Source organism: Habropoda laboriosa, unplaced genomic scaffold, assembly GCF_001263275.1.
Source record: "Habropoda laboriosa isolate 0110345459 unplaced genomic scaffold, ASM126327v1 scaffold123, whole genome shotgun sequence".
In the NCBI taxonomy this organism is placed as follows: domain Eukaryota; kingdom Metazoa; phylum Arthropoda; class Insecta; order Hymenoptera; family Apidae; genus Habropoda; species Habropoda laboriosa.
Genome location: NW_017100236.1, coordinates 553,202 through 625,290, shown reverse-complemented (window position 1 = coordinate 625,290; position 72,089 = coordinate 553,202). Strand labels below are relative to the sequence as shown.

Here is a 72,089-nt window from a genome sequence, read left to right as displayed (position 1 = left end):
CGAGGATTTGTAATCTTCTAATGATACGGCGCTGGTTTGGAGATTACTAGACCGTGGCGGTGTCCCTTTGGAGGAGCAGGTTCAATTTTTGGAACTGATTTCCTTCCTTCCTGCTCTGGGGTTACGTGAGCGATCATTTTCTGAGCTCTTCTTGGTCCCTGGCATTGAGCAGAGCTTCTTCTCTTGGATTCTTTAGAATCTTTGACACTTTTTAGAATTATTTTGATAATTTTGGACATTCTTTAGAGAATTAAATTGGAAGAATAGAATCTTCCTCAAACATTTCACATTTTTTGAAATTATTTTAGCAATCCTAGATTTTCTTTAGACAATTAAATTGGAATAATGAGATCTCTTAAAATTTTGCATATTTTTTAGAATTATTTTGGTAATTTTGGACATTCTTTAGAGAATTAAATTGGAAGAATAGGATCTTCCTCAAACATTTCACATTTTTTGAAATTATTTTAGCAATCTTGGATTTTCTTTAGGGAATTAAGTTAGCACAATAAGTAAAGATAAGAAATCTTGATCTCTGATACATATCACGGTTTACTCCTCATGATCCTCTAACTGAAAAATACTCAGGACCGTTGTGAAAATTTTTTGATCTACTATTCTAACGAACTTGAACTAATTTCTCGAATTTTTCCTTTGTAATCGTCTTTTATGAGATGATCGAACGTGTAGTATCTCACAGGGTAATGGCGTCAATATTGTCACGAGTGCTTAACGTGACGTGGACTGCTCATTTGACTGCGTCTATCGCGTTACAATGAGCACATATGCCCGCATGCCTGCCGATGTTCGACTCGAACGAGTTTCAAACACGCCTGCTCTCTCGTTCTATGCGGTGGGTCCTCGTAAAAGACGGAACGTGCACGCGTTACACTCGCTCAGAAGTCACAAACAGTCGTTCAGACGGAATTACTCCTGCATTTATCGTGATTTTCACTCAAAGCAAATTATACTTGCAGGCAAACAAATTGTACGTTTACAAAAATCAAAAATGTATCACAAACAATAGAATCTTCAGTTGACAGCTTCGTAAAGCATTTTCCAACATTTCTACAACTCTCTAAAAGTCTCAAATATCTAAGAAATCAGAAATAAACTAAACTAATAGTCTTCCAAAATTCTTCTCTTTTTCTTACTTTTTTTACAAAAAACTCACCACCTTTATTATAAAATCTCAAAAATACGTCACGAACAGTAGAATCTTCAGTTGACAACTATGTGTAACAATTTTCAAAATATCTACAACTCTCGAAAAGCGTCAAATATTTAAAAAATTGTGAAGTGTACCAAACTAATGAAATTTTCCAAAATTCTCCATTTCTCGTTTTTTTTTTTTTAAGGAACTCGGCACTTTTATATTAAAAAAAAAAAACCAAAAATATATCATAAACAATAGAATGTTCAAATCAGAAGATTTTCCAAGGGGACTGTTCATCCGTATGTCGACGATAATTCTCATAGTGGACACTTTGATCCGTCTCAGCGTCAAATGAAACGCGTTCGTTGTGCACGTGGGCGCGTTCGCATGCTCGTAGATCGAAGCCTCGAAGGGCTCGCTGTCCCGTCGAGTTTTGTGTGCCAACAAGCTAAATGCGTTTCACGGATGGCCGCCTTCGATCAATGCAACTCGATTCAGTGAGTGAGTGCACTCGTAGGAACTTGCTCGTTCTAGCGAACCAGGGGACCAGTCGTCGAGGATGTTTCGTTTTCACGTTGCTGGTAGGCGTCGATTACTATGGTACTCCCTTCCAGGCTGCGAAAACGGCAACGCCTTGATCTCGCAAACGCATCAAATGGCGAACTGTCACAAGAACGTTTAAGTTATTTGGAAAAATCTTGAAAATTCTATTAGAACATTGAAACGGAATTTTTTACGCTTTAACTTCGTTTCATATGTATCTTTAATTAAGCAGGTATTGAAAAATAATACTCTGCTGATCTAATAAAAATTTCGTGTTTAATAAGTATCGCGAATTATCAGTGATTAATATACTAAGAGGAGGTTCTGTTCTACAAAATCTACAGACTTAAAAAACACGTCTTTTTTATAAACAAAAATACTACGTAATACTAGAAACATTAATAAATACGACAAAAAAAGCTCAACGTTAATACTCCTTTCTATTTTCTCAAAAAAAAAAATTCTCAATGGATACCCACATTTTGACACTCCAAACTAGAACCTACACTTTAATACAAAAAGAAATCAATTTTTCTTCTCCTTTTTACATTCTTCCATAATAATTTCCACAGTGTACTTAATTATTCTTATTGCTTCTAAAACCCTCCCTTGCGAAAGTGGAAAAATTCTTTTCCACCTTTTTACACATCTTCACAATAATTTCCATTATATTTAACTACTATTATTGTTTAATTTTTATGTAAACATTTTATTGTTGAACTGTATCTCCGCGTAAAATAACACATTGCCCGGCAGAAAGCAAACGAGCTTCTGGCTCATTAGTAACGTGTAGAAGCACCTGCCAGCGCGATGTCATAATTTATGAGGGCGACAGGGTAACGATTAGGTAATAAATAGTAGGAGAGGGCTGTCCAGCTTTTCTGTCTCCTTCTCTCTCACTCTCCTCTCATCGTACACGACTCGTTTCTATTCGACTTGGGGGAGTGAATTAATAAAAACGACCCCCGGCTGCTCCTCGCACAGATGTGGCCCCTCCGCGAAGGGGGTGTTTCTTTTATTTTTATTGCCAAGGGTTAATAGAATAGTTTGCATTCTCCGAATGTCCGACTACAAAGGTATATTACATTCTATTCCCTTTCTCTTCCTTGCACTCTGCGAATAAAACGGATGTACATAAGTATAGCGAAGCTTGGAAGGAGAAAAAATTGTTAGTGTGTTTTAAACAATCCTGGAAAATCTTGTTAAACAGCATTGATCAATTGTGCAATTCTCCTGTAACGTCCCTAAGAACGATTGTTTGATCGTTGAGATATAGGTACAGAGGGTGAAGAAATCTCTCCGCGTGAGATCGTCAATTCGAAGATCCCTCCGTCTATCAATCTTTCTTTTCGTTGGTATCGTTCTTTAAAAAAGTTTTACACGCGTCATCTGATAAGACGGATATTGAATAATTTGAAAATCGGCTAAGATTAATATCGCAGAGAAAATACGTTCAGTTGAAGATTTCAAAAATTCGCTGATCGTTAACCCTTTGGAGCCTGAATGAGCACTTACAATTTCGACTTTTAAATTTGAAATTAACCTGTATATAAACATTGTGAGCAACTCAACTCGGTGAAATAAGGAAAGGATGGAAAAATTGTGGAAAAGAAAGAACAGAAGGAAATCAGAGAAGTGAAAGGAAACCTACTCGGGGTTCGAAGGGTTAAAAGTGATATACACGGTGTTGAAATGTGACATTGAGTTTCCAAAATTGTCTCAAATTCAATTTTCAGAGATTCGTGAAATTTGCAAAAATTAAAATATTCTAATATTATCGAAAAATTGCAAATTAAAGAGTCATACGCAAATCTCTGGAAGATGAACCAAAGTTAAGTTTCCAGAATAGCAAAGTGAAATTAAAATATTTAAACATTATCGAAAAATTGCAAATTAAAGAGTCGTATGCAAATCTCGAGAATGGACTATCTATCAGACCCTATAAATGAAAGCTTTCATAGGGACTCGTGTAACAGGGTTAATAGTTTTCCTTCGGTTTCGCGTGTCGAGTGGTCGCACGTGCGCTTTATCGTGATTTATGGTTTTTTCGCGGCGCTTCCGACGCCCTCCTCCTTGTTTTGCATTTAACGGGGGCGGGATTTAAATACGTTGTGCGACGCGAATGCGCGAGCCTGCTCTACGTGACGCTTCGCAGGCTCGTGTAATTGCTTAGAGTTGCAGGTGAACGGAACGAAATGCCTGGAGGATGGTAATTTATTCCTCATGTCGGAGAAACATGTGTTAATTCCATCAACTGTCCCGTGAAATTCCCTGCTATTTAACGAATCCTCAAAAAATGCAATACTGTTAAGTTTATAATTTATTAGAATTTAATTCGAAAGGATTAGAAATTCTCTCTAATTAAATCATTAAATTAAATTATTCCAATTCCTAAACATTTTGTTATATCCTTTATAAAATTATGGAAGAACAGTTCAGTGTACAAGAAAATATTCTGTCTATAAGAATTATTTGGTAATTATTCTAATCAATTTTCTTATATCGTTTATAAAATTATAGAAAAATCGTTATTTCATTATATTAAATATTTAATTTATACGAATTACTTGGCAAGGAGATACCTATTAGAATTTCATTTTCTGATTCAATTGTGGATTTTTCAATTAAGAAAATGATTTATTATGGTGGAATAGATGTTATATAAGTAATTAGAATTACCTAATAAGTCTTAGAATTTTATTTTATAATTCAGTTCTTTGGTTTTTTAACCAGAAAAAATATTGTTTATGAGAGAGTACACATTTTTTCTCAACGAAAACGATTGGTCACAGAAAATTTGGAAACCGACTGATTTTCTTCCTCGATGAACTCACCAGAGAAGGAACGAATCGTAGAATGGAGAACGATCGAGGGATTCCTCGCCCTTCTCGTAGTTCTAGACCTTCGATCGAGGAGAGAAAAGGGTTCCAAGGTAAATTCTTTTCCACCCTTCGACGTTCGATTCTTCCAATCGACTGCACAACCCTTTACGCCTCGGAATCGAGTTAACCAGGTGATACGGTGACGTGTCGTTGCGGAAAATTGAGCAACCAGAGAACTTATGGATGGTTTCACGAGGACTCCGTGAAATTGTCACAAAAGTTTCCCCCGATCATTGATCATCGAAAGTACGTGCAAGAAAATTCGTCTGAAAATCCGAAAACCCCTCAAATTCGATTGTACGATTTTTCGATCTTCGTAAAATTCTTCTAAAAGTCCCAAAATATTTTTCCAATTCTGTAGAATATCCTTCCAATCCCATAAAATTCTTCTAATTTCATGAAAGCCCTTCAATGAAATTTGCTCAATTCTAGAAATAACACAAAATATCAGAAGAACAAACAATTAACAAGAGCGAAAAATTAATAATATAATATTTGAAGAAATTACACCTGGATAGGTATATCAGGCAGAAAGTTTCAGACAGTGAGTTTGACATAGTTAAATAAAAAAAATTGAAAGAAAGAGCGGAGACAGGTTTGCACAGGGTCGCATATTAACAAGCTTGCACCGAGCCATGATTAGCATGTCACCTAATTCAGCGTATCCGGCGCAGCCCGCTCCTGGACATTTATTTAAATTTTACGCTGTTCCCCGGGTGCAGATGCAGAGAAAAGGGGTCCATGTCGGCCAAGATCCGTGAAATCGTCTACCCTTCGAGGACAAAGAACCATAATCCTCCTCGTACATTCGGTTACTAATTGCTTCATCCTCGATCCTTCGAGATATTAATTATTTCCTTAAAAAAAAAAGAAAAGAAAATATCTCGAGAATTATTAAATATTTTTCAACACACTGAAATTTTAAGTAACCAGATAGAAATTCTATAAATAATTCTAAATTTTATTCAACCCTTTTCAATTTTCAATTTCTCCAACACAGAGGCTACCATTTATTGATTAAAAAAAATGACAGAGAAGTTAAATATTATTTGAGGAAAAAATGAATCTGTCCCGTTGACGTAACTGATCCTCTTCAATGGCATGTACGTGAAAATATGCACGTAACATTGTTGGTTCGTTTAATTAAATTCGTTCATAGGCCAGCACAACCCTCGATACGATAGTGCTCGAATCTCAAGGATTCCAAGCGATCCTCGATTCCGCAGGGCTTACAGCAAGTTCTCTCTCGCATACTCAGGTGTCCGCTCCCACAGGCCTGATCCAGCGACGCCCAGGGATATTTAAGTGTTTGACGTTCGCATTACGCCGAAATCCACTCGTTCTACGGCTGGAATCGCGTTGGAAAGAAGGTTCGTGTACGTGATCAAGATGAAACGTGCATCATTCAAAGCGACCAGCCATTCAATTATAGAGAAAGAATTTATCCTTTGAATAATAGATCCTTGGAGGAAGAAAAATGAAAAGATGTTCTTTAAGTCGCTAAAAAATGTTTTTAATCTGACGTGGAATCAAATAAAGATTCTTGTTTGAGGACCATTATTCTGTGAATAAAATAAAAAATAATGAAACCCTAAAAGTGATAAAGAGAAAAATGAAGAAGGTAAAACTGAGTAAAGAAATGTTTGTGGTCCCAATAGAAAATCCTTAGGAGAAGAAATTTAAATAAACAAAATTTTTCAAGTCGCTAACTAATATTTATACTTTGACGTGGAATTAAATAAAAATTTTTCTCTAAAGACCATTATTCTATGAATAGAATGGACTACAGCGGAATCTTAAAAATGATAAAAACAGAACAGCGTTGAAGAAATGTTTGAGTGAGATAAAAATTTTTCATTGAAAATAGGGGATCGATCGATGTAAATGTAAGAGATCGAAAGCAGCCTCCCCTTCGCGATAAAAATGAGAGAAAGGCGACATCGAAATTCACGGAACCCTCGTATGAAATCCACGCAAGGCTTATCCCGGCTTATTCCAGCTTATCCCAATCATTTCTGCCCCGCTCTTCTCCTTCCTGGTGCCAATTACGTCAAATCAACGTCACGGGACAATGCATACGTGCGACGCGTGCACAGTGCAGGTACCAAGACGTCTAGGTGAGCGAGCAATATCGAACCGACATAACTGGGGACGTTTTCACTGATCCTTTTTTTAATTTCGGACTAGCCCTTCGATTTTTGAATTTGTTGAAAACGATGTTGACGAAAATTAAATTTCATCGTGTCCTTTTTTAATTAATTTTCTAAGTTTTTAATACTTTTTTAACACGCCGAATGTCGCGCCAATTTCGCGTGACTTTACATTCGGGCTTCGTGGGTCACCGATGACCCACGGTATATTACGTTCATTAGATATATTATTTTTCAATAGTCAGCTAGCGAATTGAAAACGTATAACTGAACCACGTGGGTCACCGATGACCCAAGAACAAAAAACATATTCATAATTTCTGATCCTACAATCAGGTGAATTTCAAATCAAAAATTTTCTCTTCATCTCATATTAATAAATCGCATACCATTTTAATATATTTCTCTCAAAAAGTGATTCTTTTCACTAAAATTTTGTTCACCCTTTGGTTCCGCTTGATATTCAAACAAATGTTCTGTTTATCTGATTTTAACCATTTGAGTGCCACAGCTTGTTGCCGAAATCTGACCGAAAAATACCAAAAATTTTGTTTTGAACATTTTCACTGAATACAACTGTTTGGAAGTAACACGAAACGAATGCAAAATTGATTACGTGCAGGGCTTTGTTCAATTTTTTATAAAAAATTTGCATTTCGTGACCCGATTTGGTCGCACTTTTGGATGTAGAATGCGAACAGTGCGATCGCGCTGCGTGGCACGCAAACGGTTAATAAATTTCATGTCATTTTAAAGACACATTACAGAAAATAACGTAGAATGTATTTTTCTCGAAAAATGATTCCTTTCACCCAAAATATTATACCTTTTACTTAATTTCTTAATATTGCAGCTTCTGTCATAATTGCTATTCTCCAGTAAAACAAGCGTTCACCTCGCATTGTCCATCCTGCAGACATGATTTTAAAGGATCCTGTTAAAGCCTATACGCGTATATAGGTACATCAAGTATACGGCCACCTCTATGTATCGCCGGTGCTTCTAATGACTGGCTGTCAATACTCATGTGGCTCCCTAACGGAATGAATGGAACGCTTTGGCAGTTCGTTTGTCGTCGGCGGGGGTGGAAGTATTATGTTCCATTCGTTCCTCTCTGTTCGCCTGTACACCGGTAGGGTCAATATTGTGCGACCGATTGAGCGTATCCCCGTATATTCCTTGTTTGCGTTTCTCCCGGAACAGGTCCTGGAAATTAGTGCCAATTAGATTCGTATGGCGGCGGGCGCAACTTCGAATGTTTGACTGACCCTCCTACACACTTTCTGACGATTCTACGCCTAACGAATGCTTTTCAAACCTGTGTCGAGCACCTCCTGTGTTTGCCCACGTGTTTAATCTGTGCTATAAGAACAGAGGATTTTTTTCCAAACAGCGTCACTTTTCATATCTTCAAGTTTATTTTCTATATGTGATAAGTTGATATAGAAAATTTGATGATGCGAGTAATCAGTATAATATTCTAATTAATTTTGATTAGGGAGGAATTCTCATAAATATTTGACGAATGTGGATTACTCTTTTTGTGAATCATAGACTATTTTCTGTTTCTTTTTCTAATTTTTTGATTTCCTAAATTTGTCGATTCCCTAAATTTTCTTATTTTCTAAATTTTCTAATTTTCTGAATTTTCAACGATTCATCGAATGATCATGGACAATGTTATTTATTAATTTTAATTAATTAGACATGATAGTCGGTAATTATTCTATTATGGTATAATAGAAGATTTTATATAACAATTCTTTGTAGCAATCGATTGTGAAAAATTCGAAATTATTTCATTTAAGTATGCAAATTTCAACGCAAAGTTTACATACGTAATCTGATTTTACATTGGCGAAATGAATACTTCAGGAACGTATGTCGTTTCACACTGGCTGGCCAGATCGACGATTAGATTATCGCGAGGCCGATCGTCGAGCAGTCTAATAGGATCGATCGCGAGCTATCCATTACCGTAATCCACTTTGCACCGTGTTCTTTATGATGCAGATTTTCCTTCAATGGCGTAGAACAAGGGTAGCGCGTGACTCTGCGATATGCAAATCGCTCTAAACCTTTTGAATACGATTTCGATACGCCGGGGACATTTATGTAAAGTCACTACCATCCGATGCTGAAACTTAGCCACGGAATCTCGTTCGTTATCATTGAAAGAATCACTACAGTTGATCCATCGTCTCGTAAACAACAATATTTGATTCCTAGTATGTAATAAAAATCGTGAAATCTTTAATATATTAAAATGAGTTTGAATGAACATAAAATGAACCTCTGATAACAAAAGTTACAAAATACTCGATATGATCCATTAAAACAATATTTCATTTCTAGCGTATTAGATTAGTGTAGAAAGTTCCATCTTTAGCGATGTGAATGAAAAACAAAATTTTCTCTCTAAGTGTAATAGTTTCCGAGATAAAAATTCGTTTATCACGTTTCGCTAAAAACCCGCTTTTTCGCGATTTTCAGCATGTTATAATTTGTTAATACGGCAAAATGATGACATAAACTCATCATTATTTCCCACAGTCTGCAACATATTAAAGTTTCATCAAAATCGGAAGACATGCTGCCAGGAAGTGATCGATTTGGCGAGGAATGACGTAATAAGATCTTGAATTTTTTATATTAAAATTTCTGATAGCAAAATTAATTAATCTCCGATAGCCAAAGTGACAAAATGTCTCAGAATTTCCTTCAGCTTCGGAATAATTCAAATATATATATACAGGTGTGTTGAAATTCTATTAAAATCATTTTTACTGTAAAATTGACTTTACAAGCTTCGAGGCGTTTTCTGTATAGCTACACCCACGTCTGGTAGCCGATTGCTAACTTGTCGATCGGTCCATAACCCCCGTAACGTGATACGTCGTGCAGCTACCTGAGCCTGAATTCGTACGTTCGCCGACCGTGGTCTGTCTGTCTGTCTGCACGTCAGACCAGCTTTTCAACTCTTGACTTTTGACTGACGTTCGTATTGGCTCTATCGAAAGGTTCGACGGGACAGAGTCGCGAGATTGGATGTTCCAGGAGGATTTATCGTGCCCTGGTCCATCTGCTTGCCTCTGGAACAGGGGGTGGAAATCAGATTGTTGATTATAATGCACGGGAATTATATGTCTCTTTCATCACCATCGGGGATATACTAATACTCTTCACAGAAGGAATTTGGATACTTTGATAATCTTTCCAGGGACCACTTTTTCGACACTCCATAGGCAAACTGGGTCTCTTACGTCCAAGTCTAACTTTTTTACCGTTCTAAGCTTTCAAGAACTCTGAAAAAAGTTCTAGGAGATTTATCAAAGTCTCTACCACGTTATAAAATTGTTCAGTCAAATGTTTATAACGTTTCTCGATAAAAATAAAAATTCCCTTCGAAGAAATACAAGAGTAAAATTTAGAAAATTCTAACTTGGATTAAAGTTAGAAAGAAATGATCTAATTTTTTACGTGGTTCAATTTTATCCGTTTTAAATCCATATCGATTAAATTGTTTATATTGTTAGCAGATTATTATATTTTCATATTTTTTCTATCACAAATATTGCAATTTTCAAAAATGTAAACTTACACATATAGGGGGAGTTCCCTTAACGCCGGACGGCACCTAATATCGGACACTAGTTATATCTGCAATAATTGAAACGCTACCGAGCCGTTATTCTGCGTATCTCCTAGAGCTTTTCCACGCGTTTCAGTCGCGTGTGCACAGGTAGAGAGATTTATTTAAGAAAAACCTTAAGTGTCCGGTGCTAGGGGAACTCCCCCTAGATACACTGCCGGCCAGAAGTTTGGAATCACCTGCCAATTTACATCGATATTGAATCTGCTACTAATTCTTTATGGATCTGAAATTGATGTTGTGGAGATCAATAGCACTTTACCTCATTTCGATTGATTTGAATGATAAAAATTCGTGTAACTTACAATCCACAGTGATTCCAAACATTCGGCCGGTGGTGTATATGTTCACGAAGAAGATAAAGAAAAAAAAGACTGGAACATTGTTTCCATGGAATGTATTTTGAAAATTATACTTCTTTTATGAGATTCGATTACCATATAGGTAATTAGCGATGAAGTTCTGCCTGAATTCAATATATCACTATTATTAGATTTTCAAACACAGATTTCTGTATTTTGGTAATTTAACTGTGTTTTCTAAGTGGTCCAATAGTTATATTATTTCGACCTATTAACGGTATTTTGCAAGTTAATGTACCATGTACGACATAGCAAATAGACAGTCATAGCCCAGTGACTGTGGGTTGATACTAAGCATGACGGTGCACCAATGGAAACCTTACAGCCAATGAGCCATCCTAGAGAAACTAAGCGTCGCGAACGAGCACTGCGAACATGCATCATGAGAATGGAAAATCTACTCTTTCGTCGGTTCATTTTTTATTTACACATCGTTCCATATATCAAGATGCATTAGTGTTAATTGAGCTGCTCAAAAGCCACAATGATTAACTCCACTTTCTGATATTCTTCCAATTTTAGAGCACACGCTTGGTGCTTAATTTTTCACAAATAAAACAAATTTAACAAATTCTATTTCATTGTAGTTAATCCCTTTGACTTCTGGGTGGCTCGATGATTAATCTTTCTGACATTTTTCAAAATTTTACAAAATCCTTTGTTAAACGTTTCTCATAAATTCCATCGTGTACCAAGTGATGTTCCCCGAGCATTCAGCATTATACAGGCTCACGTCTATGCTCCGGAGGCACAGGATATGAATATTTCGGAGCAGTGGGACACGTGGCCTGGGAGCATTTAGTTGCACCAGGGGGTGGACAGGGGACGACGCGTTTTTCTCTGTGAACAGGCGAACCGTTGAACGTTGTCGCCGTAGCCTTAGCCCTCCATAGCTAAGCCCCCGGTAATTGCCGGCATCACGGGGGATCTAGCGACGATCCACGCGACTCTACGAATCGGTGCGACTGCGTTTAATTACACGTCACGTACGTTCAAACCGGCGACATCTCTATTATCCCGCCTCTGTGCTACTTGCACCGTTTCGTGCTCGTGAAACTGCTATATGGAACAAAACAACGTTTTCAGATCCTCTTTCACTACCCTAGTTCTTCTGTCTTTCGAACTTCTTTAGGGACGATTCTTTTAGAGCTAGGATTTGATTTTCTGTGCGGTTACTCGTTTTCTTTATTTTCAATTGACATAGCAGTTAAACTGGTTTTCTTGTTAAGAGATTCACTATATTTTCATACTTTTTCTATCGGAAACATTGGATTTAAAAGACGAGGAAATGTATGCACGGCAGTGTGCCTAAAAGGGTTAAATGAAACTTTAGAAGTTGGACAATTATACAAATGATGGAATTTCAAAAATTTCACAGACATACAAACTGTGAAATTTTAAAAATTCTACAGATATAAATATGTACAAACTATGGAATTTCGGAAATTGTACAATTATACAAACAATGGCATTTTAGAAATTGTACAGATATACAAATTATGGAATTTCAGAAATTGCACAATTTAGTGCAAGTGGATTGTAAAAGTAAGATTAAATTTATAAATTGTATTCCTTCGTTGTTTAACGCTTTTAAATTTCTCTTGTGAAATAGAAGAATAAGAAAGTATCTTCAGATTCTGTTTCATTTATTCACCATCCAACTTGACGAACCCTGTACAAATTTGCATCTCGCAATTTTGTATATTTTTACTTGGCGGGCTAAAGTGCAGTGTTTAAATTCAATGTGTCCTTTTTTCACCTGAGGAAAATGACGCAATTCGCAAAGTTAACGGTGCACGTCCTGCCGCGGTAAAAGTCCAGATGAACGTCCGAGACTCATCTCGATTGTCTTTGCGGTCTCTCCGCGCCACGAATATCGTAAGAGCGACCACAGAATTCCAACCACACGATCGTGATGTTTCGCCTTTTTTATTCCTTGCAAGCCGCCGCGAGATGCAAAACATTATACAACCGCGTGTCTGTGTGTTGCGGAATATCGCCTTCAATTTTCCATCTCCATTAAACTGTTCGGGTAATTTCAGGAAGAGACGCGTTGTACCTACAATTTTCTATTTTCCTCAGTTCCTTCTGAAAAAAAAGAAACGAAGATTGAAATTTCCAAGTGAAAGGATAGCAGCAATTACTTTTCAGGTACGAAGCACTTTGTCTAAAGTGTACTCTTCAAGTGTAAACAATGAAAATTGAATATTCCAAGCGGAAGAAGGGAAAACGTTACTCCGAAGGGTGAAAAGTTTAGTGCGGGGATATTTGAAAGGTGAAAAATGAAGATTGAAGTGTAAGAGTGAAAGAAAAGAAGGCGATAGGGTGGGCAAGAGTAGCATGAGTTTTTATTATTTATAAGCATCGATAAAAGAGCAACGCGTATACACGCTTTTTCCCTTTTTTCCGTTTTATAATCTGCTCTTGCGAGAATACCGAAAGGGGTGTCCTTATTGTACGACATAATTTACTGTCTGCAAACAGACGGGGCGTCGATGTAAAACATGTGCAAACACGGTGCCGGATTATACCGATGCAACGTCTCCTCTCTTCTCTCCTCTCTTCGTCGACCCTCTGTCTCTCTGTTCTCTCGGTTTCTCGGTGTCGTTTTCGATTGAACGCCCGTGGAATAGGGATTTATTTCGAGCCGTGTAAAATGACTCGAGTTGAATTGAGTCGTAGGTATACCTACTACTCTGTACGTTGCCTCTGCGCGGGAATGGCTTTTTCACCAGATTGAAAGACTCCTCCTGACAACTTGCGTATTGAGAACTTGAGATCTTTCTCGATGCTTAATAGAATTTTCAGTAGTTCTCAGAATTGTTCTATCAATTACTGTGCTCCATTTTTAAATGAAATATTATTGAAACACACTACCGGCCAAAAGTTTGGAATCACCTGCCACTTTTCATCAATATTAAATCTGCTGCTAATTTTTTATAGATTTCAAGTTTATCTGAATTCTACATTTATCAATTTATCTCGTATCAACTGATTCGAACGATAAAAAATTCTCAAAGTCGCTGACTTTTTTCAGGAAATTTTTGTGTAAATTGCAATGCTCGGTGATTCCAAACATTTGGCCGGTAGTGTATGAGTGAAATATGAAATGAGAAATATTTTTATAAGACTATTTGAATAATTCTAGAGACAAAGAATCTCTAAAATTTAGAATGTGGAATAACTGACTTTGAGGCAACAGTATTTCAATCTTGAAATCTGAAATATTAGTAAAATAATATTGCCCTCGAAATTTTGGAGAATTCACTGTTGAAATATGAAATATCTGTGAAATATTACTGCCCCCAAATTCAGTATTTCTACACTCCAAATTTTAGAGATCCCTTGCATCTCCAAAATTACTCAATTGGTCCGATAAAAATATTTGTACTCTAGTCTTTTCACGAATGTTACACTTAAAACTCGGTGAATCTTCTTCTGAGGTAAAAGTTGCGGAACTTGCAGATCGATTGAATATACGCCATAGAGAGGGAGTGAGGGCTGCAATTTAAAGGATTTCTGAACCCTCGTTAGGACACCGTTCACTGTAGCAAGAGTAGGCGTCCCTGTTTTTGCCTGGTGGGTCGAGCCTGAAATTCGTCGAGTACGCTTTATCGGGGAAAATTCAATTATAATGAACGTGGACGCAGGCGCCGCGACGTCCACGTCGGCCATTGCTACATCACCATGGATACCACGGAGGAGACGAAGAGGAGACACGGTGAACCGGTGTATCGATCGTCACAGACCCTCGTTCTGCTCTTCTCGCGAAATTATTTTCACGACTCTCTGGCGAATCTTCCTCTGTTTGCTTGTTGCCGATTAATTCTGCACTCTTCTCGTCGAATCACGTTTGTTCAGCCCAGATTCCTCGTCCTCTTCTTCCCGTTACTTTTCACTCTCTACCTTTGTCCAATGGATATTTTATCCAGTGTAATATATACTGAGTGCTTCAGAAAGATGTTAATATTTATATAGAAAATTTGTATATTTATATAGGTATTTTCTTTCCTGTGTGAAAGAAAAATTTTGCAAAAAAAGAAGAAAATTCAAAGAATGAGTTGATAACGATGATGAACAACTGGAGACTTTCTAAAGACATTTGTTGAAATGATACATTTTGTTATCAGTTCTGCTTCTTCAAAAAAATTTACTTTTATATTTGTAAGTGTTGACACCTTTTTGAAGCACCCTATAGAATCGTAGATCGGAACAACTAGTGTGGGTCGTCCTTAGAAGGACTCAGGGTGCCTCAGCTTTACAGCTTATACCCCTATCAGACCAGGTTTCTACTCTCCATCGAAACCACCAACCGAAGAACAAGCCGGAGAATGAGCGAGGACGCCCGACCATGCTTGAACCCCAACTTGGCGGTAAGGATTTTTGCTCTAGGACTTTTTCAATTTCTAGACGTTAGTAAGGATGGAACTAACGTCTGTGTGAAATTTCAGCCCGATAAAACCAGCAGCACGGCTTCCACAGACGGATGTAGGTAGATCGGAACAGTGTTCAATTCCAAGAGTCTTCTTAAACTCTTTGATACCTGAGTTCAATCTAGGTTAGAACAAAAATTAGGAAACCAGGAAATCGCAGAATTGTTGTTTTTCAGGATAAAAATTTAAAGGAAGTGAAACTTAGAAAATTGAAAATAGAATTTTTCGAATTCAATTTAAGACACAAAAAAGTGTTACTGACCTTGGAATGACCTTCAAGATGACTTTGAAGGATTTCTTTTATCATCACCAAATACACATCTTGAAACCATATAAACTCCTCTTAATCATTCTTTCTCACTTTCGATACTAACAGGAATAATTTAGACGTTCATTCTAAGACACCATGTTGGTATACCCGTTTAATAAGATTCTGTATTTAATCATTTCTCCTTAAAATTTACTCCAAATCTCCTTACTGTTTCAAGTTGAAACCTGAAATGAAAACCCTCTACATATATTTTTCAAGATATTTCGAGGACAATGATTATGGACGTCCGTTCTAACGATATTTGACGTGAAGGGATAAAGAGGCCTGCAGGGTTGAAGAAAGAGGCGCGAGAGCGTTCACGAACATTAATAAAAATTTCACTGGTCGATGCCCACGGACCATGGATCCTCGTGAGCTGCACGTGGTGGAGGGAACAGAGTACCAAACGTTGCGCAGGTAACTCTTTCGATCTGGAAAGGGCACCCCTGATCTTTCTGGGCCGTCGCCCAGCAGGACGCTGCATTTGGCCCCCTTTATTTTGATTTATTCGACGTTAACTCGCTTTGACGCCCGGTGGCCCGTGCCTCTGAATAACTCAGTACTGAAACAATGATAAAGAACAATTCTCTTCTTCCGTGCACACTTCGACGTTGTATTGAACTGTTTGAGAACGTTTCTAGCGAAATTCAAGTAAAATTCGAACCGGCACACAGTGACGTCAAAACGCCTGTCTGACCACGTAAAATCTGAAATTTTGATCGTTTCCTGTTACTTAATTTTCGGTCCCTTTGTCATCCTAAATACCTAAGGATCCTTAATCCGAATGTCATTTTCCTGTACGAATTGTTTGTATCGCTGCTTGGCATTGGTAGTGACATAACTCAAAAGATATTAATTTTACAGGAAAAGCTGTTTAAAATTTGCATTTGATTAATAGTCGAATACTAGGGTTAAATATACAGCAAAAGAAGCTTTGGTTTTATTTGTAGATGGACATTTTACGAAACACGCACAATCTAGAGCCAAAGCACGCTATTGTAATATTTATCCACCATATATACGCATAATGTAATGAAAAATGCAAAAGGAGCTTGCTACCCTAACAAGGAGAGTATTAGTTTCTTAGGAATAGCAGCTAAAGTAAAATTGCAAGCATTTATAGATCATGCGGCTGCAAGACTTGCAATGGTTCAAGAAAAATAGAGGGTATCCAGAAAGGTCGGGGCCAACCTTATACGACATGCTAATGAGGTCGAGTAGATAAAAAAAGTTCATATAAACTTATGTTCGAAAATGCCTTATTGAAAAGTTATAAGCGTTCAAAGATTTTTATCAATTGTTATGACAATTATAATACATCCCTAAGTTCAATTTTCCCGAAGATGCTTTTTCTTTCAAAAATCACATACAATTCAAATGTCTGCAAAAAGCTTAAAAAACTGTTTTCGCGATCCAAATTACCATGAATTTGTAGATTGAAGATTCCCCTTTGTACTGACACCATAAAAGTTGGCATAAGAAGCTGTCCCTGATTAGTATGATTTGTTGTTAGCCAGGATAGCTATTTGACCCACTGTGCGACGTACAGTTATTCGGAAAATTATTCTGACACCATTCAGGGTGTCTCAACTGAAAGAAATCACCTAAATATCTCCTTACTTTTTGATGATATGAGAAATGTTTAAAGCATAGGTTGGAATGGTTTCGAAGAAAGAATGCCTTGGAAAACAAAAATTCTTTTCAACGTCATTTTTTTCCGAGTTTTTTCAAGGTCACCGGTATATTTTAGCAGAAAAGTATGTACTTTTCTTCTGTTGCATCTTGTAATAGACTTCGAACACCAAAAAAATTATCAAATGCTCAGATAGTGTTAAAATGAAATGTAAACGGTTTCTGTTTGTAATTAATAAAACGTTTGATTAGATAGAGACAGGGATTAGGTACAATGAGGGGCAGAGTTACGTTTAACTTTTTCCAGAATTTCGCTCGACATTCAGGAAAATAAAGAGTAATTTTCCAGAAATGTTATCTCGCAGATAATAACACAATAAACGTGGAATACAATGTAAAAGAATCGATAATTCGTATTGGAAGCATGACGTAGTCACACGAAAAATAGAACGTGTCACATTTTCTGTGATAAAGATGGAAATTCGTGAGCCACCCCAGTATATGGGAGCAGAAAGGGTAACACATGTCGATCCGACAGTTAAGATAGAAGGAACGATGGGGTTGGATTCAGCCGATTTTTACCCCAAAATTGAGGTTTTGTGTCGCACGGCTCATAAATCAAGGGGCGTAAAATCAATTACCACTTATCGGCGTCCGTGACACAGAGAGAACCTGTTTCAGTTCTCCCGAATTTTGTCCTCCGTAGTTCGGTGAAAAAAGAAAGGGAGGAAAATTAAGTTACATACTGCCTGCGTAACGTGTCCATTCCTAATATCGTTCTATCGAATAGAATATCATTATTATTATCATAAACAAGAAGACGGATGATTCAGAACAATTTTGTCACTGTCAAAGGGAACCGTTTTTTTATCGTCGATTTTATCTTCCGTCAGGCGCAACGGATACTTTCTTCTTTTTTCTTCCGGAGACTCGAACTTGAAACGGATCCTCCCGACCCAGCAAAAAGAAAGGAGAAGAGGAAGGAAGCGAAGCGTGGCGTCTTGGAATAATGGACGATCGATTTCTACTGATTTCTTGCACCGTAAAACACGAATCTTCTCGCTGTTCCTTGTTCGAAGAGCGCAGCAAGCAAGAATTGTACCTCTGAGGTCCTTACCTTTGTGAAAAATTTTACAAAAATATTTTTTAAACTTTAATTGTGTCCATGCAGTAGTGAAAGGATTAACAAATGATTTAATTTTCTAAGCGTTTTGTTTAATTCATAAAGTCGGCTAAAGAAATACCCGAGGAAATTAATAGAACGTTAAATGGCCAAAGGGGCTCGATAAATATATTTACAGCAAATAAATTACACGGTGCAACACAGTCCATTATTACACGCTCGGCTGGCCAAAAGGCTGTTTGCCTTTCCCATGTACGGAATAATCTGCGATTTCGACCGACTTGTCGCACGTATCGCGCCTTCGCATTATCCCGAAACGGGTAAATAAGCGGTGGTCCCGTCAGCTTGCTCTGGAATCAGCTTAAACGCCGCCTCGCTGACGTATTGACGTTCGACGTGTGAAAGGGGTGAAACTGAGGTCCCTAATATTTTCCAAAACCGTTCTGAAACTTCTCTACAGCCATTGTTGTTGTCTAAAATTCACGTGAAATTATGATATAATAAATATAGAATAGTATCGTCGATAAGACTGTCACATTACACGCATGTTCTTTGCAAAATTTTCATGCGCCACAATTGCACAAACATCCGTGTAGTCTATGTATAAATAATGAAAAGAAAAATTTGAGGAAACGTACATAGAAGCTCTTCCTGACAAAGAGCGAGTAATGGCGAGTAATGGTCTCGATTTCACGACTTATAGAGTTTCCTGAATCAGTGTTGCGTTACCTAGGTGTAAACAGGGTCCTCCCACGCGATCTAGATCTCATAATACCGTCACGATTTCCACATTGGATCAAGCTATACGTATATACACACGTGAAATGCTTGCGCGCATGTACAGTTCGGATTAGCTTCCTTTTTTTTTTGGGCCGTTCACCTTTGATCCGGTGAATTTTCGAAGAAGGAGAGACATATACAGCAAGAAGGACGAGAAAAGGAAACCATCGAGAAGGCATTCAGCCTGGCTAATCCTCTGATTCCGTACCCAGCTCCGATTCAGGCCATTCTGTTTTTACCTCTCCCCCTCTTTTGCCAGGCATTCAGACTCCGACCCGGTAAGATCTCTTTTAAGAAATCTGTAACGTTATCCTGTTTACCGACAAGATCCTCTTGATCTACGTCCTCCGACGTATTTCTATATTTATGGCCTGGAATTGATTTGTAATATCCTTTGGGCCTTGAAAGTTTAGATTCCTCTATATAGAGATAACTATTTCGTTGGCAAAAATGTTTTCTCATATTTTCAACGCTACATTTCAATTCCAGAGCGTGACGCGTCTTGGACAGCAAAATTTTCTGCACAAAATTTAGAAAACAAAAATTAGAAGACTCTATTATTCTTATTTAAGAGGAATTAATGTGATTTTAGAGATGAAATAAAGAATTAATGAAAAACCTGGTATTGTATAGCCTTTGCTTCAAATATTTTAACAACTTCTCTCAAGAAGTCCAAGAGAGGGTAAGAAAATGTCCAGAAAATTTTCAGCTTTAATTTTCTTCATAAAATAACTTGTATAGGCCGCGAATAGTCTGTCGGTCGCTTCGATTCCTTGCAGTATCGATGATCGTTGCCCTGAGTGAAAAAAAAAGACGATCGTGAAGAATGACCGAGGCCTGAATGAACAGGAAAGAGAGACAGCGTGAAAGGAAGAGAAGAGAAGTTCTTGGAAAGGCGCTAACGTAGCTCCTCGTGTCCTCCTTGAATGGGCCACGATGCGTTAACGTTACGTTTCAATCTTATAGAGACGAGAGAGAAGAGGAAGAAAAGAGGAACAGCAATAGAACGGTTGAAAAGTGTCCAGCAGGTAGAGGAGGTCCCTTTAATACCATTTCGTGCCATTTACACCTTCGAGAACGTTTCGTACAGATCGAAGGGGGTTCTCTTTTGGTTCCTCTGGCTGTCGCTTATTGTCGAAGCTGCCTATACACGGTGGCCATTGACGAAACGACTTCCCGTCACGCCATTGCTCACAGCTCGTCTCCTTTCATTGATCTCCTTTCTCGAGACGTTTGCTCCTCTTCGGTTCTCTCGCTGGTGAATTGTAAATATAACGACGGTTTCTCGCTCGAAACGTGATTTCTCTGCTCCTCTCTGGTGAACAGGTACCATAGTCCTCGATGTATTGGAATTTCAGAGGACTACTGAAATCGATTCTGGTACTGATCGGTTGAAATTTGTAAAAGTTATTTCTTGTAAAAATTCTTGGTGTTAAGTTACTCAGAAATCTCCAAATGGAATCTAGGTGAAAATACTCGAATTTCGATTTGAATATTTGTTTGCACGAGTAGAATTTTAATTCGTTCAGAAATTCTTGGAATACAAAAAAAATCCAGGTGAATATACTGAAACTTGTGTGCAGTGACCAATTTTTCAGAGACACGTCAACGTGTTCGGCATGAATATGATCGATGGACATTCACGGTCTTTGATCCGTGTAATTTGCATGCGTAAGAGGATACGAAAGGACTCATTGTCCGGCTGTCGGTTCCTTTAACGACGCCACTGACGGATCTGCCAATGGTTTGCGCATTTTTGGAAAAGAAAATAAAGCGGTCCCTTACCTGTTCCTTCTCCCAACGTTTCACCAATTGGCGATGTTTGATGGAAAGGTCTAGTGGCACGATTCCACGCCGATGCAAATGTCAGTTCCGCTTCCGTTACGCGCTTCAAAGAAGAGAACGCGACTTTTGTATCGCACGGACACGGATCGGTCTTGATTTTACGGGAACGCTTTATGGGGGGACGTTCGATTCGCCGCGAATAACTGGATCATCGTTTCCACTGCTCGATTTCCCTTATTTTATCCTTCAGATGCTCTCTTTCTATACCACTTCGATAATACACAGAAGGAATTTTTTAATGAACTTTTGTTCATTACTAAAAAATGATCACAATGTGCGTCGAATAAATTACGAGCAATTTGAAGTCGTAAAGACTCGAGAAATAGGCATTTTTATAGTCTATTTTTACGGAACTGGTAAGAGATAATTGATTGGTTGTTTCTAAGATCACTTAGACAATGTTTTGAGATAAAAGTTGTCCCCTTAAATCACCTTATATGTACAATAGTAAAATATTATTACGTTTTAGAACACTTGAATGCGCATGCGCAGTGAGTCATTGGTAGAGGTTATGTGTGATTACGCAAAAAGTGTACCGGATACGAGGTGCAGACTTCACTCGCGGACGCCTGGTAGCTCGTAAAATCGCGAACTACGTCGGCCAGTTTTTCGGGCCTAATGGAATATGATGTCAAGACGGTCGAGACGCTCGCGTTGTAAATCTCGATGAATTATCGCCGTTTAAACGACTGTGAAATTAGCGGTTTAACGAACCGCGGTTCGGGATCTTCTATGTGCCTCGTAACTGTCTTCTAGGTGCTAAATTTTACACGAGCCTGTCCTGAAGCTTAAATCTGAGGGCGAGGCGCAGTTCTGCGCAAATTCGAACGGACTAGTGCACCTTCTATTGTTTTTGAACAAGTAGCCGAACAAAATTCACACTTCATTTACTTCCTAGTCTTTATTTACTTGCAATAACAGCATTCGATACAAATATAACATTTTACAATTCTATATGTAATTTCCGTCGTATGTAGCAACCGTTTGAAGTAAAATATAGGTTAATTTTCATTATTGTTGAAAATTTGGCGCCATTTTCAATAAAAAAATTTGCCGCCATTTTTAACTAACAAATTGCACGCCATTTTCAACTAACAAATTGTGCGCCGAAAGTGTTTCACGCATATTACATCAAGATCCTGAATCAACTAATGTCATTATTATCGACATTCGTTACGTATCATCATGAAGTAATGAAGAATCTAACCTAGCATAAATCGTTTTCTTTCATTCTTGAACATTGTTTCAATCTGGAGTCCGTTAATTCCTCGGTATTCTGGCACGACTAACCCCGTTGGGCCGAGTAGCAAGATCTACGGGTGGTCCAGAGGAGGAGGGCCTTCTTTCATTCTTGAACATTGTTTCAATCTGGAGTCCGTTAATTCCTCGGTATTCTGGCACGACGAACCCCGTTGGGCCGAGTAGCAAGATCTACGGGTGGTCCAGAGGAGGAGGGCCCATGAGTGGAAGGGTTACGAGTGCCGGTGCTCCGTGAACTTTACTCAAATCGATGGATCTCAGCGTGACGTCAAAATAACCAAATGTCAACAGTGTCGCGAGTCAACGGGGTTCTTGATCGAATTACACGGGTGGGGGAAAATTTACAAGGTGCTTCCTGTGGCGCGCCCTTTCTGTCAATTAAGTAACGCAGCTGCACTATGCACGCGTGTTTCACAGAACGAAGTCCGCGAATCGAAACGTTTTCAACCCGGTGAAATAACGAAAAAGAGAGAGAATGCCATTCACGAAGGAAATTCAGGCGAAACGCCCATTACACTGGACGCACCGTTAATTTTCTGTATCTCCCTAATTTTACGAATTGGTCACTGCCGGTCACTGCCTACAATTGACCCTTTTTACCGGCCGATGCTCAAAGAGCGAAATTGCACGTTCCGCTCACATGTTACTACTGAATGTTTTCAACGGTGCGAATTAGTGTATACATATTTACGAGGTGACTTTATTAAATCATTAAGAAACACGTTGATTTACTTTACATATGTTTACATGTGATCATAAATACTTAACCTCTCAACAATCAATCATTTAACCCCACTCGATCTCTGTCCACTATATTAAATCGATCTAATGAGAATTGACTTGTCATTTGCTTTTGATTACTATAATGAGTATATACATCAGTAGTATAAGTGCAACAGTAACTCGATTCAGTATTTACCGACAGTAGAAGCAAGTTACGTATCGTAACTTAACTATCGAACCTTAATATTTTATGTCTCTACATAGAAAACATCGCACGCGAAACGAACAGTTTCGAAAAGGAATATGAAGACACGCCTACGTAAATCTCCATTGAAACTCATAGTGACGCCAAAAGACGACGAAAGTCGCTGAGAGAACGCATCACGCGTCGGCATTCGTCAAAGCGTCGTTTTACGCGCGAACCGTTTCAGCTTCTCTGTGGAAGGTTAAGTCTGCCAGCGCGGCGGTCCAAACAGTTTTTCGTCGTAATAAAACCGCGCTTACGCCGATAATAAAAGACACCGTACGCTCTGCTCTGTTTGTTTCTTCATGCCAGACGTCTCTGATGTCTGCTGATGCTCGTTGCCCGATTAACGACGCTTCTTCCGCTTGTGGGAAACACCGGCCGTTTTCCGCGACATCGGCTCTTTCTACCGAGAAACCCTTTCCCCGCGATTCACCGGCGGAATCGTGCTGTCTATTTCTAAAATTACGCTCGTCTAAAATTGAGTTACGAGTTGAAAGTTCTAGGGCGAAGTCCATTCACGTGGAACTCGGGATAGACAGAGCCTTTTTTGGGGTTATGTGACAAACTAGCGCATGACAATGAAAAGAATAAAAAATATAAATACATAACGTTTGTTTTGAGATTTTAGTTTAACTCTGAATGAACTCATTACTCATTTTTCCTAGAATTGTTTTCTTCTACTCCTGAAAGAAGATTTAACCTCCTTATCACAAAATTGATGATGTGAAAGCCTCGAAGACCGAAGGAAGCAAATATACCCACGGCAGTTCAGCTGTGGAAAATCTCGGGTTGCCTTTGGAAGGGAAATAAAAGAGTACACGTTGTCCGATGACGACGATCTTTTTATGAACCCGCCCCCGTGGCGGAACGAATGGCAGACGATTAAATTCTCGGGCACGAGTCATCGACTACGCCTAAAAACTAGAAGCAGAATCACAGCGATTCAATAGGACATCACTTCTTAGGTGAACAAGGTGAGCATCACCCTTCTATCTCAAATAATCGAGTAAGAAAAGATGGTATTTCTCTGAACATGAAATTTCGTCTAGCATCGAAAAGAAAGAAGATAGACGTTGAACAAGCCGTGAAAAGAGAGCAAGATTTTCCATGGGGGTGGGTTTTTAACGAGAGGGTGCATCACCTGGCAGGACCATCCATCACTGGAAAGGAAGAAGGGCTCGATGGAATACCATATAGCGAGGGAGTGTAGAGCAAAAGGGACGAACGTATCCACAATTTGTCCTCGTCACGTTTAACGCTGCTCTTAGAGGCACGCAAAACGGCCGAAAGGGGTTGCGACGGGCCTTCCTGCACCCGGTTATAACCTTGTTACATCGACTATATATTATCTGCGCCTACCTACGTAACGGGGAAGCTCCGCGCTGCTTGTCCATTAACTCCTCGTCGTAGGATATTAACGTTTTGTATATTGTTCACCGTACACCCGTCTACAGAGTGTAGGAAAGGGCTCGTAAAGCGCAGCCGGTGTACAAACTACCCACCCACGTAAGTTTTTTCTATTACACCAATTTTTTCTACATTTTTGTTCATTCTTCTTTGTTAACACAGAATAAATTGTTACAGATGAATGTAAGGTTCTAGGTGCTTGTAATTAGTGTACCTTTCTGGCAAGTAGAATTATCCCTCTGTTTGGTACACACTGTAATTATGTTTACGGTGGAAACTGCCATAAAGTGGATGAAATTAATTACCCCTGGAACAATTGCAGTCTGGCCTTAACAGAACCGTAAAATATGGATGGTAATAACGGTTGAAAGTAGAGAGGTATACTGTAATATCCTGAAACTTCAGGTCTACTATTTCTTTTATAATTCTTTAAATTGCTCGTCCCTCTGTGTTTACCTGTTAAATATTTACCCTCAGGTGTTGTAAAAGTCTTTCACAACCTGGAACCTGAGTGAAATTTGAAGATATATTACTGTTTACTGGGGAACTTTATTTGAATGCAAACAAATCCTGGAGTAGGAGTGGATGGAAGTAAAAATCTGTCTCACAGGCGTGATTTGAGTAACAGGGAGACGTGTCAAGGCTCATAAAGTTAGCTGGCAATCCGGAGGGCCAACTCGTTGGGTCGACATAAGGTCAGGCGATAAGCTGCTAGGCGCAATTAGGCCAGGCACAGCTTTATTTCCCTAATTCTCATTTTAATCAAGCCGATGCCGCGTTTGTGCCGACTTGGGCATTGTCTTCGAAGCACTTTTGTGTCGCACGCCTGAATAGGCCCCTTCCGGAACTCGTAATCAGCCGTTACGCGCCTTTCAATTACTCCCACGTTAAACCGTTTAAATGGCACTGCGGAGGGTAGAACCTTCTTCTGATACTTTTTCCTTTGCCATTCGTTTTTTCCCTCTCCTCACGGTTCCAGTTGGTGAAGTTACTGGACCTCTTCTTCTTTTTGTTCCTCTTCAATCTCGTCAAGCTACAGATAATTACTTTTAATTGACTACCAGTGAAGAGATTTAGTAAAAGAAGACTGATGAGTTTTTATGACGTTTTGAGAATTTAGAATTCCTATTTTCTATTTGCGTTGATGGATCTGAGGATAAAGAATTTGATAAAGAGAGATAATTAAGACTCGTTAATTTTACATTTGTAATTTTCACAATTTATAAAAATAACAGAATGAAAAGTATGTCGTTGGATTTGCCCCTAATCCAGGGTTAAGTATCATTGTAACAGCATACAAGGATTAAAGAAAAGTCCTGTTTGAAATGTTGATTGAAACGTAGATCAATATTGAACTATTTTTCCAAAATCACGGGGATAAAAGTTGAAAGAGAAGCGGTCAGTCCATCGATCACTTGTTTGACTCTCCACGCGTGCTCCTGGGCCGGAAATAGAAAATAGTCTCGTGTCTGTTTGTCGATCCTGTTTGCGCAAGCTGACCCTTCAGGACCTCTTCACGGAGGTTCTCGAAGAGTTCTGAAGAGGTCCTTGAAGAATCGAGCACGCAGATGTTTATTTTGACGCGACGAGCCGCTTTTGGAGTCACGATTTCTCGAGTGGAGCAGTTGTCGTCTTCAGAAACATGTAAATTTCATTTACAATTCATTTCTTCTTTAAGTTTCCATTTTCTTTAAACTTTTCTATTAATTGTGCTTGAGGAAAAACTTCAAATGTTCGATTCATCAATTTCATCATATTTATCCTGTTCCAGGTGACCGTAGAAGGTAGAACGAAGTATCAAGAAGAAAAAGAAACGGAACCAACGAGCAGAAGGGGAGAAAAAAGATAGTGGATCGGAAGGAGCTTCCTCAGAGAAGGCTCGATTACACGGTTACTTTGTCTCCGTGAATGGAGAAAGACGCTGGTCACGGCGATCGTGCATCGGCGAGCAACAACGAGAACAACGACGAGAAAACGGCAACGGAGCATCAGCGCGAAACCGCACAAAAGAGACTTACCAGTCTACGCCCTGCAACGGTTCACGTTATTTTCTTCTCCTTTCTCTTCTTTATTGAATTCTTGCTGTCATATTGTTGGAACCAAATTTCGAGATGATTGAATAGATTCGTTTGCAAATGTCTGGTATTTTACCCGAAAACAGTAATAAAATAAACTTTATAATTTAGAAAATAATTGAAATATTATTTCATGTACAAAATATTGTAAAGTGTTGTATTTAAGTGATTGATTTATAATGCATAAGTGCAACAGGAGAGCGGGAAAGCAACATGTAGCCTGCTATGACAAAAAGCATGTTTCATGTTTGATTGTTTTTTACTAACTTGCGAAATGATATTGCGGAATAAAGATACGATGACTAACAGCAAATTCTACAGATGAAATAAATTCATACTTTTTTTTCCTATTGTACCATATTTTTAATGTTGTGTTTTTAGCGTACAATTGAACATAGTAGAATTCTTCGATATCATTTGCAGAACATTGAATTACATAACTAAGTCGAACTCAAGATCTACGTAATCCATAGCCAATTACATTATTCAGATTCAACACGGTCTGCCCCGTCACACGTCGTTAAATTGTTGATTTCACAATCGACTCACAATTTTTGCGCAACAGATTCTTCCTTCAAATTCTTCTTCGTCTCCGTAAAAACCTTTCGCTTAATTTAATCATCTTCTGTCTTCTTCCACCGCCTCTTCCAATCCAAATCGTCCTTTCCAGATTCTTATTTCTCTCCTTTCATTCAATGACGTGCAGATATTTACTCAGGCGTGATACACTGGTATAGGCGTAATTTTTAATCGACCATAACCTCTCTTTTCCTATCGAAAAGTTAGAAAAAAAACCGATTCTATAGTAAAAGCTTGCTCCAAATTATCGTATAACGTCTTTGGAAAGCCTCTGTCATTTATAAATCATTTTTAACCGATACCAGAATGACTGGATTAAAGAAGATTCACCTCGAGGTCGATTCTATGCCAGTGCACAAAGGGGAAGATCGTCCGCCATCTCAAAGAGGTAGAGAGAGAAGTCAGGCGAGTTTTTTTCCACCGGTATCGATTCAAGACGGCGTATAATTCGATATCGATACCGTAATCCTATATCTAAGAGGCACACGCAAGGTCTCGTCATGTTGATCGCCGACCACGCGCATCGGTTGACAACGCTGTCCATGATACGCGGTGGCCAGACACGATAACGGTTCGCCTTGTACGGATGTTGACTGGCTGGCTGGATCGCTGGAGCGAATTCGCGGTGTCACGGAACATTATTTCAACGCAGTCGGCTCTCTAATGCGGCCGATAACTGTTGCAGCTTTACCACTGAACGGCCGGGGAAAACTGCTCCGTTTCTTCTTCTCACTAAATGCTGGAACACAGTACTGCTTGCAATATTGCGTCTTTCATATTTTCCGAATGACTAATAATAAAAGTATCTAACAAAAAAGAAAAAATAAAGTGTTCAAATGTTCTTCTTTTAGTGATATAACCTAGCAACAACTAACTATTATTCCCCTCTTATACGTGCGTATATACTATATTTATTCAAGTGTAAGGTTTCTTCGATCAAATTTTCGAATTTCGTTCCGGTTCCATGGCTAAATTCGAGTTTCTAGAAGAGTACACTTTGCACGCGTTCGAAGGAAAGGAGAGCACGTGCTAGCTCGTTCCTTACGCACGCCTGCCAGCTGCAAATATCGTGCAGAGGTCCAACGAAATTCACGCGTCGTGCACGCATGCAGAGCAATGGAGAACACGGGATCCATCTGGCGTGTGCGTGACCTCCTTGAATTATCTTGACTCCTAAGGACCCGCCGTCGAACAAATTTCGCCGTTTCCTATTTCGTCCTTTTCACGTATTCCCTCTATCCTCGCTGTCTTGAGCCTCACATCAAAATTGCAGCCGTTTTACGTATTCAGAAATATGTTTAATAGCCTTGCCTCTTTGTTATTTAAATCCGGCTGAAATTGTGGCGTGATATTGTTATGCGAGAGACGGGAAGATTTTTTACTTTAACGTAGTCTTCCAAAATACTTAATTAATATTTCATGTTTCAATGTAAAACTTTGTGTGTTAGGTATATACTTACGTCCCTTAAGGCAGGAGTCCACATTGAAAGTGTCAAAAAATCCATTCTTTTAATGGAACTGGTACGAAATAATTGAATGGTAGTTTCTAGGATCAATTAGGTGATGTTTCGAGACAACATGTACATTTTATTGATTGCTTTGCAATTTTATTAAATTTTTCGATTTTTTTTGAACCGTCAAATCGAGCAACCCCCTTAAAAAAGTAGGTTTTAGTTTCCACTCGCGACACGACAAAGACCTAGACAATAGCCACGGGACGAGATGTTATCGATTAACTATGCGAAAGTACCGCCTTTCCTCTCGTCCTTTGTCCCCTTTTCAATTGCAAGCACATCCTCCCTTGCTTCAACCATCCCCCAGATTGTGCCAGACTTCACGTACACCCTGTAGATCCGTGCAGTGAAAAGGAAGAGGGGAACGATTACCTCACAGGGGTAGTTTCCTCCCTTACTGATGGCCAATCGCAGCTCGTGCACGCCCAGTGACGTCATCGTTACCCCTCTGCAGTGTAATTAGCCAATCCCATCGCAGGGTGGCCAACATCCAACCCCCAGCACGATTATATTTACAAGCCAATGATTTCTACAGTATTCGACCGGTATTCTATGTGTATACATGTGTATGTGTGTACGTGCACACGCGTGTCGTGTGTCTAAATTGCAAGACAGGAACGAACACAATGCTCCTTCTCTACATAAGCTTTTTCCCCTGTTGGTAGGTTCAAGTTTTCACCCCCTTTCCTCCACCATGTCCTTGTATTTTTTGCCTCCTTTTGCTTTGACGTATATACTCGTTTCTTCTTTCAATTCGTTTTTCCTTACCAGAGGGTGGAATTATTTATTACATACGATACATGGCTGGTGAGTTCCTCACGTCTGAATGGAAAAACGACGCTGTTGGTTTCGTTGAGAAGCACACGAGGCAGTTGTGAATAATGTTTTACCGAAATCTGTGTTTCTCAATGGTAAAGAATCGGGGAATATAAAAGGAAAATTGTTATTTGTTAAAATTTCGATCGGTTAAAGGCTGTACGTGACATGATGTGATCTGTAACACTAGTCCCCATGGTTCTTTCCCGGGAAGCATCAGACTACCCAATCTGAATTCAAATTATCAAATTATCAATCTTATAAAATTATCTATTCTCTTATAAGTACAGTTTTGTATTTTACCTGTATCAAAGAAGGTTTCTTTAATTTTACAGAGAAATCTTCTTAGGAAAAGTTCACTAACTGTGAACTTCCACCATCGACACCGCTGTATCTTGTACAAAAGAGTCTAAAAGAAGAGGGGAAAAAAACGATAGAGAGATGAATGAGCTTCCTCTCTTGAAGAAGATCGCTAGTAGATAACGATTACACAGTATAGAGTGTACGATGACAAGGAGAAGATGAAAATGAAGAGAATGCCTCCGGAGGATCGCTGACAATAAAAGATGAGGATGCTGGTGTATGAACGTGTATCATCAGTTCAGGGCTGTAGGTGTGTTTGAGTATCGCTTTCTGCAGTTTAGGGATAATCCGCTTACGCAGGCCGAGCCCGTCGTCGTTCACGTCGTCTTTGGTGGCATTGTTGCCGGCGTTTTGTGAGAAAACAGCATTTTCGACGCTCGAGGTGGCGACAAGAACGGGCTTAACTTATCTCCGTCACAACAAGAACGAGGCCGGCTTCCCTTTCACGTGGGAGGATTCTCCAGTCTCGTCGTTGCGTCCTGCGCTGCACCTGATGCGCCCTATGTACACCTGAAAAGAGAATAAAGAAATTTGATAGTAAATCAGTTGAGTTTGAAAGAGGATGAATCTTGAGGAGTATTGGAACTTAGGAAATGTGGAAGCTTCGATAAAATAGGAGTTTAGAAAGTATTAAAGTTCAGGATATATGAAAACTCAGAAAACATTGGAACTTCCTATTGATGATAGCTTTCGGGGAAGGGGTTGTCGGCGCGGCCACCCCTCTCTAACATAATCCCATGAATACATAATCTAGAAGCAAACAGCCGACACGCGTGGCTCGTTTTAGAACGGCCGTGATATTTCACGGATTACGAATATTTGCGCTTCGTTTCACGGTATCTCGATCGCCGATTTCTCTACGCAGGAATCGTGACCAGTGACGTTAGTCCTCTCTCCTGTTTTTTTTCCTCGTCTCGAGTCTCGTATCTCTTTTATCCAGCGAAAAAAAATGAAACGGAAGTTGATGGATGAGTTTCATGCACGATTTAATCGACGAGTCTTACAATAGGGATAAAACAAGATGTATTCGATTTTTTACTTATGTTTTTTATTCATGTAAATGTCTCTTGAGCGTTTCAGATAACTCTATTGATTCATATGTTAATGGGTAAAATGAATCTTTCACTTGTTTAATTATCGATAATATCTTTTTATATAGGAAGGAAGAAATGAAGTGGAGATTTTTCTAAATTTTCAATAGAATTATTATTTGTTCTTAGTTGCCCATACGCGGACGCTTAGTTTGTTCCGTGGTTGATCCTTAAACGCTAGGGTCGATTAATTTTTAACGCGTTTGAACGGGAAAACGACGCATGGGTACGAAGAATCGGTAGAACATGTTAAGGCAGTCAGAAAGACAAGCTCGATGAATTACAAAAAAACCGATCGTCGAGTCTTCGTCGAAGAATTGCGTAAAATCACACTCCTCCCCGTGTGTATTCTAGATTATTAGCGCCTTATGAAAATAATTCTCTGAACGAGTGAATCAATTTTCTCTCTTCCTTTTTTTTTTCTTTCATATTTCACATGGCAGGACTCTTCAATTCTTCGTAAAGATAATGTTGCAATCATCGAACGCAAAGTTCACAGAGGGATTATCGATCACACGTTTAAATGAAAAACTTCCATTGGAGAAGAAACGACGGTACTAGTCTAAAATTATTTCAATTCATCGCTTTCAGGGAACGCTATATTACAACATTAATTAGGCTACTGATAAAAGTAAATTCATTAGTCCAGATATAAACGATCTAGACCTATTGGAAATCGATTAGTCTAATCATCTATATATTATTAGTAACTATTAATTATCATAATACTATTACTATTATTGATTAATCAATAAAAATATCAGTCTAATTAGAACTCGAATACATGTATAACAATCGAATATTGAAACGTCTTTTACACTTAGTACCGTCTCCCATGAATTCCTTCAAGGCAACTTCCATAAAAAACAAAAAAGCGAAATAAAAATCACTATACATCATCCCTGCATGTTCTCTGCAGGCCTTTAATCCTTTGCACTGGTGCGATCGCAAATAGTACGATAAATAGTACGATTAATACATATATATAGAAAATATCGTTATTTACATTAACGTACAAAACTAGAACGTTCTAGCAGACGAGATTAATAGCGATCGATTATTAATCATACGTGTTTCATCTTCCCGGCTTCGCCGCGTTATACTTAATTACGTGTATCGTTAATTCAATTACAAGTATCATCGTAATTATTATCGTAATTATTAGACGATAAAAAAGTTTCGTTTCATTCTTACGAAAACAAAAAAAGAAAAAATAACGAACAAAAAACGCTGAACGGAAGAAGAATTATTCTTCCGCTTTGATTATTCTTTACACGTGTAACGGCATACGCGATACATTATAGTAGCGATAATGTTCTAATTTATGGAAGAAATGACAAATTAAGGAGGTGTCTCTATAAATGATTAAACTGGCACGATAAAAAATGACAGAACAAAAAAGACAAGAAAAAAAAAAGATGTAACAATTGTACAAGCTAAGAGCGTGTACACGTGGAGGATCGGAATCACTTGCAGTTATACGTTCGATTATCCCCTATAGTTACAATCGTAAGCTCCTCTACGATATCATTCGGTGTGTATCGAGTTACAATTAATTGAGCGTAGGCAGCTCGTAGTATTTGTTCGTTAGGAGTGCAAAGGCTTAAACAACGAAGGCGTTTTATGTATATGTACACCGTGGTCGGCTACAAGGGAAACCCGACTTGTTTCCTCGTGCATGAGGATGCGCTTCGTCAACTTTGTTGAACTAATTAACACTTTAGCAGCGAAACACTATCTTCCTCGCTTCAATGAAACAGCTCGTGTTTCTTATTATATTATATTAGATTAACCGCTTCAATTTCATTAATTTCCCTGCCAGTTCATGATCAAGATTTCTTCAGGATTTCTATCGACCGACAATGTTTTAACATGTTGCGTGAAATTGGCGCGGCACTCAACGTGTTAATGGCAAATCTGAAAGGGATATTTAAAAATAAATTTCAAGTAAATTCGTGTGATATGATTAATTGGAGTAGCATGTAGGAAGAAATTCGATCGCAACTAACGTGTTAACGGCGAATCCGGAAGTGGATGACCAAAAGAATAATACGCACATTCACTCTTGCTCTCGTGGCTCACGCACTTTCTCTCCCTTACAAAAATACGTTGGACGGAACCGACGACGAGTATAGTCTCCTCGTGCTCTGCTTTTTTTCATCTTTTTTTCTGCGCTTTTTGTCTTCTTATTTTATTCTCTTATTTTGTCGCTTAATTAAAACACGGCGTTAAACGATCGAGTTTTGAGCGCTCCGGTTCGTTCCTTTGTCATCTCTGTTCCATCGAGAATTCTGCAGGATCGAAGAAGGGTAAATAATTTAAAATTGACATATTTATCTTAAGTTACATTTTTTTTCTTTTTGTAAAAGAATTAAAAAGCTTCGAGCTTTCATAAAATCGAAAGTTATATAAAGATTGATATGCAACAGGATCACAAAAAATATTCGTGGTTTCAGCAGTAAAGGTATAATTTTACTTGATCACAAGGTATAAAAACAGGATGTTAATAAAATTCAATATGGAGGATGAAATGTACCGTACGGATTTTTATAAAATGATACACATCACCCGAATGGCTTCCTCCCAATTTACGTTATGTTAAAAAAATTAGACCTCTGAACATCGATACTCGCGATTATTGCTCTATCGAAATATCGTTTAGGGTTTCTTCGGTCACGCTGCTCAAAATTTCGTCGATTTAAAATACTGATGAACAGTCGAAAAATACAAAGGGTCGAACGATTAAAAAGGCAACCGCTCGTTGATTTTTTCTTCAAAATGCATCTAAGGGGATTGAACACTTAAACTAAACGCAAAACGCTCGTTTCTTATTTTTCAATAAAAGCTTTTTCAAAATTCTACATAATCTTTCTCCTTTTCTTTCATTTACATTCTCAGTTGATCGCTTCTCTGATCCCAAAAATTGTCACTGGAACACAATGTCGAAAGGTTCACAGTATCTCTCTACGACATGCAAAAAAAGAAATTCAAAAAATCCCCGAAAAACATCATCATTCCACTTAATCTTCAATAACGACTCGCGAAATATTATTATACACACAGCTCTTACAGGCAGTACTACGATCGATTTCACGTTCGCGATATGATCGCCATGTTTAAAACTGATCTCGATTGGTCGATTATTAATCGAAGTGCTGGTAAATCGATCGAACTTCGATTTCGAGAATTTAGAGCCAAACGATAGCTGACATATGTTTGCTATCGCAAGACTTTGCACAATTGGAATTTCTTTTTTTATTTTATATAATTTTGAATACAATTTTTGTTAAAATTTTTTGAACAATTATAGTTTGTTGTTGATTATGAAATCTCTCGTAATGCAGCGTTCAGAAACTCGGGATAACTCGCTGGCGAACGGACGAAGAGTAAAACGGAAAATGGGAAAAAGTTAAACCGGCACTACTGGGACGAATGAAAAAGAGACGAGAATGGAGCGAGGGGACGCTGAAAGAAACGTTGCGCGCGTGAAACAATCGATTCGTCCCGCACTCGACAAGGAAAATTCTAAACGATCCCGGAACTCGTTTGCTCAACGAACATTTCTTCCAAAAAAGTTAATATCTTCATCTTCTTTTCGAAATTTTCAAATTTCTCGTCTTTTTTTCAAATAATTACTCTTAAATCGCATTTCATTCTGTTCTCCATTATGGAAACTCTCGAAACCTAACGGATAAGAGAACAATCGATTTTGTCTTCCACTAAGCGCTTCTCTCAACTTTGTCACGTTCGATATTCGTGCGATATATCAGGGGTTTCAAAACATACCTATGATTAGAGTACCTTTATTTCTTTCGTTTTTTTCTTTTATTAATGAAAGGACGCAAATGGCTCTTGCAAAAATACAATTTGTTATCTCATCTTCTTCTGTTATTACCTCTAGAAAAAAGTGTTACTACCTATTATTTTATACTCCTTAAACAACTCTCGCTTGTTGTTCATCATCGTCGTTCTCACGTCTGTGTGTTTGTCTCTGTGTACGTGTGTATGTTCCGTTTTAAGTTTACTCGAACTTGCGTTAAGTTAACACGAGACTGTGGCAAGAAGGCCGTCAAAAAGTTTATATTTGCATTCCCTCATAATCGTAAGAGGTTATACTTCAAGAAAACTTTCGTCATTGCAACGCCATCTTTGTTTTCTCAACACACACATCGTATCTCATAAGCCCCCTTCATTCTTTTATATATATATAATATAGCACAATATATTATATAATGTTACACTTTACAATCATCAAATATCATTCAAGAAATCCATAATATTCTAATCAATGCACCGATAGATTAGTCACAATCGACGAAATTTTGCTTTCAGATTAGGTTCTCTGTTCAAACACCACCCGGTTCCCTCCAAAAAACAGGGTGCATCAATTGTTGTGCACACAGGCTAGGCGAACATCGTGATATACAGTCTCAACATCATTCACCGAGTCTATAGGTAGCATTCAAGCAATTTACATTCACTCTTTTTAAGAATCATTTCCTAAGAATCTGTCTTTTATTTCACAGCGTCATCATCAACATTGTCATCAGTGTAGCGGATGTCCTCCAATTGTTCTTTCCCCTCGGATGTGTCGTCGATCAGCGACCAGAATTTGAAAAGAGCCATGGGGAGGAGGAAGAAACGGTCCTCGACGAACCAATCCGCCAAGCTTCCCGGAATAGAGCAGCTCGAACGCACGATGATTCTCTTTCGTGGTCGATACAGTCCATTCTCTTCTTTTTCCTCGAGCTTTCTCGATTCTCTGTCAGGTAACGACGAGTCTGGCGGTCGGGTTCACCAAGTGCCTCAGCCGTGGTCACTCGAGGCTCCGTATCAGAACAACGAGCTCGCGAAAGGAGGCACCCAGTTTGCCTGATGTTACTTGCTTCTTGAGAATGATGCTGCGGATCGACGAGAGCTTCTCGTAACAGGAGAGACACTTGTGGTATCTGGGAATGTAAGAAGATTGTTTGATTTTATGGTTCTTTTAATTATTATCTTGGATAGGTTGTGTAATATGAAATAAAATTAATCGATGCCTATTAGGAATGTATAGACTCCTAGAAGTTTACAACACTCAGCTAATCACATGAGAGATGAATTTGCGAATGAATAAGAATCTTGCATTTTATATTACATGACCTAATAATTGGTGCTGATTCTAGGTAGCTTTACTCACCGTTCCTCCCTCGACACGTCTACTCCAATTGTGTGAAGAGGTGCTTCTACGTTAGATTTTATTACTGACGCAAAGTTTCGCAGGATAAGTCTCAGCGCTGAACAACCCACTGTTATATACCTGAAACAATTATTGGAAGACCCAAAACTTTATTCTTCTGTCTATAAAAATTTCCTCTAATTCTTAGAACGACAATACTTAGAAAATCTTCTTTCTTCCATACAAAATAAAAGTAAAAAGTTATATTAATAGACAGATTGTGAATTGTTTAATCTAATGAGTGAATGACGCTAATTTCAGGGAACGCGGCAGAAAAATAACCGAAAAGTAGAAGATGAGAAAGCGTGGACCGGGAGAAGAGCATCAGTTCTAACGCCCACCGGTGCGTGTCACGGCTAGTTTGTTCCAAAACGTGTTATTAGCCCATAACGACGCCAATAAATAACGAAAGGCACGAAAGGCTTGGTCGTGGGATTCCGCACGCTTGCTTTCGAACAACGATAAAGGGTTCGCGCGGGCTCCCGTTCGAATCAGCGAGACGAATCGCACGAGCCGCCTCATAAATGTTCCACATAACGTCCAACGTTCGCTCCTGAACCTCCTATGAACATTTTACACCATAATCATCCATAAAATACTCGTATGTACCATGAACTTTCAAATTTTTACACTATACAATTATTATATATCATAAAATAATTTAAAAATATTTGTATTAAAAAGGAATTTTTCTTGACTATCATTCATATCGTAGAAGATAATTCTTTAATTATAAGAATTAAAAAAAAATTTTTGTCAGGTTTCTCGTTATCACAGAAGATAATTTTGGATTCTCAAGAAGGGGTAAAGTTAGATGAATCGAGAAGCGATCGTGCGACACAGAAGAACCCTTCCTGGCGTGTGGCACGCGACATCGTATCAAATATTCATGGTTGTGCTTCCTTTTTTTTTCTCACGAGCCTGCCACCTTTGACCAGGACGAAAACCCGTGACGAACGAGCCGTGAAAACGGCGAGTAGTTATATGCAAACTGCGCGCCGCGTTACGCCGCCGAGATGTGTATATTTAGCCGGCAATTTGCTGGCTGGATTCACCCTTGCGGCGGCTGTCGAACCGTGACTCGAAAGTACCGTAATCAGTGAAAATTCGAGGACAAATTGTCAGTAAATAGTACCTGCATCGGAAAAATCTGTTTACCTTTGCCATTAGGATCATTATTTGCTGCATAAAACAATTGCAAATATCGAGCGTAATTTGGTACTTCGAATTTCCATAATTTAGAAATTTTAGTCATTCTTTGAATCCATAGTGATTGCCTTTTGAATTAAGGAATATGTAAAGTGTAGTTCATGTTATACAAAAGCAAAGATTTAAATAGCTTTGTTGCTCATAAAAAAAATCACACGGTCTTAAATAAGCCTGATATTAATTGCCTTATTTTACGATACACATCTATCAAGGCTACAATCATCATTAGAGCTATTTTACTTTCCTGAAGATCACGGTCTTCCCATCAATTTCGCGAACAACGAAAGCGTATATACCAATGACTTGGTAATGGTTTCTTTTCATTTCGAGCTGCGATCGTCGAGCGTAGCAGACAGAGAAAAAGGAGGACAGAGGAACGAGACTCGACTGTTGCGTCGTCGAGTGATTGTGGACGGCAGCTGTTGAGCGACCGACAATTAGTACGAATTCACTTTTATGGCATCGACTGTGCGCACACGGACACGATGGTTACAGGTTTCCTGAACGGACGTGATCAACGACCATAAACGACCCGAGGAAAGCTGAGGAAACGAGGAATTATTACCTGTATGCAATACACAGTATTCTGCACTTTCAAAAAACTCTCATTCATGCTCAGAAAATCTAATACTAATTAGGTTTTAAAATCAAATGATAATTTGTGATTGAGTATTTTTAATTTATGATTGGAATAAAAAAATAATATTAGTTGATAAGATAGGAGGAAAAGGCTATTATTCCTTAAAAAATGATTACATAAATTTTGAAAACGTTTAATTCAATAGAATTTTAAATGTTAATAATCTAAAATCTGCTAGTAGTCTGTATTTGATCACACGTTAAAAATAAAAATCACCTAAAGTAAATCTATTATGAAACTCAATGTAACAATCACAGTTCTTGACAAATTACGTACTCGTTATTTTTTTCTTCAGTCTAAAAATAACAGTGACACGCGTGGAGAAAAAGTGCTGAGACGATGATGGTCGCAATAACCGGCGGCGTAACGAATGGAACGGCAATTTTCCGGACTGCTAGTCACACTCGCATTCTAAATGGACACACTATTATTAGATCACTGATTGATATTGGCTTGGCGATTAATATGGGAAACTTTCTCGGTTAATCTAATCCGCCATCTAATCTGTTTCATTGAATCAATTACAAGCAACGCCATAAAATTAAATCGTTCGAACTGATAACATAATCGGTTGTTTAACCTAACTTAACTTAACCTAGGCCCATGAAATTCTTTTCTTTTTTTGTTCTTAAAGGGCGATCAAGGCGAAGCAAACAGTCGACGTTAATAGGCGTGTACAATTTATAATGCGCATTGTGTGCGTAATTAAAGGAAGAATGGGGCAGGAAGAAATGGATAACCAATGCACACGTGAAAGGAAACGCTCGTTTCTCGCTACGACAGCGCAATAGCAACAGCTTGTAACTGAGCATCGGTTAATTACACCGTTTCGAGGATCGGTCGCACGCGCCGTTGCATTGCTCTGCTTGTTATTCGAAACTTTTATCTAAAGATAAACCATAACAGAAACATTATAATTTTAATATATTCTACAATTATTCACCGTGTTTTTACGACACACGGATAATCAATAATGTAAAAGGCAAACGTATGTTTTTCAAGAATGCGTCACAGCCGTATCCAACTTCCTACGCCATCGTTAATATTCATGATCGGCTGTCAAGCGAGAAAGAAAAGGATTTACTGCACATAACTGTCCATGGAGAGCGTCAACATATGCGAGACCCTTCGAATTTTCGAGATCGAACAATAATACACGCAAGGATTTTCAGCCTCGAATTTGCATCTGCCACTATCTTCCATTGTCTCGGCTAATTTCGCGAACCCTCTTTTCGCTCGTCATCCTCCACGCCTCGTGTTTCCCTGTTCGACGAATTAGCCATTCCCATACAGCCATACCAAGCACGTGAAGTACGCGACCCCACTTGAAATTCCCTGTTTGCTTTCTCTCTCTCTCTCTCTCTTTCTCTCTAGCCATTCGAGAACCCACCCTGCTAGGGGTGGCTCGATTTTCTTTAATTCAGCGAGCGTGTTGTGTTTCATGATGGAAATTGAGGTAACGTTAGAAGATAGGTAGGAGCAGTGTATCGTGTTCTAAATTTTAATCCTGGTGTTAATGAAATAATTGTTATGGGAGAGGTAATCTTTTTCTGAGACGGTGAAAAGTTCAAGGAAAGCAAAATAGAAAGTTAAAGGGAAGTTTTTACTTACATTTCGTATTTACTTTGTAACAAGTCCCCAATAGGGCCAAGTAGAGAATTGCATAAATCCAAGTTCCACATTGTTCTGTAAATAAAAAATTGAGGAATGGAAGGAACAAGTTCTGATTAATTAAAGATTCGTAAAATCGTATTACTTACGGTTTTAGTGTCAGTATCCCCAACAGATCCACGATAACTGAAAGATCGTCCATCGCTACAGCAGATTCCACCGCAGCCTAACAATTCAACATATCTTTATAATCACATTTTACTTACCATTTAATAACAAAAAACGATTAATCGAAATTACCTTAAGATCTTTATTGTGCCAGAGAGAGTAAATAATTTGTAAGGAACGATGGCGGCTCGAGAGCACTGCCATCATGGACTCATGACCACGCATCATACTGTTCAGTACTTCAGCTTCTGACATTTCGTTGAGTACTCCCATTTGAGAGTAACCCAATCCAGTCGAACTTCCATAGTGATTCTATAAAAAAAAAAAAAAATCCTTAATCACACTCACATATTTATTTTTTTTTTTAACTAATCGTGTGTAAATAATAATTTACCGGTAGAAAAGTTTCGACGTCCAAACCGTAGGGTTTGTCGGCGCTAATGGGGACAAACTCCTCCTTCTCTGTATTCTCGACGTTCGGCCTCAATTGCGTGGCGCGAACGTCCGCCTTAGGATTCGGGGGCACTTGAACTTTGTTTGATTTCTTTGTGGTGAAGGTCGTGGTAGTGGAAGCGTTGCGCGCGGACAGCGACGTTGAGGTAGCAAAGTTTCTGTTCAGCGAGATGGACCTAGATTGCGCAGAATTTGGCCTGTTTAACGCAGGATCGGAGGGGCTGTGCTTTATACTATTAATTCTGCAAGAACGTTAAACGCGTTTCCAATAATTCCAATTCTCTTATATTACATTCTAATATCTACAATATAATCTCTGTACATATACTTACTGTACCGGGTAATCGCTTTCGTAACCCTGTTCTCCATCTCTACAGCTACTCTGTCTTTTCAAGTAATGCTTAGGAGAATCCGGGCTAGGTGCTCTATTCTTTAGTTTTCCATCGTCCATCACTGGAAGAACGGCAGCCATTGGTGCTACGCGAGGTGTCAACGTAGAGTTCGACCTCTGAGGACCCAAAGGCTGTGGAAGTGTTCCTACATCACTGGTGTTACCAGTCTTTCTTCCAGGAAGAGGCGTGATATTTTGTCTTAAAGGTGGTATGGACACGAGGTTCTTCGATGTTCTACCAAGACCGTTGTTCGTTTGGAAATTCGCCTTCATTTGACTGGTGGACGTGACCGTGTTCCTTTGAACAGGCGGCGACGATTTGATAGGTTGAACACGCACTGGCACTGGTTTTGTTAACGATAACGTTGGTGCAGGTGGAGGTGGAGATGACGGTGACGAAATGGGTGGAACTTCCTCTGTTTCCACCGTGTTTAGATTTGTCATTGAGGTAGAAAGATTTTGTAGTATCTGCGGTTGTGTAGGATCTGAAAAATGAATGAACGTAGAACGATGTAAGAGTTGAATATTTTATGCAAGCTATGGAAAAGTTTGTACATTAACATCCATGCAATTTTGGTGTACAAGGAGGAAAAAGAAGGGGAGTTGTTGTTGTTGTTGTTGTTGTTTCTTTTTTTTTTTTTTTTTTTTTAGAACTCACCTACATCTTGAGGCTCCTCGAAAGCCTCAGGTTCTGGAGGTGGAGTGCGAGACACTGAAACATATCGTGCACAGCATGCTCATTCACAAACCATACAGGACGACATCCAATTTTTAGATGCATTTGTAATTTTCAGGCTCGTGATTATAGGTGAGTAATCGAAAGTTAGAATAAAATGGAACTTGAGTATGTTATTGTACACAGACCTTGCAACAAAGAACGAGTAATGGTAACGATTGTATGATGTACTTACGTGACCTATTTGGTTGGAAAACGTCGTGATATTCTGTAACGTTGGGAATATCCGCGAACGTCGCTTCATCTTCTGGATCAGTTCCGGATTTGTCTGCCTCTTCTATAGTTCGTACATCTAATCTATAAGTAAATCATGATTATGTTATTCATTAAAACAATATAATATTAAATATAAAAATGGTTTATTAAACTTACGTGTGTTTCTTTAATCCAGGTGGCCTTTCTCTAGAAAAACTTTTCCTTAACGAATTCCCATGACTGAATGGAGAACCAGACGTTGACACTCCTCCCAATGGAGCAATTTTCTTTAAATCACACACGTACAAAATGATATTTGCGGTGTGAAAACTTGCACCGATCTGAAAAATTAATTGATACAAATTTTAACTCATGATTGATTGTACAAATACTAAGACCATTCATAAATATCTTACCAATTGATTCTGAGCTATAGCTATATCCTGTACCTTTCCCCAACCAGTTGGGACAGAATCTAATGTTCTACCTGGTTCCCAACCATAAACTTTTAACACATCATGGCAGCCAGCAAACAAACATTCTCCACCTTGACTGAAATAGAGGCATCTAACCAAAATAGAAGAAGTATTAATAAATTAAAAAAGAGCTATAATGATAATAGATATTCTACAAAATTCGAGAAATTCACCTGATTACAGAGGAATGACTTTGGTCTGTAGAAGAAACAAGTTGAAAAGATTCCAAGTCCCAAAAGTGAACTGTCCTGTCTGCACTACCACTGGCTAATAAAAATTCATGGGGATGAAATTCTACTGTTGTTGCTGGACCTCTGTGTTCAGAAAATTCTCTTAACTGTCTACCAGCTCTTAAATCCCATAACTAATTTAAAAGGAAAACATTAATTAGAAAACATAACTGGTACTATATCAAAATAGTATATATAACTTTACCTTAACCATTCCTTCCTCTCCTGCACTAGCAATCCACTGGCCATCAGGACTAAATTTTAAACTATTCACCATCCTATTGTGTCCTTTATAAGTGAAGATACAACCCTTCCTTCTAATATCCCAAAGTTTGATAGCAGTGTCTAAACTTCCTGATGCTAATAGCTCTCCATAAGGATGAAAGTCCATACATCGTATACCTGCTTTATGTCCTGTTAATGTACGGGCCAATTTAGCATGTTCCAAATCCCAGATTTTCAATGCTCCTGTTTGCGAGCCAGCGCATACTAAATCTTCTGTTTGTCCAAATCTTACACATTCTATAGGAGTGGTATGACCACTCAAGCTCTGAAATCCAATAAAACAAATACCATTTATATAAGAAAATCTTCAATAATCATGAGCATAGAGTATAATTTCATCAGAATTTCAGCAATAAGTCATTGTTTAAACAAGCAACATCAAGGAGAAGATGAAACTATACCATAATACAATTCTGCTTTCCAACTGCCCATAGATTCACTTTCTTATCATCACCGCCAGTGACCAAAACACGTCCAGACTTGTGACCTAATGCCAGACAATTGACATTGGACGAGTGGGCAACAAAATCCTCTGCACAGAAAGAAAGCACATTCTTTTACAACTGACCTGAACAAGATGTCATCAATGTTCCAATGACATCACAAGAAGACAATGTATTTTCCATTAAACAAAGGTTATGACCATAATTGGAAGATGCAACGAGTAATTAATCTGTCGAATCTCATTCATCGACTTGTAAACATGAATTGTTTACTCAGGTCAGAGAAGAGAGCGGCAGAAAGGAATCCGTTGGACGCACACCGAGCAACGACGTATTGAATAAAGAATAATTGAAGGTACAAGCGGGACAATCACTTACGGAGTTTCCATGACCTCTTCGTGGACGAAGCCATATTCCGGGACCACAGGATTGCGTTGTGCACGACTTATTTGGCAATGACAACAATTTGAGATTTCAGCTTGCAGATGCAGAATTTTTTTTTCCTCGAATCCGTAGGTAACATTTTTACTATGTGTTATTGCTCAGTGCAGGGACGATTGTTCAACGGGGCGGCAGCATCTCGCCGCGGTCTGGTCCTGAAGGCGATCCTTTCCTTGAAACTTCTGTCCGTTTTCAGAAACTGTTCGTTCCACCTCTTCGTCGTATCTCATTTCTTGAATCTGCCTGTCCGTGGGTAGCGCGAACTAACGTGACGTTGAGAAATATCGAAGTTCTGTTTCTATCGAGATCGCGTTCCAATCGATCGCACCAGATGTCACCAGTTCCCCGGTCAATTAAATTTCGACCTCAGCAAGTGTCAAAGTAAAACACGGGAGGGATGTTAAAATAAAAAAAACATGATAAAACTATCAGAAGTTGTATAATTTCTAATTAATTATGTTGTTGGTATATGTCATATTATTACATGAGATATATGTATTACGTTACACATGACATAATGATGATCCGCATGGAATTATAAACACCTAAAAGTGAGGTTATAATTTACGAATTAATTTCACGTTGACATATAATAGAAAACGAATAAAATGTTTCCATTTCTTCGCTCACGTGTGCTTGCAACTAAAATTAAGAAGTCGCTTTACATGGAGATATTTAAGAGACACTGCGTGAAATATGTACAAGGGCAGTCGCCAGAACCTCGGGTTCGAGAGTATTTTTATTACATCGATCATCAAGGCATGGTATATTTTGTTCTTTAATTCAATTTGCAACATTAGTGCGAAAGCTTGGAAAATTATTATATTATATTCTTTTCACCTTATTTGTTATAGTTATTCCTGGATGATGCACGCATGAAAAACTTCACATCATGCTTCAAAGGTGTGCACAAACAGTGAAATAATTCATTATACATTCCAATATTTCAAAATATATTATAGAAACGATATTATTTTAGATAAAAAGTTTTTGGCATTCTTTTTCAAGCGCTTGAAGAAAAATAACACAGGCAGATACAGTGAGGATTTCCCTTATGTTTCTTTTTGTGGCCCAGAGAGAAATTTTGTCAGATGTGATGATCTGCCAATTGTTTTCACAAAAGTTATTCAGAAAAAAAATAGTGAAACAGGCAAAAATGAAGACTGGTTTGGTTATGCACATGCAGAGGAATTATTGATGGTATAATTTCAATAATATATAAATCATTAATTGATCCTTAATATTCAATGATCAATTCATTGTAGGTGCCATTTGAACCAGTGAAATTATACATGAATATCCAATCAGGAAGAGTATATCACCCTGCACCAGAAAGAACAGGAGGAATTGGTCTAGTGAGATCAAAGATTGCAATTGAACTGAGTACATTATTTAATTTTGAAAAGGGAGAAGAAAATGGTCCAACTCATATTTTTTGGAATGATAAAAAATATGCTCTTAACACAGAGTGGTGTAAGGACAAAGTGCTATAAACTATCAGATAAAAATAAATAAACTTTATTTTTAATTAAAAAAAAAAACAAAGTACAATATATATAAACAACATTCGTACAATGTACATATATTTTTAGACAATAACAAAGATTTTATAATTTTTCTCTATACAATAAATTTGGTTAAGATAGAGATGAAATGTCAAAGATTCTAGCTGTAGAATCATCAGATGTTGTCAGTGCTTTTTCTCCATTTCTGAAATAGTACTGTTGTTATATAGATTTCTATTAAAGGATTATCATAAAAGAAATTCTTGAAGTTACTTTAACTTACTCAGATATATATAGATCCAGGATATCTGCCGCGTGTCCTGTGAATGAATGTAAGCACTGACCATTTTTTCCATCATAACACCTCAGAACACCGTCTAATCCTGCCGACAATAAGACACTCGTGTTTGCTTTCCACAGCAGCTTGGATATACCGCTTTCCTGTGCTATTTTTTGTCTGAGTATCTAAATAATGAAAAACATTACTAGTCTGAAATGCTAAAGTTGTATTTAAGCAAAAGAAAATAGTCATACCTGTTTTGAAATATCCCAGATAAATATTTCTCCATTAACTGTACCAGTTGCAGCAACTTGAAATCCAGGATCATTACAGAAAGCTGCTGTTTCTACCCAATTACTGTCACCGTTTCCTTCACTACTTTCGGCATCTTGATCATTATTCACGTTATTATGTTCACCATTATTAAGGCTTTGCAGAATGGAAATTATCTAAGATTTTTATATCTTATTACTTTGATTTACTGGATGCAGGAGCTCTTAATTTTATTACCTTGCCTGTATTTGATGTACTGATTATAGTCTTTCCATCTACAGCTGCAGAGAGTATTAAATTGTTATCTGAATGGCAGTCAATAGTAGTTATGGTGGAAGAATGACCAGAAGCAGATGAAATGGATGACAACACAGAACTCGTTTTTAAATCTATCACTCGAATCACTCCATCTTCATAACCAACTACTATACGTTTACCTAAAATATTACATTCATTTAAGTTACATTTCTTAATACAAAGCAATACAAAGAATCAATACCATCTGGAAATATTGCACCAATCTCTGCCCGACAACCATATCCCTGAAGGACCTTACAGTCTCCATCAGGAATTTTCCACATATATATTTCTCCATCAACAGATCCTGCCAACAAAATATTTGCAGCCATGTGCCATTTCATCCACTGCAATAATGCAAATAATGTTTTAGTTTACTGAAATATTCATATTCTAGTTGAAATATTTATATTGGGCAATAAACTAACAGTTGCATCACCCATGTTGTAATCCCAAATCCTGATTTTATCTGCCAATCTCCAAATTTGTATCATACCACTCATATCTCCAGTAGCCACATATGACTCATCATGATTGAATTCTGAGAAAATAATACTATCTTTATGACCTGTGCAATCAAGAATAATTTGTCCAGAAGATGTATCCCAAACATAAGCTTTATCTTCTTCTCCACCTGTAGCAGCTAGCTTTCCATTTTTGGTCAAGGAACCACAAAAGACAGACCCTAAAATTTGTATGTAAAATTAAAATCCTCTATGAGAATTAATTTAATTAGAATATTTAGAATTCTCTTCACCTCGTTTATGACCACTAAACATACAAACTGCATCTCCTTGTTCTGGAGGATCCTCCTCCATTGCATCCTCATCTTCAATGTTTTCACTATCATATGCTTCAATTATTTCTTCTACATCCCCTGTGTATAACATATCTTCATCTTCTATTTGACTATTCATGTCTGGAGATGACGGTGGTGTAGCCTTATGCATCATTTATCTCAAGAACTTAATAAAGCGTGCAACAGGTCACGTTTCAAAAGAATGACAGATATATTTAACTAAAAACCCCGAGTAAATAAAATATGAACGATAGTGATACTCACCTATATAAAAATTATACGTCTCGTTAAAATCTTCGCCTTTGTCTAAACAATAAAATCAAAAATCTAAATCTATCGTTTAAAAAAGTGAAAATTCAAACACCCGTCAACAACACTCTGATTTTGTGAGCACCAGCTGATTTTGATATCGCATGTACAAAATTTTTAGGGAATTTTTGCCGGAAACTGTTGGCAATAATATCCATGCTGTGGTCTTATAGCACTAGCAACAGCTTAAAAAAAAAAACAACAAATTCAATTACCATCTGAAGATAAATTAACTTTCTGTAAAAAGTAAATACTGTTCAAATTACAAAAATTTAATTCCTAATTTACATCTGAAATTACAGATTTATAATTCATAATTATTTATCAGGTTTAAGAAAAAAACAAATATTGATACTGTTTGTACTTTATTTTTATTAACAATATTACAATTTTTATGTAAAATTAAATCAGTTTAGAATAGATTAATATGTAAATCACTGTTTCAATAACGGTATAGTACACTTATCTCACTTCAACCATATCCTATTAATTTTGCAAGGAAATATTTAAAATACGATTGTTACATAATTGCGGTCTAATCATGTTCGTTACTTATAATTTATGCAATAGATAACTACTGTATATGAACTTCAAAATCTATATAATGTGGACATGCAGTTTGGGTCATACGTCAATCGCACCTCTTGTTTCATCATCTGCCTCATCCGTTCTCCCACTCGCTCTTCGTGCGATCGTCTATCTCCGTTTCTCTAACGGCGTTTTCTTATTCCCCTCTTCATTCAACTGCTTCCATCTCTTTTTACAAGGAGAGGTATACGCCCAGCGACGAGCAGTCTCGGTCAAGAATCCGCACAGTGTACATGTTGTAGTCATATTTTCCAAATTCGCCAATGTCTATCGTGATATTGAATCGCAAAATCTCCAATGAAACAGTCAAAAAAATTACATCAACTAGTTCAATTCGTAGAAATTCTTATACATTCGAGAAGCACAAAAATCAATCATCGGACCTTTGACTTATCGACAACCCTTCTTGGAGAGCACCAATTGAACAGGATTTCGATGAACATCCGGAAGATTGACGATGCAGGTAATTAGCACGAAAGACCGAGATTCGCTTAGATAGAATAAAATAGTTAACTGGAAAATGACACGTTGGACATTGAAGAATCGCCAAGTAAAAGAAGAGAGAACAGACACGTGATCAGGCAAATTATTCGTCCGACGACTGAATAGGAAAATAAACCCGTTAAATCGCCAAAGCGAAAGTGGGAGGAAGAAAAATTAGAATATTGCGGTGGGAGTGAGAGTTTCTTGATAGTCAAGCTTTAAAGTACATTGGTCGGTCGGGGTAAAAGCACAGTAGAGCCACGTGCAGCGCGCGCTGGTTAAATCGATGACTATTTCACGTTACAACGACTTCTCCCTGATAACGGAACGGAAAAAGGACGAATAACTTTTTCTTTTATCTATTCATTCCTGGTACACGATAATTCTCCGATACATATAAAGATATGAAGGCTTTGAAATTCTTTGCGTTGAAGATTAATTGAAGTAAAAGTACACAAGACAAAATTGAATGTCAAATGGACTTTAAGGACAGTTGGTAAACATTTCGTGATGGATTGACATAGAAAGTGAAAGTATTTAGACGAATGTGTACATACTTTGTTAAGATTGTTTTGAAATAGCATTAAAATATTTATCGAAGATACAACAAAGTACAATACGGAAATACCACAAGATATGCTTAGTTTGGTGATAAAAGATTGATAAAGTAGAATTAGTCGACAAATTCGAAGGGTGAACGTTGGGCTACGATTTTTCCGCGTTTTTTGGCTACAATAAAATGGACAATAGAAATCACGATGAGAATTCACTCTGGGTATTCGGATACGGATCATTGTGCTGGTATCCAGGTTTTCACTACAAAAGAAGCACCGTGGGATACATCAGAGGTTTCAGCCGAAAATTTTGGCAAGGGAACACGACGCATCGTGGTACAACTGAAAAGGTAAATTTCAGCGAGATGTCTCTGATTGATGTCAGACTTTTGTTTTCACAGTTTATTTTCATCTTTTTTATCATTAGAAAAAGCGCATTTGGTAATTATTAGACATTTTTTGCAAATATTTAGCACCGTGTCGAATTTCGTTTACAACAAATACAAACATGTAAAAATTGGATCAAAAGTCTGGTTGACATAGAAGCGATGTTTTTCTGTTCATTAGTAAAACCTTGTGAAATTGTTAGTAGTCACATATGGTGAAATTACAAGTGCAAACATTTCATAATGAAAAGAATTTCAAATATTGACGTTCAGATATAAAATAAAAGTATCAACGATTGATCGAAATAATTGTTATTTTACATTGGCCATCGAGACGTGTCTTGTATTGCGTGGTTTCAAAACATTTTGTTACGTATTAGATCATATGTAAGAAGAGATCGATATACAACTCCATCTACATATCTCGTCCAATTACTTTTTGTTAAATAAAGTTCGACGACTGGCTGAGCTTACAGTTTTTCATGCGACGTTAGATATTCTATTTATACCCTTAATTTTCTTGTTCATAAATTCGCTACGTGTCTTCGTTCACAAAGGATTGGCAGCTTTCCACACGGAGTTAAAAAGATTCGTTTTTGCGCGACAAAGTATTGTATTGACAACGAATCAAAAATTATATGACGCATGTTATGTTTATATCACGTGGTAATTGACGACATCACATTTCGCATTAAATCGCTGCTTTAGAAAAAAAAAATCTTCTTTTAATAATTAAGTATGATTAAGGGTACTTTTTGTTGAATATCCGGTAGAGAATAATATTTGCAGGAACGATACACGTGAACGCCCCAAGAAGTAAGTACTTACGGATGCTTCTATTAAGAGTGATGAAAATCGGGTACAGTTTCACCTGATGAGTTTGCCGTTCCAATTTCTCTAATTGAAACAATTCAATTTAAGAGATCGAATTTACTCTCCACGTGCTGTTAGACGATTGAATATTAACGGTTTCATTCTTTTTTATTTTCTTTCAATGCATTTTCTACTCTCATGCATTTCCGACATTATTGTCGGTCTGGCTATTTACTATACACTATCGTATATAGACGGGTTTTATTCAACGAGAATTTCTCTCGATCTCACATTACGGTTTGCTTGCCGATTGATGTGAAACCAGTTACAGCTCGCAGTAACCGATATCTTGCGAACGCACGATTTTGTCCTCCGTGTATTCGTGTTACGTATTTACGTCATTCCCTTGTAAGAAACCTCCTATTCATTGTTTTCTTAGTTCCCGTTCAAACGGATTATTGACCGTTGGTTTAGTGACTTCTCGTTCTTTTTGTTTTAGCCTGGACGTGTGGCTACATTGGTCGAAGAAAAAGAGGTATGTAATTTCACGGAAAAATAATTGTTGCCTATGGCTAACCTCAAATTACTCATTATTCATTGTTTAATCAGAGAATTTAAAGTACGAAATAACTTGCACGTTCGTCATAATTAGATGTTTCATTACGCGATAAAATGATAATGTGTTGTTTCTTTGTCAACAGGGTGTTGTATACGGTCGAGCGTTTCAAGTTCAGGACAACGCGGCGTTGCCTTATTTGCAAAATCGCGAGTGCACTTTGGGGGGGTATATAACGACGATTACCACATTTTATAGTCGGGAAGGATACAGAAGTATTCCAGTCATTATTTACATCGCCACCAATAAAAACGAACACTGGCTCGGCGATGCGCCATTGTATAATATTGCCAAACAAATTTCGGAGTGTTCTGGGCCCAGTGGACACAATGTGGAATATCTTTTAAGGTTTATTTCATGAAATACAGTGGTTAAACTTAATTGTTTTATTTAGTTTTTTTTTTTTTACTTTTTATATGCTACTTGCAGATTAGCAGAGTTTATTCATCGTTATCTACCAGAAGCTCACGATGAACATTTGTTCACGCTGGAAATACTAGTGCGTTCGCGGATAAAGGAAAATAACATGTGTCTGACTACATTAATGGGTGACCGAGACTTTGACATCGACCTCGAAGATAATGAGATCGATGTCAGGGATGAAGATGATGATCTGGTCAGCAACAATGTTGCAAATAACCTCAGAGATAATTCCTTCCAATTTATTTCACAAGTACCTGGCAGGGCATTGCGTTGCCTCAAGATATAGTTGAACGTTTGGATGTTATAAATGAATGGAATTTAGACAAGCGAAGGATGTGTGTAATTAATGTAAAGAGAATAGGGAATATTTTTAATTATGTTATATGAATATTTATGTGAAAACGTTTGTACTGTTTAACTGCAACGGAATGAATAATACGATCTTTGTTCGCGAATATTTTTAATGTGGTACGAATGTACTGCAAAGACTATTAGAGTCATATTTCAATGGCTTGATATCTGTGTATATATGAATGTTTAAATGTTTAAATATGTCCCATTTACGTTCAAATGTGCTGGATACTCTTCACGATTCGTTCGAACAGAATCGTACCTTGATATTAATCTACGAAAAGCACAAATGCTCGTTCCTATGATTCTTTAAAATGTAAGTTAAGATAGCACGTTAAATTTTATATTTTGACACGCGAAACATACTGATTTATGAAAACGATCATATTAAAATATGATATCGTACATGCGTCAGAATTAAAAAAAAGTTTTTCTAAGAATACAATTTGTTTCATTTTTTGAATCCAAAGAAGGAAATTTAAATATGCGTTTCCCGCCATATTAAATAACACAACTCAGTAGAAAAAAAGAATATAAAGTTTTGATGCAGTCGGTAACGTCGAAATTGCATACCATCTGAAGGAATAAAAACTTCTACACAGATATAACCACAGACGAGGTACAAGATAGACCTTATACCTATTTAGTGTCCAACGTTCTGAAATACCGATGGTGTAAAGAATCAGAGTTTTTGTTATGCTCTCTACGATATAAAACGGTGAATTTAGAAATTACATACAATCCAATCATCAAAGATGGTAAAGACGACAAATGTAAAAAAACTTCTTTTATTAAATTTGCATATAAAAATACATACATATATTGGATTGCTTGGGTAGAACTGTTCATGATCTTTTGGCAACAGTAGAACACAAGCATGTGCTGAATCATCTACTAATAAACAATTAAGTTACTTTTTTATTTGTAATTTCATAGTTGCATTTAATTCCAATTCCAACCACTACTAATGTTGTAATCACAGACGACGTACAGAATAGTACGTACTACCATTTCCATGTGGCTACCAACGTTACCGATTCAGTACAAAATAAAATTACAACACCAACAGTGGTTGGAATTAGAACTAAATGTAAATATGAAATTACAAAGAAAGTATATGACAGGATATCTCATAATTGCACACGAAGTATAGAATTCTGTACGTTTGCATGCATAATACATATGTATAATAATTCAGAAACAGATCTTCACGAAATTACTAATGTTTTAAGGACTATATCATAAACAATAAATTTTACAGTGGCATTTAGACTTACTTTCATCAACAAAATCTCATAATTTGATAATATTTTCATTATACTGTAATAAAAAAATATGAGAACGTAATTTTTCACTAGTGGATAATTCATCGCATGCGTGTGTTCTACTGCTGTGAAAGGTCGCCAATAGTTAAGCCGTTTAATGCAAAAGTGGTGTAAATCAATTTTTTGCCTATTTGATTTAACACAACATCTCGAAAGCTCAACCTTCATTCTGTTTTGTGCAGAAGTGGTGTAAGTATATTTTCATTAGTTTCTTGGTGATGGCAAAATAAGTAAGAACCACACATTCGAATGGCATGGACGCTATATGCAGGAATGGTGTAATAGTGTATTGAACAAAATGATTATACATATTTACATGCATACATATGTATGATATAGTGGTTCTATAAAAGAGATGTAACATTCTTTCATATTTTTCAATTCTACAGAACTTTTACTTTATTCCTCATTATCCAGAATTCGACTTTTTTGACTTACACCACTTTCGTATTAAACGGCTCAGTTCTACCCACGCAATCCAATGTATGTTTATCTATCTTTATAGAGGGTCATAATAACAAAATAACAAAAGAGGGTCTTTTACGTCTGTCGACTTTACCATCTTTGATGGTCGGATTGGATGTAATTCCTAAACTCACCACTTTATATCGTAGAAGGCATAACAAAAACTCTGATTTTTTACATGATCGGTATTTCAGAAAGTTGAACACAAAAATACATTAGGTGCCAGGCCAGAAACTTGTCTGTGTCTACATCTCGTCTGTGGTATTACCTGATAATGATATGTTTCCTTCTGTCGATAAGTACGTGTGTTCAACTATGATTCTCCCTTATCGACTCCCAATGATTGAAATTTTGTACACATTCAATATTTAAATTTATTCTAATCATAAACAATGTAATAATTTTTTAAATTCTTGATTATGGATAGCTTTTCAAAAATTATAATATTAAATATCTAATTTGGTGTAACAATGTTTGTAAATTAATACATATGATGCACAGATGAGTTAGGGATGAATTAGTCTACTCATGACACGGAACGCTGCTTAAACTTTCCATTACTATTATTTTGTAGACTGACGTTGCTTTTATATCATTTCCATGTAATCTAGAAGATATTTCAGGTTACGTTTCAGCTCCAATTCTATGTCTGATTAAATATGAACGATATGTAGTGCACCCCACTTTTAGGCAACTCTTTTCGAAAGAAATTATGTATTTCATACTATCTTCACAACTGCATCTATTCATTTAATATACAACTCCCGTCTAACTATATGAGTAAAGATGTCGGGGGTACCGTATGTAATTAATTAAAGCAACCTGTGAAAGCGGCGACAGAATAAAACATCTGCACACTGCGAACGCGCGATTTTCATAATTTTTGGTAAATATACGAGGAAAAAGGGGGCATGGAATTCCTGGTTACGCCGTGATGGCGTGGTGGGGCTCGAAGATCTTCGTTATTATTTCAGCGAAACGAAGCGTGCATGGGTGCACGCTCGAGTTGGCTCCTGTACGAGTTGTTAACTTCTTCGTGCGGATTCTGACCAATTTATTACACAAAGAATTCGTTGTTTCTTTTTCGAAATAAGTAGCCCGAAAATCACTCCAGAGTTTCATAAACAATTGATCAAAACAAAAATTTCGAATTATCAAGAATTTCAAACCACATTCTCAACTAAACAAAATCTGTACACTTATTAGATAAATCTCTCACGATCATTTACTGTAGACAATCCTATTGAAATGTCCCCATTTGAGAAATTCGCGAATCCGGTACCGTTAAACCGATAATGCATAGAAAAAAGTTCATAGACACGAGTGGCGAGGGGAACAGCGCGAAAAAAAGTCCCTTCGACAAATTGGAAAGTTTGATCGCGGTTACGTTCCGCAATTAACAATTTAACGACTGAATCGTCGAGTCACGAAAAGAACCGCGAGATCACCGGCTGCACTGAGTAAACGCAACGTTGTAGTAGCCTGTTAAAAAGGAGTTTCACCGAGCATCGCGAGACTTTAACGAGAGCCACTTGGAATTCTACGGGAATCGCAAAAGTCTGCACGATATACGCGCCGATATTTTTACCCGGTTCGTGCACCACAGTTCCCGGTTTGGTGGACAACGCAACAGGGAACGTAGGGAGGAAGAGGACTGGCGAAGCTCCTTACGTACGTAAACGAACGTTCGTCACGCATCGCGGCGATAAAGCCAGCCAGGTATCTCGGGGATAACGTTACTCCTGGCTACGTGTGTGTTGTCCTGTAATTCCATTAGTGTGTTTCGTGGACAGGTTAAAAAGTCTTCCAGTTGTTTTTTCAAGCAAACACGAGTTTTGTGAGTGGTCCCAGGGTTTACGGACATAACCCTAAACTTGTAAGTAGGTATCGGCTTACAAGAGGTTTCTAATAGGTTAAACGTTCTGTTTGTAAATCGTGTTCGAGACAAACATATCAGAGTTTTGCTGTATTTTACTTAGAGCACAGTATGCGGCGTTAATTATTTGAGGATCGATTACTTGACAGATATAGGTTAGAAATTAGAGAGAATGATCTATCTGCAAAGTTTCAAGTTTCCACGCGCGTGTTGCATAAGCGGATACGAAACGATCGTCCAAGAAATGACTAGGACGAAAATATATTTCCGCTCGCAAGTGGTTTCGACGAGCTTGCTTTCGTGCGGAAAAGTCGAATACGGTTATATTGCTCGTCACGGTTATTAAACGCGTATTTCTTTTTTTTTTTCTATTCTTCTTTCTTTCTATCGTGCACGACAGATATTCGAAGCGTGCATCGATTCGTACCACCCACGAGGAATTTCATTCCGATGCAATCCGCGTAAAAGGCCACTGCGTTTCGAAGTCGTGCAATAAAATGCATAAGATTAGAAAGTTCCTAGGTTATACGTAACGAAATATCCCCAATGTCATACGTCGCTAATTTTAATGCAGTGTTAAATTGAACATCGATATTGTTTTCTTGGTTCTTCATGGTCACTGGATTTCCGCAACAATAAAGTAGACATTGTGTTGTCCGCGGTACGTTTTCCCGCGTTTTTCTTAAAAAGCAACGAGTATTAAAAAGGAGGGAAAAAAGCGGTGAGGCCGTGGGCCGGTTAAAAGGCGTAAAGCACATGTTTTACTGTCGGTGTGGCGATTTCCATCACGTTATTGTGTCAAGTACTCGTGACTGAAAAGTTACTGTTGCGATGTAATTCGTTCTTCCAAACGGTATGCAACGCAATACGCAATGTGAAGTAATGCAACACGGAAGAACTACAAATTTTTCCCTTGTGACATTTTTCTCTTTTTATATGTTTTATATTATTTAAAGAATTATAAATTTGACTAGCATATATTTAGAACATGCATAGGTGTAGGACGCGAAGTGAAAAATGAAACTTCTAACCTAAACGACATATTTCTTTTTGGAGAGTAATTAAACTATGTGTCGAATTGATTAAAATGAAAGAAAGCGGGTTGTTCAAATAAAAATTACGTCGTTAAGTGAAAGTTGTTCACGGCCATTTTATGCCGTGACGGTTTTAAAATGCCATGGACCGTGCTACACGTCGATTATCCATAAGTAATTAAGTTATGCTCCCTTATCGTTGCGTAATCCACGAAAGAGTGAAACTGGAAATCAATTATTCATCGTATTGTCGAACGAGAGCGGGCGGTTTTTACCGACCGTGAGAGCGGTGCCCGGGCAATAAAGCCGCGGCCAGCCTCCTTTTGCGGTCCGCTCGTTTTATCAAGTGAAATCCTTTCTCTTCTGACACATGAGGTAGACGCGTTGGCCCGCGCGTCGCCCTCCTAAATCCACGCGTTACGCAGAATCTCACGAAATACATACATATTTCTATTCTTTCAGCGGTGACTCGAACCAGAAATATGGTCAAGGTTGCATGCACCTGATTGACAATGCACGATTTCTAAAGCTACGCTAACAGTTGATTATAACCTCAATTTGACACGTAAGAACATCCTGTTCTACATCGTTGTTCCAGGTAAAGCACATTCATTTTTTTTTTTATTACATTAATGGCTTAGGTAATGAAAATGATATTTTTCTTTAATTTAAGAAAGTTTCTTTTCGTTTTAGGTTGGTTATGAAGATAGATCTCCCTCAGCCGTGTCTTAATCTGTTATTTAGTGGATTAATGCGTTATTATCTAAGATAGCAAGCGACTTGTTTGTTGTATAGAGTGTTCGGCAATTACCTTATTAATCATGTTCTTCCGTGAGAGGAGTTTCCTCTTTGGAATAATGACATTATGCAGCCTCGACGCATGAAATTTCTCCTGCAATGCGTAATTTAGGAGTAATAGCCAGGCAGATGCAGATCAGAATCGTACGGTGCGGTGAACGCTGCGGTATTTCGCCCATTATTGCCCTGTCTCTTTGTTCCACTGTCTAAAAAAACTTTCACCGGAGACGTTTCTCACTTCCTGCATGTCGCGTGTCTCCCGCTTTTTAGAACATAATCATCAACGACGCGCGATGCGTGCTACTGTCAACGCTAGAGCAAACCTCCTTGTTAACTTCTTAAAGGTGAAATTGAAAGTACAGTGCACGGTGCATTTTAATTGAAATTAAATTTCAAAATATCTACTTATTATACACTGTTATGGGAACAAAAGGGTCTTGCTTAATTACAAGTAAAAGCGTTAGAAATTAAAACTTAATTAAAGTTCATAATAAGAATGCAGTGTAAAAATTAGAGGCACCTTGACATGTTCCAAACGACTCCATGAAATTAGATTACATGCCTGGAAGTGTCTCATTAGCATCATTAATTCCCGCGCGTCGTTGATCATTTAGCCGCGTTATTCCTGCACGGCGCATTAATTAAGCGTATTCACCGATTTATGTTAGTTTTACTGCGTCGTGGCTCCATGAATGTGCTCGAACAATGAGCGTATCTTTTTATAAAGCGTATCTGCATCTGCTCACACGGGTCGACAGAAAGCGACCAATTTTTTTTTTTTTTTTTTCAAGAGAACCTTAGTTTCTCCATTTTTCATAATCTTTCAATATTATACATTTTTCGAGACGGTTTACAATAATGATTGTACATGCTTCTTTGACTAACTTTCCCATGTTTTCGACAATATCTGAGCTCGATCGTCTACGCTCTGAAAATTGTCGCATCTATGGAGATTGGTTCGTTAATGAAACGCGAATAATTCATAGGAAACCGAGGCGTCAGCGTTGTTATCGTGTGACTGTGCACCTCGTCGATCATTTAGCCGCGCCATTACGCGGCGGTGCATCAATTAACTGCACTGGGTTGCATACACACGGTGTAGCGCACACGGCGTAGATGCGCGCCGAGAGATGAGAGAGAGAAAGGTTTCTGTGTCGGGGCAAACGAAGCCTGTGGGCAACACGACCGTGTATATTCGTTGTTCGCTGCGCGCTATTGAAATATCTGTGCTTAGACGCTTCGCATGATGCACCTACGCGAGCTTCGAGTTTCGAGTCCGCCGCTCAATCCCCCTGAAAATAAATTGTATAATTTATCTTGTTTTAGCCTGTGATGGGTTTAAGGATAACGATTTCATTGTGGATTTAATAGTGGTACACAATAAATGTTTATACAGGGTGGTCCATTAGAAACGAGTCTTAACAGTATTAATAGAAGATTGATTGTATTGAAATGTTATTTTTACCTTTACCTTTATACCGGTATATTGTATGATTAAATGTTAACATTCTGTTCAGGAAGCATTTCTTGCAACCTCATATAAATCTCGTTTGCATTTTCAATTGCACCGTAGAACCCGTGAGAGTGCAGGAATAAGGTACGATTAACCTGGCTGGATTACTTTCTACGTTCATAGGTAATCGACTACTGTAAGACGTTTACAGTGTAGTCCACAAACAACAAAAAAGCAACGAATACCGGTTGAATAAAAAAATTAAAAAAATATATTTGAAAGGAACACCTCAAGATGACCCTTTCATAAAACTTGTCCTCTAAATTGGTATTCCTTATTATGCACCGACATTTTATTGCCGCACGATTGAATATTTTACCATCGTGCCGGGAGGCACGCAGTCGAATTATTTTATCGGTTGCACGGCATTTTCAGGAAGGATATTTACCGGAAGGTTGCAAGGCAACGACCGAGCGGTAATCCTTGGAATAATCACCGTGATTTTTCCGTGTCCGTTTCTGCGATTCGTGTGTTGCACTCGGTGGCACCATTGATCGGCGAATACGCGAGCCGAACGAGCTAACGGCGCTGAAAGGTTAGTCATATCCATGTACCGGGTGGCTCGTGAAACTTTATCGTATATGTTCGATCGGAATAATTATACGTTTAGTAAATGTAATTTTATGTAGATATTAATTTGAATAAGTACATCCATACGTCAATATGATAAAGGGAAAAGCGTTCCAGCGTTGACATGAGAGATCGATCCTAATCGAGAGGTACTTCGGTGCTTCACTTATCGAGAAACTGTGTCGATATAATTGGGCAAAATGATCGATAACGTTCGATAGCGCGGGAAACACCGGTCGAAAGAAACGAGAGCGAGACCCGATTTCGAATCGTTTCGTCGAACAGACGGAGCCCACGGATCGATCGATAGATCGATCATTCACAATGCGCCGCGCCTGCCCGCGTATATGTATGTGCAGTTAATAACGAGGAAGAACGTGCCTCACGAGGTGCACATAAATTTACAGGGTAGCAACCTACTTATCACCTGCTACGTTCGTGAAACGCTACCCCTTTAATATCGTTTTACACGGTACGTAATTATCAAAGTAGACCTCGAACGGGACAGATAAAGAAACAATAAATTCTATGGGGGGAACGTGGTGCGTGATCTTCGATTAGGTACCATTTCATCGTCACCTACATATAGGTACAATAGGCACAAAGTTTTCGTGAATATTCAATATATTTCAATAACGTTAAATTACTTAATCATTAATTTATTGAAACTTATATTTAATTATATAAAATATTCGATCATTCTGGAAAATATATCGAATCGAATACAATCGAAGTATGACGAAGTTATTCGACTAACGTAAAGGTGCGTCCTCACCAAGGAACAGTCCGCGAACACTTCGCAAACTGTTTGTAACTGTTACACGAACTTTTAGCGAACATTGCTCGTGAATCAGTTTGTTACTTGTGTTTGCTGTGCACTCGCTACTCTTGAAAAATCAAACTTGTAAACAGATATCGATAAGATTAATTTAAATTTTTAGAAAATTATGAGTATGCAAGATCAGTTGTTAGCATGCGCTAGTTTTGTGGTTATTCATCTGCTAGTGATATCTTCACAATCTTTATTAATTCGAACTATAAAAATACCGATATAACATTATGTATATCTTTATATAAAAATAATAATATATTAGTAGGTATACATTCACCGGTAACTTTTCCGATTCCGTATTTCATTATTTGAAGCTTTTAAGATATACATACATATTTAGTTACATTTTTACGATATTTCTAAGATATTTTTATTTATATGCATATATATTTGTTGTTAACAAATTCGATCCTCGGTAACAGTATCCTTTATGGCTGGAACTTTCTTCCGTCTTTGTTTAATGAGTGTTTTCTGTTCTTTAAGGAAAAGACAATTGTTTGGTCGTGACGTTGGTCTGTCCACGGGGGATCTATGGCACATTTTATTGCGATAATCCGCCAAACCGAGGCTTCCTTGCGTGACGAGGAGGTCCCAACAAACAGTAAACTAATAATGTAGTAATAAATAAATAACAATGATTAATAAATTGCATTACAGCACCTATCAGTATCATGTACATATGTTGGTTTCGCTTTATCGGTTTTAAATCTTTGTCTAAAAATATTTTGAAAATTGTAATAAAATAATAAAATCGAAAAACTTACCGGTAAATACAGGTAAAAATACCGGTATCATACCGGTATTTTAAGTACCAGTAGAAGTAAAAAAAAAGTACCAAATTTAAAAAAAGATGGTGTTATTAATTAATGGTTGAATGACCTTTGATTAACATATTCCACAAATGTTTTTTGTAATTTTTTTGTAATTATCTATGTTGAAGGGGTTAAAACATCCCTCAAATATTTTTTAAATATTTTCAAGTAAAAATTCAACCATTTGAAGAGTTTTTAAATAACTTGATTCATTTAAACAATATATTAAAAGTAACTATGTATTTTGATTTAATTTTCCTTGTAAAATGTTAATCTATTTTCATGAAATTTTGGGTGCCAAAACTATGGGCTAAAATAGAACACAATGTATTTTTTGGGTTTCCAATTTTGCCGTGTGATCATGCCGACGTCTTGCATCCCTGAATACTTTCAATACACTTCTCGCTTTTTTTCTTTGAAGTTACCGCTCCACATGCGACACGTGAAGAACTGTTCGCAAACAGCCACAGGACAAATAAAAACAACGTCGATCGTGTCTAGCCCGAATATTGTTTGCAAACTGCTCTCGAAGTGTTCGTGAACAGTTCGTACATAGGTCGCGAAAAGATGTCTACAAAAAATTTTATTTCATTTTAGTCGTTTGTAATTATAAATGATTCAAACTATATTGTGTTTGGTCTTATTTTAATCAAAAAAATCTCACCTATGAGAAGAATCTCACTGTAAATATGAATTTGTTACATGTTTGCGAAAAGATTACGTGGTAGTTGTGAAATAATCTGCGAACAGTGTTCGTGGAATGTTCGCCAGTGAGGACGTCCCTTTCAACTTCTGCATCACGAACAGTTCGCGAACAGTATGCGAAGAGTTACACGAACGGACGATTTCTAGAAAATTTGATTTCCATACTGTTCGCGAACTCTGGCGAACAGCACGAGTTATTGAATCAATTTCCAACGCGTAATTTAATTTTTTTCGACATCCACATGTCTCATGAACAACGAGCAGATGAAATTGAACGACATAATATCGGTACAAACAAAAAATTGCCGTAGAGGCTGCACACACCACGGTCAGAAGATCGAAGAGAGGAGAAAAAAAGAGGATCGTTAATGATAGCCGATCGAAGTCGATAATTTTTAAATATATCAAGAGGGGGAACGTCGCGCGACCAATTTGCATCGCATAAAGATATGTGGCTGTGTGCATACGTACGCGCCTACTGAAAGCCGGCGTTGCGCGAGAGCCTGGCAAATGAGGGAGCCTGGAAGATAGAAAGATGCGAGATGTCAGCTGTAAAGTCCCTCTGGGAGAAAGAAACCTTGCTTTTAGGGTGGGGATAACCACGAGTAAAGTCATCCCGCTTGCGTCATCCACCTGCCGCCACACGCTGTTCGTGTCCGGTACCGTTTTCGGTACCTGTTTCTCTCTCTTCTTCAGCTCGTGGCACTGGAACTACCGTGACCATGAACTTGTCGATTCGATCCGACGTGAAATGATCGTCGTATTTAGTCCATTGCTACTGTAGCGCCACCATAGGATTACAATTACCGACCATTACTTTTTCTGCTCTATAGATAATTAGGTCGATAGATCTTCAGAGGGCACTTTTGTGATAATTTGGAAAATGGCGGTGGTAACAGAAATTGTTTCAATGACAGTAGAACGTGTCTCTATTGTATTAAAATCAATTGAAAATTTGTTGCGTAAAAGGATAGTGAAATGTGGCAATGTACATGTAGGGTGACTGGAGATGTTTAAGATTAAAGTGTTTTTCTCTTTTAGACGCCTTCAGTGTATTGCTAATCGATAAAACCGTGATTAATGATCGATAAAAGAAGGATAGTAACCGTTTTCAAGAATGCCTCAGACATTCATTTGCATATTGATTATTCTTCGAATCGTTAGAAAAATTTGCTGTTAGACCCGAACAGTCGTAAAATTCCCGGCATACCTACATCCTTGCGTCATAAAGTTTTCTGCATCTCCGTGCGCAGTATCAGCGACTGAATCACTTGGCTCTTTACTAGTTACTTTCAAAGCCTATTACGCGGTCTTGGTCTCATGGAAACGCGGCAACGTCATAATTGAAGTTCATTACTTCTCGTGCCGGCTTTGAAACAAGGATTCCTTTGATATAACCTCTTTTCCACACTCGATGTATATAGAATCGATACCACCATTACGTGTCATCGATATCTGCTTAAAATCATTGAGTAAAGAAAAAGACGAAGGTTATGTAACTTGAAAATAAACGTGCTCGTAGAGATTGCCAGAAAGTCACGAGTGATCACAGAGAACGGCTAATGGTAATGTTCGACTAGTTCCGGTGAACGATTTGCAAAGGGATCGTGGAGCAAACAGTCAGGAGAAATTTGCAATTAAAACAGCCGGGGGGCCTTCTTTCCTTCAGGGCAGACGAACACACCGACGCGAATGCATTCCGATACAAAGAAGCTCGTGGTCGCGTGAAAGTTGTTCACCTCCTCTTCCTCTCCGTCAACCATCGGCTTCTTTTCCTTGCCAGCAGACATGCCGCACGAAGGGAGCATACCGTCGGCTCCTCGGAGTCGCGATTTGCCAATAGCCAACCGACTACCAGCCGACTCGTCGACGTGTAACCTCCGGCTAACCCATGACCACGTCATCCTTGTCCTAACCTGGTCACGTGAGCTGTACTTTAGTTCACGGAGGAGGCGAGACACGCGGAAATGTGAGATTCCCCGATGTCTATGGGGTATATACCTAACTATGGAAGCGTTCTTTCGTTTTTCAAATGGTCTTTGAGGTTAAGCGCTCGGAATGATGTTGCTTGAACTAACCTTTCCAACAAAGTAACGACAATAATATAATATCATATTTATAGAGGGCGTTACTGTCGTATTAAGATTTCACTGGGCAGAAATAATTAAATATCGATGAAAGATTAATATGAATATACTACTGTGAAATATATGGTGAATCGTTCGGTATTATTTTCAGTGATTTATTAGAGTCTTGACCTTGCTCCTGCTTCCGGCGTTTAAATTCAGAGTGAGGATGGACCGAACGGTATAAAAAAATCGCCGTGGGCCAGCGCACGCATCGACGATTATTATATTAGAAGCAGTTGCCCGTCTCTGTTCCTGATCCGACTGTTTCTGCTCGCCTTTCCATCACGATAGTCCGTTGCTGGGAACTTCGAATGTATTAAATATAGGGCGACTCATAGAACATATATCGGGTGATTCATTTTAAATTAAACTTCACACAAATATTATACATTTCAACGAACTATAATCAAGAATTTCAATTTACATATAAGTTATGAGCAACTATTATGAAAACTTTCTTTACAAAAGTAAGTAGGAATTTTCATTTATAGGTTAGAAGGCATTAAAATCAAGCAAACATTAGCTTTTTGTTAAAATCAAGTTCAAGTACATTGGAAACAGCAGCGAGGGCTCATTTTGGAAGCAAAAAAATCTGGCAATCTCGCCTTAATCGGTGCATTCACGAAGATTATGTATATGCTTTAGGATTGTACGCCCGCGGCTTAATGATTAGGCTAATGGGAAATCCGGGTCTGCTCTCTCTCTTTATGCCTGGACCTAGGGTCACGAAGTCAGTCAGGTGAATTCTTCTGTTTCGAGCAGACAACCTCTGGATTACTTTGTTCATGGCGACTCTGCCTATTTACCGGCCGTTTGATGTGACGTTTATGTGCCATTGTGACGGCCAGAATACATTAACCCCTTAGAACCAGGAATTAATCTTCCAAAATAGCTTGGATCTTGATAGTGGAAAGTTGTGACATGAATGATCCTTATAGACAATTCTTATGCAATTTATACATTGCGTTACAATATTACAAATTATTATTTTACTTCTACAAGCCGTGTAAAAGACAAAACCTACACTTCAGAAGTATAAAATACAACAATCTTTTCACAGACTTTGTGAAAAAACGAGGACATCGTTTTTCTCCGTAGATAATTTGTATCCGTCGTTCTTTGTATCCGCGCTTTCAGCTTCCTTTTTGCTCTTTGTCTTCCTGTCTCGTCGTGTTCGCGTCTCCTGCATACCCCGGCAGCATTAGATGTTTCCCCCACCGCCGTCATTTCTTTTTATTATTCCCCATTCTTATCTTCTTGTCTACATATATCAGTTCTTTTGTTGGTCTTCTCATTTGAGAATTTTCTTGTTCCACTTGTCCCTTTCGTTTCCAGCATTTTCATTTTTCTTTTGTCTCTCACCGCGGCCACGCTCGTGACAAGAAAACACGAAGCGAACGGCGCGCATGCAGGAACACACACGTCGCTTTGGAAACTCTTTCCACCATCTTGTATTCTATCTGTGCTCTTTGCAATTGATATAGACGATATCGAAGCGTTCGGTTATTGTTATTGCACATCGTTAGATAATGAATATACAGGGTGATGCAAAATTCGCAGGAAAAGCCACAAACACTTGCTACACATAATTATATTCTTTTGACCTCATTTGTGATCTTCAATCGTCCCGTCATTCCTACTACATTCTTTCACAGAGCAGCGCCATTGACAACTCATTAATTAGCGCGTTCTTTTCAGGAAAAAAGAATTTCTCGTGGACCATAGTAAAAAGGAGGATCAGCGATGCCAACGGAATTCCAGAAAACTGTGTCACGCAGTTTCCAACGGGTGTTTTCGCAGCCGCGATACCATTGTCGTTGTTATTAACGCCGAAGGACGTGTCTTTACGCATCGACAACCGCGGCTGAAACGAGCGGCGGCAGAATAGATATTCGATGGCGGTGCAACGTGATTAAAGAAAACTATCGATTGTCCCTGAATGATCAGGCGGCGAGAGAAGATCGAATCTCTCGAGGAAATCCCGCGAGGCGTAATCGCGCAGTTACATGTGCGCGCATTTTTATATACGGCACACTGGTGATTGTAACCCGCTCGACCATCGACTGGATGCGTTCTCTTTATGGTAAGCGTGATTTGCCAACGCTGCAATTGATATTTACGAGGACACGAGTACTAGCCACCAGAAATAAAATATCGTACCGGATAATCGTAGATACAGTACGAATACACACGTTCGCCAGTTTGTAATACTTTTCATTTCATTCTTATTAATCAAAATTATTAAAAAAGTCAAATCACTTAGATTCAGAATTTTACGGTTATCCATGAAAAATTCTAAAATTCTAAAATATCAAATTTACATAGTTTTAAGTAGAAATTCATTCTCATTCATAACGATTAAAATAATTCGTCAATTTTAAGGATGCAGAAAACATGGGAAATGGATAACAAACGCGTTGCAAAATTGTCGAACCGTTCTCTACGAGTTTCTGGGGGATCTGATTACATAAACAAACGGAACCTCCGGTCCATTACGTAAAAGGCTCGCCTTCGCTCACGGTGTGGGATCGACGAGAGGGAATACGATGACGATGTCAGATGACGGCGACGAGGAATGATGATGTGGCACGGATGAAGGTGAGGCTTTCTGCTATAATAGGATTAATTCGTAGGAGCCGATGCATGCACGTGATGCGTCGGTGTCCCTTTCTTCTCTGTTTTCAAGGTGGGCGAACGGTGCGCGGCCGCTGCGTCGTAATTCCTGCTTCGTCGCCGGCGATTCTCTATGCCTCTTGTCCTCCGCAATTTCACTCGTAAAAGCAACGTTATGGCACAATGCTTGGCGATTTTTCGTTCAACGTTATTGGCGGATAAAAAAAAGGCGAAGCTATCTCGTGTAATAGAAATTACTGCTACTGATGACTCGCCTCTGGAAGATGACTATGTAGCTTTTAATCCGAGATAAAACGACTAGGTGGAGTTGACTAAAAATCATTTGCAATGCATTGGAAAAGATTAGTAGTTAAAAAGAAGCCTTAAACTGGGCGTATACTTTACGGATTTACTTATATCGTATAAATCAAGTTCTTCGAATCTTGAGCAATAAGAAAAATTCATATTTTTTCAGAATGATCTAATTCAAATGAAGTCACGAGGGAGATCGTATTAAACGTAATTGCTTGACTCACAAGCCACCGTGGGACAAATTAGTATCATCAGGTCGATACGATTAATCCAATGATTCATTGTTCACGGTAAGAAGCGGCGTTGCCGCGGTCTGGATCGATGGATGGTAAAAATTCGTAAGGAGAAATTCACGTTCACGAAATAATCGGCCTGGCTGTTACGAAAAAATCATCGGCCCGTGTTATCGCACCGGTTCGTCCGTTACGACGGCACCTTCACGACGAATGAGAAACCAACGCGTAATTAGAAAGTACAAGGAGCCTCCGATCGCGGAGAATGCAGCGTAACGCAATGCAAGTGGAATTCCGTTTGATTTCCGCGGCTGGCTCCCCGCGAAGCCGACCGGCTTGTTTGCATCCTTCCCTTTCCGACTATTTATTACATCTTCTTCTTTTTTTCTTCTTCTTTACAGAGACTCTTCACGTCTTCTCTTTAATTTTCACTGAATTTCCCCCTGTTGATTTCTGGTTGGAGAATTCTGCATCTTCGACCACGGTTATTGGAGAAACATACCTGTTTCGATTACTTCCCTGGAAATTTGCTGATTGGTTGCTATTGATGATATACCATGGTAATTTATCGAATCTTTTTCATTATACTCTCTAATTTTTATTAGATAATAGTTCAATTTTCGAGCTACGCAAAGCTTCGATGTTTAATTTAAAATACTACAAATAACAATTGATAGATACAACGTATAGGTAAAATTTTTTTTTTCAGTAAACCAAGATCAAACTAAAGTATGACTTCTCCATTCTGCAATGAACCCAATGGAACTTCCAACTGTGCTCAACAAAATTTTAAGTCTAATGGGATAGCATTAAAAACGTCGATGACTCCTGGCTAGTCTGTGAAAATCGTTCGCCGTTAAGAAGTCTGATACCATGCTCAAAGTAAGGACTATTAATACCGGCAAAGAGAGCCGCTGGAAATATTCAAGCGTTGCATTCGAAGGGGGATAGGTTCGCGGTGGATCTAAGTACACATGGTCGCACACTCTTCTATATGCACGGATATATACACATGTATACAGACACAGGTGAGGTGCGCGCGTGTGTACAGAGAGTGTTTGCACGACGCGGAGATGAGAGAAGAGAGGAAAGGATGGAAGAAGATCCGTGCCACTCGGTCATTGGTGAACGTACCGTGCCGTACCGTGCCGTACCTTGCTGCATCGTATCCCTTTGCATCGTTTCATCGTCCACGTCCAGGATTCTTTTCTCTCTTCTTCCATATTTCATCCTTGTACATATATGGATCGGCTAACTGGTTAAATTTTGATAATATCTTATCATTGACAAAGAAAGAAGATAGAGTTAAATGAACAGAGATGAAAATATTATATTGATGTATCTTATGATCGTATCTTACGAATACAATATTTCTTGAGATAAATGAAGTTTAGAAAAGTGAAATAGGAGTGGTTGTTTGTTCAAGAGAGATGATTGTTTGTCGATGTACGTGTATAATGAGAAAGTAGGTGATTCCCTCAGGTGGCGGGCAATGTGTGTTTAAGATAAGAACACTTGTTCCCTGATCGAAGTTGGATTTATTGAAACGTTCCTCTTATCTCGCTCACAGCTGATTTGTTACAATACCATTGCTACTAGTTCAAGTTCATGATTGCTTTCATGATTTATTCTCTCGTAGAAGTTGCGTTGTAACTAATTTCTTTGATATATAATCAATTCATAGAAAGAAGAATAAAATAGTAGTACTAAAAAATTTTCTTTTTAATTCGAAGAGAAGAAAAGAAAGAATAACGGAATTGTATGTGTCAACAGAAACGTGCAGGCAGAACGCGTTAAAATCCATCAACGGATACAAGTTTGAAGTCAAACTCGAGCCCGCATTAGAGCCTGTTCAGTACCGGTAAGGTCAAAGGATATCACCTGCATGCCCCGCGTACACGCATCCCCTCCGCGAAAAATCCTCGAGCATCCGCTATACTTGACCTCTTACAGTAATCTCCATGACAGTGTACGAGGCATGTAAAAACGGAATGCTAAAAACAATCTAAATTATACACCAACACACGCAACATTGTCTTTTACATTCACCTATACATATTTCATGATTCCCATCGAACAAATCTCACGAGTGTAACAAATGGAACGTCTCAATTTTGATCACTTTTGAGATTTAAATTTTTGCAAAAAATTAAAATAAAATACTGGTAATTGAATCACAAGAATTCACTAGTTTCAGGCTTCAAAAGTAACGAGAAAAAATTGAACAATGGAGTAATGGAATTTCAAAGTATTACAAAATTAATACAAATTATAGTAAAAATTTTATTCGCTGTAAAACACAAAAAAATTAAAAAGTGGAACTACAAAAATATGCAAAAAAGCCTAGATAGAATGGAAAATTCAGAGGTAACAAAATAAGATAAAAAAAAAAAGTATGAAAATGTGTGATGCGCGACAAAATCGAATCGAAATTCTCATTTCCAGGTACCGGTAAGGTCAAAGGATATCAACCGCGTGCGCGCACATCCTGCCGACGAAAAGAACGCGCGTCGAGGGTCTCAGAGAGTTGACCCTTGTCGGTAGTATCCTCTCCTCCTCTTCGTCGCTCTTTCACCTTCTCTCTTTCACTCGTGGCTATTCGAAGCGTACTTGTACGTACGCTTAGAATCTAGGTAAAGTTGGCCGCGGCGCCGGTAGACCGTTAAGGTTCGATCACTTAAACGTACGACACGAAAGGGGAGGGCATGCAGCTCGCGGAGAAGGTGTAGGAGGAGGCCTCCTGCATACCTGCGTGCGAAGGTGTGTATAAAGCGGGGGAGCTCCAAATGTCAGAAAGAATCGAGCGGAATAGAGCGAAGTGAGCGGAGAATAGGATCGTCCGTACGAGAAGGATCGTTACGTTGCCGGAACTGGGACCGCCGCCGGAGAACTTCACTGAAAACCTATTAAATAATCCATACTGATCGTTGAATCACTATAGAGAATAATTTAACTGTTTAAATCTTCTTATGAATATTCTTCTTCTTTATATTGAGCGAGAACAATGAAGTTATTTTTTTTCTCTTAGGAATGGGTTGGTTGTTTATGGTGAGAATGAGTGAAAGCTTGAGAATTGAGTAGTTTTAATTCAGTAGGTACACTTTTTTATTATAAAATTAGTTGTCTGAAAATTTATTATGGGCCATCTTGTATCTATGTACTAAAAATAGGGTAGGTACTCTTTAAGAATTTTTCTAGTAAAAAAATTAAATAAAGCTAAATAGCTTTTGTTCTATTATTTATTAAGTCGTACATGTAGGTACGAAAATATCCACTACAAGAAGATATTTTCAAATGTGCATAGTCTTTTCATTAAAAAGAAAATCACGGGATAGCAAGCTTATCGTTTAATACAACTTTTAATAGCTGTCAATCAATCCTCTGATCATTCCCAGAGATCAAATATGTTTATTTTCCTGCACACTGATTCAGATTTAATTTTTGTCGCGTCAGCGGAGTCTCATCGCGGAGGATAGCCGCAAAAACCGAGAGACCGCTGGCGGAGGGAATCGAAGCGAGAGGCACGAACGCAAAAGGAAAGGTGCACCGTTGCACTTGTACCTCGAACGACCGCGGTTCTCCTGCCGGTGCATTCTAATCGAGTGACTATAATTAAGCTCGCGAAGCTCGTATTGGCGCCACGTGAGTATTCCTGGCGGGACGTGCTGGCGGACCAGTATTTATTGCGAGACAAAGAAATTCGCGGGACGTGCGCTTCTCTAATTATCCATCATGCGTGATAATCCAACGAATTGTATCAATTAACCAACAACACTGTGTACACCGTACTGTGTCTACTTTTTCCGCACGATGTAAACGCGTGTCGTGTTGATCGTGTTAGGTTAGTTGGTTGTTTTCTCGGTAAAAGAGCTGGAATGATAGAAGAGGGAAAAAATTCAGCTGGTAAATGGGAGCATTAGGCGATCGCTTTCACGAGGTGGCTGGAATTATTCCGGTTATTAGGGTCGAATCGATCCTCGCATCGACGGTTTAGAAATGGGAAAGCGATAGACGATTTACGTGTAGGATAGGCGTGCTGTAATATCGAAAGGGCATTAAGCTTTTATCGAGCAACTCGAGTGGATTTCCGCTCGTCTGTGAAAAAGTGTCTATCTAAGCCGCAAAAATCGAAATGACAGCCCAGAAAAATCCGTTATTTTAATTGGAACGAGTGAACAATGGAGCTGCCATGAGGTACTACGAATAAAGCTTGTCAAAAAATTGAATAGTAGGTATGTCATGTTCGAACATAACCTCTTATAAGAATCACGTGATACTAAAAAAATATTAATCTTCTTAACAATCTTCTTAGATTATTTCGAAGATTGGTGTATGTAGGTTGTAAATTAACCTCGTAAGAAACGCAAGGAAAAAAATTATACTACTCTAACTTACACGTCGTTATTATAATCATCAATGTAAGAAAAAAGATGGGAAAGGTGAAAAAAAAAATGATAATGCTGTAACCGCTCCCTAATTCCAGCTCACTTGAAACAAAATTCTGTGAGGCGCGGATGTCCGTCGGCCATCGAAAAAGGAGTAATCGGCCGTTTCTGAAAAGAACCGACAGAAGCATATAGTGGTCGGTGCACCGGTTATCGACGATAATGAACCGGATCGATTCGTACGTACATCGCGTATAAAGGCGGGCGCATAGTCGAATCGTGGGAATCGATCGGATTACATCCGCCCAATTAATTTTTTTTCGCCGGAACCGCCTCTCCGCGCATCCCCCTCGCGGGAGCTGTCCTCTTTCCTCGCCAAATGCTCTTGTTTGACCCGGTGCACCGAGGTGCAACGTCGCGGTGCACCTGGAAAGGGAACCTGGAACCGGCCGGAAGCGGTCGCTGATGTTTTTGGCGCGTTCTGCGAGATTTGCTCGCGCTTCGTTTCGATTCAGGTCAAAGTGAAGATTCAGCCTCTTCTTTCTACCGTTATAGTATCGATAACCTAACCTTAACGGTATATTGTAACTCTTAAAAATGTCTAGGAATGGCAGAAGATTAATTCCTCAACGAGAATATTATATTTTTTCGTACACATCTCTCGCTCGTCCCTTTTCAATACGAAAATTCACCGTTTGCTACGAATTAGTAATTAATTCTCCCAGTTTAGAAAGTATGAATGCTAATTGAAGAATAATAGGTTACACGCGATATTCGACTTATGCTTCCCCTAAACGCCACCAGGCATCGCATCGTCAATTAGCAAACGCGCTACCGAAAGGATAACGAATCTATTCAGCACGAGGGGGAGTCTCTATGGACGATACGTAGAAAAGCGATGAACCATGTCGCGACCGGTATATACGAGCTCGATTCACGGCGATACCTCGAGGAAGGAGCGGATCAGGCTAAGAAAAAGAGTGGAGGGGGAGGAGGAAGAAGATCCTTAACGCCGTCTCACGTGGCTGTAAACTCTGCACGCCGATACACCAAACCGGAGGGCAAGTGAAAGTCTTGAAAGACGACGTCGTGGAATACGCGCGTGTGTACTTCACGTAGGTGTGCTCTTACGAATGTGTGCGCCTCTTAGCTGCATACACCTCCACGCGTCCCCTCGTGCAAGTCGTAGGTAAGTACATCTGCGAGAGAATCGAGTTGGATTCAGTTCCTCGGTAGTTTCCCCTGCAAAATATTATTTGTAGTCAGCACGGTTAGTATAGTTTGTGTTACATACATAGGTAGCTGGTACAGTTCGGACAAGTACAACATGAATTGGAAATTTCACAATGCGTTATCCAATTTAAATTCATG

The 72,089-nt window shown here is 38.4% G+C and overlaps 4 protein-coding genes across 4 annotated transcripts; 2 read left to right on the top strand and 2 right to left on the bottom strand.

The window, feature by feature from the left end:
* Nucleotides 1-35,512: 35,512 nt before the first annotated feature.
* Nucleotides 35,513-43,410, bottom strand: LOC108571675 (katanin p80 WD40 repeat-containing subunit B1). The gene is made up of 15 exons (XM_017933777.1): nucleotides 43,377-43,410; nucleotides 42,957-43,087; nucleotides 42,476-42,820; nucleotides 42,214-42,404; nucleotides 41,981-42,131; nucleotides 41,742-41,905; nucleotides 41,545-41,666; nucleotides 41,292-41,345; nucleotides 40,575-41,118; nucleotides 40,184-40,484; nucleotides 39,922-40,101; nucleotides 39,771-39,847; nucleotides 39,622-39,696; nucleotides 36,123-36,242; nucleotides 35,513-35,892 (listed from the first exon to the last, which is right to left on the bottom strand). The coding sequence occupies exons 1-15, from the start codon at nucleotides 43,408-43,410 to the stop codon at nucleotides 35,760-35,762; spliced, it is 2,622 nt and encodes an 873-aa protein (XP_017789266.1). The 3' UTR covers nucleotides 35,513-35,759.
* A 399-nt stretch (nucleotides 43,411-43,809) lies between these two features.
* LOC108571689 (UPF0598 protein CG30010) lies at nucleotides 43,810-44,932 on the top strand. The gene is made up of 4 exons (XM_017933794.1): nucleotides 43,810-44,203; nucleotides 44,294-44,342; nucleotides 44,419-44,639; nucleotides 44,705-44,932. Exons 1-4 carry the CDS (start codon nucleotides 44,048-44,050, stop codon nucleotides 44,930-44,932), a joined length of 654 nt encoding a protein of 217 aa, XP_017789283.1. The 5' UTR covers nucleotides 43,810-44,047.
* Nucleotides 44,933-45,076: 144 nt separating this feature from the next.
* On the bottom strand, nucleotides 45,077-46,985 carry LOC108571688 (angio-associated migratory cell protein). The gene is made up of 8 exons (XM_017933793.1): nucleotides 46,858-46,985; nucleotides 46,552-46,759; nucleotides 46,223-46,479; nucleotides 45,997-46,141; nucleotides 45,735-45,934; nucleotides 45,479-45,673; nucleotides 45,228-45,409; nucleotides 45,077-45,149 (listed from the first exon to the last, which is right to left on the bottom strand). Exons 2-8 carry the CDS (start codon nucleotides 46,745-46,747, stop codon nucleotides 45,077-45,079), a joined length of 1,248 nt encoding a protein of 415 aa, XP_017789282.1. The 5' UTR covers nucleotides 46,748-46,759; nucleotides 46,858-46,985.
* A 684-nt stretch (nucleotides 46,986-47,669) lies between these two features.
* LOC108571667 (glutathione-specific gamma-glutamylcyclotransferase 1) lies at nucleotides 47,670-51,187 on the top strand. The gene is given in 6 exon segments (XM_017933768.1): nucleotides 47,670-47,828; nucleotides 47,830-47,953; nucleotides 48,783-48,877; nucleotides 50,226-50,261; nucleotides 50,428-50,690; nucleotides 50,772-51,187. Coding segments are annotated over 6 exon segments (873 nt in total). The 5' UTR covers nucleotides 47,670-47,753; the 3' UTR covers nucleotides 51,052-51,187.
* The last annotated feature ends 20,902 nt before the right edge of the window (nucleotides 51,188-72,089 follow it).

Excerpts from the sequence above, each read along its gene's own strand:
- LOC108571675 (XM_017933777.1), bottom strand. The coding sequence starts at position 43,410 with ATGGCTTCGTCCACGAAGAGGTCATGGAAACTCC. Across the intron at positions 39,848-39,921 it reads GGCACAATAAAGATCTTAAG|GCTGCGGTGGAATCTGCTGT; the intron begins GTAATTTCGATT and ends TTGAATTGTTAG. Across the intron at positions 36,243-39,621 it reads TTACAAAGTAAATACGAAAT|GTATATAACAGTGGGTTGTT; the intron begins GTAAGTAAAAAC and ends TAATTGTTTCAG.
- LOC108571689 (XM_017933794.1), top strand. The coding sequence starts at position 44,048 with ATGTTTCCATTTCTTCGCTCACGTGTGCTTGCAACTAAAATTAAGAAG. Across the intron at positions 44,204-44,293 it reads ACATCGATCATCAAGGCATG|TTATTCCTGGATGATGCACG; the intron begins GTATATTTTGTT and ends TATTTGTTATAG. Across the intron at positions 44,343-44,418 it reads CTTCACATCATGCTTCAAAG|ATAAAAAGTTTTTGGCATTC; the intron begins GTGTGCACAAAC and ends ATATTATTTTAG.
- LOC108571688 (XM_017933793.1), bottom strand. The coding sequence starts at position 46,747 with ATGATGCATAAGGCTACACCACCGTCATCTCCAGACATGAATAGTCAA. Across the intron at positions 45,674-45,734 it reads GTACATCAAATACAGGCAAG|ATAATTTCCATTCTGCAAAG; the intron begins GTAATAAAATTA and ends TAAAAATCTTAG. Across the intron at positions 45,150-45,227 it reads CTGGATCTATATATATCTGA|AAATGGAGAAAAAGCACTGA; the intron begins GTAAGTTAAAGT and ends GTACTATTTCAG.